Source organism: Gymnodraco acuticeps, unplaced genomic scaffold, assembly GCF_902827175.1.
Source record: "Gymnodraco acuticeps unplaced genomic scaffold, fGymAcu1.1, whole genome shotgun sequence".
Taxonomy (NCBI): domain Eukaryota; kingdom Metazoa; phylum Chordata; class Actinopteri; order Perciformes; family Bathydraconidae; genus Gymnodraco; species Gymnodraco acuticeps.
In genome coordinates, this window is record NW_022990014.1 from 2,848,949 (window position 1) to 2,921,037 (window position 72,089).

Sequence of the window (72,089 nt, forward strand, 5' to 3'; positions counted from 1 at the left end):
ATATTAAAAAAAATCATTGGAACTGACTCAATGAATGGTGTTTATAATAACAGCATGTTAGCAAGAACTCTATTGTTTAAGTAGGTCTCCTTATGGGCATTAATCTGCTGCTTTTAACATCCTCCACTCTTTCTGGTTTCAGGCTTTCTAAAGATTTTAGAAGGATTTGCTCCCTTTCAGCCTCAAATGAAGCAGTGAAGTTCCACAATGATGTTCATAGTTGGTGTTTCACTCTTGCCACAGTTGTGGATGAGATTGAGGTGAGAGCTCTGTGCAGGCCAGTTATCTTGAATCTGACTTTTGAACATGGGGTATTGCCATGATGAAGAACAAAACAAACGCATACATTTTGACACAAAGTTGCCGTCAAATTATCTTCTGCAATATTGCTGTATGTGAAAAAAGACAACATACACAATTCATATTATATGGAAATCAACAGAATAAAAAATGAGCTTAGCGAAAAAACAAGTGTCTCATTCAGAAAATATGACAGTCAAAAGTAGGAATGCTAAAACACAACTGGAGGGCAAAAAACACTGCTTTATATAGATGTTGATACAAGTAAAAAGGAGAAACAGGCAAACACTAGACTGGCAATATTAGTAGTCTGCATTGGTGTGCAAATGTGGTAATTTCTTGTACCACCACTGGGGGGAGCCACAGTCATATTTTTCCTGTATATTTTCTTTTCCCAAACCATGGGTTTATACAGTCTATGGTCTTCACTGGTCTTCAAGTTTGACCCCAAGTGCTCCAATGGCAAGCGCAAGGGCGGTTCTAGGGGGGGCAAGTGCCCCCCTAACACTGACCTGACCCCCTTGTGGCCCCCCTAAAAATGAAAAGTGTAAAAAATGAAAAATGATTTATTACACGATTTATTGAATGACGGAATAGACGGAACTAACGTTATTCGTCATTCTAGTCGGACCCATTAGAGCGGTGCACTCAGGACCCATTAGAGCGGTGCACTCACTTTCACTGTCCGGCTGAAGCGCGCGAAAAACAAACACTTTTCATCTCGGATCATCAGAGGCTGTTGCATCCAAGAAAGACTGATTGAAACCTAAGTTTCGAGAGACTACCACGATAATTGAAGGTGATTTAAACTATTGTATCCGTGTAATTGTAGATGAAGAGATGTAACTGTTCATTGCCTTTATTTTTATATAAATATGATATGGTGTTAGTGCAAAAATGGTACTATAACTTAAGCTGAAGCTAACAGTAATAACTATAAGATATATCTGAAATAAATAAGTGTACTGAAACAAATACCAATAACTGTATTGCATTGTTTTCTTATGCGCAATTACTTCATACTGTATAGTTCTCTTTTTCGTCCTGCCTTTATTGTGCCCCCCTCAGAAAATAACTGGCCCCCCAGTGGCCCCCCCAGTCAAATTGGTCTAGAACCGCCACTGGGCAAGCGGGCACCGTTCCTGGAACCAGAGGCGGACTGGCCATTGGGTGAAGTGGGCCGGTCGGACAATTTACTCTAGAAGTTTGAAGTGTAGTTGCTTACACATAACCAGGACTCCCAAGTCATATGCATAAAACCTCCATTGCTTTAAAGATCCAGTTCTAAAAATATGCACACCACATCTTCATTTAATAAAAAAGTTTGTCTTTTTAAAACATATGACATGTTTGTACTACAGCCAGTACAATAGACATATCAATACATGTAGGTGAAAGTTGAATCAATTATATGTGAGACAGCCTTATCAACAGCCCCAACTTTAGGAACAGCTCATAAAATATGTTTTTGCATTTTCAAGTTTCAAGGCTTTTATGGTCATGTGTGCATAGCTACAGTGTTCAAGGTTCAAGGTTCTTTATTTTGTCATACGAACATATCTACCCTGTAGTTATGCCGATGAAATTCTTAGGTCACAGGCTTCTCCAACAGAGCAACACAATAATAAAAAAAAGATAAACAGAAAAATATAGTGCAAGCAAATAGTAATATAGTAAATACAAAAGAAAAATAGTTTTAAAAAATGAAATAGTGCAATAAGAGTCTATATGCAAGTTATTGGAATGATATATTAGATAAATAATTACTAAGTAGAATCAGAAACAGGTTTATTACCAGGTAGGTTCGCACAAACTAGGAATTTGACTTTATGTCATGGTGCATACATAAAATATAAAAAACAAGAAATTTAATATAAAACAAAAAATATTTTACACCGTAATAAAATATAGTTAAATAGCAATAAAAATAAAGCAGTAATTTACATGGAAATAGTATGCTATGAATGAATGTTAGAATATAAACTATGAAATGTGAAATAAGAATATGTGCAGTAAGGAGTATAAACATTGTGTGCATTAATGTAATGCATATAGTCTATAGTCTATGATGTGGCAGAGGTAAAGTGTCAGTGGGGGGGCCTTGTTTAAGAGGCCGGTAGTGGAGGGGAAGAAACTGTTCAGGTGGTGAGAGGTATTGGTCATGATAGAGCGCAGCCTCCTGCCAGAGGGGAGGGGGGTGAACAGTTTGTGTCCAGGGTGGGAGGGGTCGGCCACTATCTTCCCTGCCCGCCTCAGGGTCCTGGAGGCATGCAGGTCGTGGAGGGATGGCAGATTGCAGCCGATCACCTTCTCTGCAGAGCGGATCCTTGGCTGCGGCTGCGGCGTACCAGATGGTGATGGAGGAGGTGAGGATAGACTCGATGATGGAGGTGTAGAAGTTCACCATCATCGTCTTTGGCAGGTTGAATTTCTTCAGTTGCCACAGGAAGAACATCCTCTGCTGTGTTTTTTGATGAGGGAGCAGATGTTCTGCTCCCATTTGAGGTCCTGGGCGATGATGGGTGCCGCAGGAAGCGGAAAGACTTCACAGCAGTTACTGGGGGAGTCACACAGAGTGATGGGGGTGGGTGGTGCTGCGTTCTTCTTGAAGTCCACGACCATCTCCAACTGTTTTTAGGGCGTTGAGCTCCAGGTGGTTTTTCCCCACACCAGGTCACCAGATGGTCCATCTCCCACCTGTAGGCAGACTCGTCCCCACCAGAGATGAGTACGATGAGGGTGGTGTCCGTCTGCGAACTTCAGGAGCTTGACAGACTGGTGACTGGAGGTGCAGCTGTTGGTATACAGGGAGAAGAGCAGAGGGGAAAGAACGCAGCCTTGAGGGGAACCGGTGCTGATGGTCCGGGGGTCAGAGACGTGTTTCTCCAGCCTCACGTGCTGCTTCCTGTCAGACAGGAAGTCTGTGATCCACCTGCAGGTGGAGTCGGGCACGGCACCTGGGAGAGCTTGTCCTGCAGCAGAGTTGAAGTCCACAAACAGGATCCTGGCGTAGGTTCCTGCTGTGTCCAGGTGCTGGAGGAGGAAGTGAAGGGCCATGTTGACAGCGTCGTCCACAGACCTGTTGGCTCTGTAGGCGAACTGGCAGGGGGTCCAGAAGTGGATCTGTGATGGATTTCAGGTGGGACAGGCGCTCAAAGGACTTCATAACCACAGAGGTCAGGGCGACGGGTCCTGTATGTCATTTAGTCCTGTGATCCTTGTTTTCTTGGGAACCGGGATAATGGTGGAGGTTTTGAAGCATGCTGGGACGTGGCATGTCTCAAGTGAGGTGTTAAAGATGTCAGTAAACACAGGAGATAGCTGATCAGCACATAGCTTCAGGGTGGAGGGGGAGACATTGTCAGGGCCAGCCGCTTTTTCTGGTATTGAGTTTCTGAATAGTCTGTTTACATCCTTTTCATCGATTGAGAGAGAGTCTGATTGTGTCGGGGGAGGTCAGCGGTGTGGGGGAGTGAGATACTGAAGGGGAGGGGGATGTGGAGGTGTGAGACTGAAGCTGTTGCGAGGTTCATGGGGGATGGTGTCAGGACTGAACTCACTGTCTTCAAATCTGCAGTAGAACTGATTCAGATCGTTTGCAATGTGTCAGTCGTTCATGGAGGGGGAGGCTTTTGGCTTAGTTTGTGATCTGTCTTAGAGACCACGCCATACAGAAGCAGAGTCGCTTGCTGAGAGCTGATGTGTGGAGTTTCTCAGAGTATTGTCGTTTAGCATCTGTCCCACCAGCCTTGCCAAAGACTACTTCGACTAGCAGTAGCAGATGAATGTTATGGATGTGGTTTCAAACAGTTCAGGTGTTTAACAGATGTTGTTTCAAAGTTCAGTTGTTTAGCAGTCTTATTGCCTGTGGTATGAAACTGTCTCTGAATCTGGTTGTTCTTGTCAGGATGCTGCAGTAACGCCTGCCAGACGGCAGCAGACTGAACAGTTTGTGGTGGGTTGATTGGGGGTCTTTTATAATCCGGAGGGATTTCTTCCTGAGCCGCTAGAGTAAAGGTCCTCCATGGATGGCAGCTCCGTCCTGGTGATGTTCTCTGCAGTTTCACCACCCTCTGTAAAGCCTTACGATTGAGGGCGGTGGCAGCTGCCGTGCCAGGCCGTGATGCAGCCAGTCAGATACTCTCTACCTGTAGAAGTTGGCAGAGTATCCTGGAGTCCATATTGAACTTCCTTATAGCCTGCGGAGGAAGAAGAGCCGCTGTCGAGGCTTTTTGGGAATGGTGGTAGTGTGAAGAGTCCATGTCAGGTCCTCAGTTATGTGGACACCGAGGAACCTGAAGCTGCGGACTCTCCACCGTAGTCCCATTGATGGCGATGGGGGACGTGTCCCTCCTCTCTGCTGCTTCCTGTAATCCACAATCAGCTCCTTTGTTTTGCTGACTTTGAGATGGAGGTTGTTATCCTGGCACCAAGATGTCAGGTTGACAGACCTAACAGAGGAGCAGCAGGGAGTGCTGCGGGAGGTGTCTGCGTGAGCATCTCTCCCAGATGAGCTGAAGAGTTTTTTGCTCGCTTCGAGAGCAGCCAGGCTGGGGGGTGCAGAGAAGGATCAGGAGCCCTGCCCTTTTGTTTTAAACAGGGCAGATGTGTGCAAATCCTTTAAAAGGGTTAACCCACACAAGGCTCCTGGACCTGATGGCATCCCTGGCCGTTTTCTCAGGGTGTGTGCAGTGCAGCTGGCAAAGGTGTTCACAGACATCTTCAACAGGTCCCTGTTGCAGTCTGTTGTCCCCACATGTTTTGAAACACTCCACCATCGTTCCTGTCCCCAAAAAGACAAAATCACCAGCCTCAATGACTACCGCCCAGTAGCACTCACCTCCATCATAATAAAGTGCTTTGAGCGGTTAGTCAAATCATCACCCTCCTCCCTCCCTGACTCTCTGGACCCCCTGCAGTTTTGCCTACAGAGCAAACAGGTCCACAGACGACGCCATAGCCCTCACCATCCACACTGCCCTCTCACACCTGGACCAGAGGAACACATATGAGAATGCTGTTCATTGACTACAGTTCAGCTTTCAACACCATTGTGCCCTCCAAGCTGGTCATCAAGCTCAGAGACCTCAGGCTCAACAGCGCCCTCTGTGACTGGATCCTGAACTTCCTGACGGGCAGACCCCAGGCAGTGCGGGTGGGAAACATCACATGCTCCACCCTGATCCTCAACACCGGAGCCCCTCAAGGCTGCGTGCTCAGCCCTCTCCTCTACTCCCTGTTCACTCACAACTACGTAGCCATACACAGCTCCAACACCATCGTGAAGTTTGCTGACGACAAGACTGTCATCGGCCAGATCACAGACGGCTATACGGCGTACAGAGAGGAGGTGTAGTTATGACAATGAAAATCTTAGGTCACAGGCTCCTCCAACAGTGCAATATAATAAAACAGATAAAATAGTACAAGTAAATACAATAAAATAGAATATGATAGAAACTGTGCAGAATATGTTGTGGTGGAACATTACCGGACATAATTCACTGTGTTATAGAGAGTGTGTTCCGCCACGGACCTGTTAGGTAGCACACCTGTGGTTTGTTATCATTCTAGCTTGAGTAGCATGTAATGAAGTGGTTCCTACCTTTCTGTGTAAACTAATGGAAAATGAAGTGTGGAGTTCCATACTCAACACGCCGCCTCCGACTCCCATTCATCGGCTCTACAATGTACAGTAATTGGAATATGTATATGATATCAGGGTTTCAACCTCCTCTCGCCGTCTCGTCGCCGTCGATGATCTGGCCGATGACGATCGGGTTGTCAGCCAACTTCACGATGGTGTTGGAGCTGTGTGTGGCCACACAGTCATGTGTGAACAGGGAGTAGAGAAGAGGGCTGAGCATGGGCGTCGCCTGGGGTAGGCATCCGGGGCTTTAGCCCCGGATGTTTTTTCTTTAGCCCCGGACAAATTCTCCCTCAATAATATAATACATGAACCGTACTTTACCTAGAGGATGGCAGAATTGTAATTTCCCCGTGTTCAGTGAATGCAACAGAGGTAACCACCAGACCAATCCGAGAGTTGCATGGAAATAAACGTGTTTTATTGGCTGACCTCTCCTCTGTGACAGTGTTTAAACTTTAAACTTTCAGCCGCGGACGCGGAGTTTCTGAAGATGGACATTAGACATTTTTTAAATAAAAATACGGCAATTCTCAAGTGGTGGCTCACACAAACAACCCCAGAGCCACCACCTGAGCCAGGTGAACAAGGTATGTAAATGTCAGTAAACTACAAGTTATGTCAACATGTAAGCAAAGCATAAATGATAGCTACGTTGACGTTACTTTGAATCGCGGGGGTAAGCTAAAACCGTTAGCAAGTAGGCTATAGCTAGCCAGATATATTAAATAAACACTTTGTCATAAAATCTAAATGTTGTGTTTTTAGCGTTACCCTGGTGATTTCAAAGAAAACTCTCTGGGAAATGTTGACTTACTGTCAGTGTTCGACATGAAGCTAGAAGCTTCCTTACTTACACAGTTGATCCGGAGTCCTGTCAGTTAAAGTGTTTCATAGTTAGCTTAGCTAAGCATCAACCTAGCACTGAAATATATGGATGTTATGTGACGGTATTTCTGAGGAAAAGTCAGCTGAAATGGTGGCATAGTTGCCACTGCTTTACGTGTCAACAGCATGTTTGAACGTATTTGCAGCAGTAAATGTGGCTGTTTGGCCACTGACGTTGCCATAACAACACCTGAATTTAAATGTGCAACCTCTTTTTGTGACAGATTTTTGCATGAAATTATAATTCTTCTGATTGATATTCCTATTGACAGCTAGTTTCTATGTGTACATTATGAGATGGACAGCCAGCTAACAAGCTTTCAGATCAAAGCTAATCAAGTGGGGCTCCTGAAAGGGGGCAAGGGACACTATGCTCCCAAATATTAAGCCTTGACCCCCATCTTAAAATTGATATGATCACAAAATGATCTGCATTGTCGGAGGCCTTTTTTCCTCATTATCATGTCAAATTATACAGCTTTCCTTAGTTTTGAATGCAGAAAGAGGACTATATTAGAGTATCAAGTGAAAATGACTATATTAAAGTATGAAGTGAATATATTAAGTGAATTACTCAAACTGCATTTGTATAGGAATGATTATGTCCTATTGGCAGATAACTACTCTAACAGTGATATCTACAAGAGATGTACATTTAACTATTTTCAATTGGTTAGTATTACATTTTGTGACAGTGTGGTGACACTCATTTTAATGAAGACACATTTGTGTATCTTGAAATTCATTTATTTGACAGAGCTGGAAACTGATTGACTTACATACTTGTTTGTGTTTACCTACACAGTCATCACAGATGAGCCAAACAGAGTAGAGGATGAAGAAAGGAGAACAGGAGAAAGGGACACACAAGAAGGAGATACAACAGACAAGAACGACAATGGAGACAACAATGAACAGGAACACCAGAACAGACAAGAGTCAATGGGTAACATGACTGATTTAGGGACTGCAGATACAGGGCCAAGGCAAGTGAGACACCACTGCTTTCCATCCAGCATGTTTGGCCAGCAAAAGAGATAATTTCAACCGCAAACAGCAAGTGATGAGGGATTATTATTTCCTCCTTCCATCCCTTTTTTCTGTTTAATCTGATTACTAACAACTTCTATTAATTTGACATAGTTTATGATTTAATTGGAACATAAAGTGTTTTTAAATAATAAACCCGTTTCTGATTCTGATTCTTTGATTTCTTTTTGACATATGGGTGTTGAGAGATGTATCCATATCTCTTAATGTTGCTCTCAAAGTGCACAAGATTGATGCTTTTAACTTAAACATTTAAAAAAATTCTTCCCCTGGACCCCAGAGGAGGTGAGTTCCCTCAAAATAGCACTTTATCTCTGCTTATGTAACTCCGGTGTAGTGTCCCCTCGGCAACAGATCACTCAGAGCTGGTGATTACTTTCCTGCATTTCAATGGACAGCATAAAAGGACACGTGAGCTGAGTTCTGGTGCTCAGATTAGCTATTGATGATCACGTTGATAAATCATATAAAACCAATCACACAAAAACATGTTGCTGTGACTGTGAGCATTAAACAATTAACATTAAACTAAACAAACACAACAGTACGTTATTGTCCTTATAAAATAAAAACATACATTTTGTCCACCGAGATAATACAGGCACCTTACCCTCAAGAAATCCTCACATGCTATGAGAATCTCCCACAATCCATTGCCGTAACAAAGCTAATGCAGACACACGTTTGTGACACCAGATGGCGCAATTGTGTATGTGCGTGTGGGGAGTCTTGCAGTAGAAAATTCGACTGTAGCGCCGCCACTGTGGGCTAAGCCCCGAATGTTTCCAGGTCCAGGCAACGCCCCTGGGGCTGAGCATGCAGCCTTGAGGGGCTCCGGTGTTGAGGATCAGCGTGGAGGATGTGATGTTTTAACCTCAAGACAAAAGACAGGTTTGCATCCAAATGTAAAGCAAATGTAAATTGAATTTACGAGAAATTGCCAAATATAATGTGAATGAATGCTTGTTAAGATGACATAATTAAAGAAGGGCCAGTCAAATGTCATGTGAAAAACTAGGCAGTAAACTGGATGGAAAGATGACATTTGTCTTTGTTTCATTAATTATTGTGAGGATACACCAGATCTGGTTGAAGCGACGAGGAGCAAAAGGTTAAATATGTTGAAGACAAAAGTCTTCATGTCCTTGGAACAATAAATCATCTGGTAAAAGATTGATGGAGACCAAATAGGAATCCTGATTGAGGTGATTGCTTTCAGGTGAACACTTCTGAATGACACACCCACACACAGCAATGCAAAGCAGGAGTTCAGGTTTGACAAGTAAACACTGAACTCATGTAAACTCCAGCTGAGCTTTACACAACTCCAACAGGTGATCAGTCACATGAGTAAAAAAAACAGCAGTGTGTTGCATGGCTTTTATCTTCAGAGTTTATCATTGTTCCTTCAGTTATTTTAAGGGGTCTTGCTGCACTATGAGGGGTATAAGAAGGTGTTTCAGGGGGATGCTATAGGAAACCAGAGGACCTTTAGGGGTCCCAGCTCGATTCCACTTTTGATGTGGTTCCAGGTGTACTTTATCAAGGTATTTTAGGGACATTGAGGTTGATTTAGGGGAGGAATGGAGGAAAACAGGGTCCAACAAAATCATAAGTTAGGGTTATTAAGGGTTCTTATGTTTGTTTCTCAAGGGGGTTTATGGTTGTTTTAATCACACTTTATGTGAGGGATAGGGTTGAGGGTCCTTTTATTATGATTTAGTCTTTTGTGTCTACCAATATATGTTGATCCTGCAGGGTCTTCTGAAGGATGAAAGTTTAGTCACATAAAAACACAATTTAAAAACATAAAACAAAGTATTTAACATGTCCTTATTCATATCCTCCTTTATTACCTAATTGAGTGAGCATAAAAGCACAAGACAAGCGAATCTTTTGGAAAAATAGAGATTTACATTCATTTTCCTTTTGATATGACAATTGTTTTCTTTGCAGTTAAAATGTGAGTCTTATGAAATATTACAACATTTTAAATAGTAAATAAAACATGCTGCTATAATTAAACAAACAAAAGGAAATACGCATAAAAACAGTCTGTGACTTAACGGTTGACTGATGGATGTATTACTTAAAAGCCTTTAAATTAAACTAAATATGTCACACATTTAAACAAAGGCAAATAGACAATAACATTACATTGCATTTAGCTGATGCTTTTATCCAAAGCGACTTACAATAAGTGCATTAATATTACAAAAATAGATCAAACAATTGGTAAAAGTAAAACAAATATATAGTCAATTGATAACAATACAAAATAAGTAGAAGAGAAAGAATAAAAGAAGAATTTTAGTTATAAAGACAAGTACAAGGGAGGCATGTGGCGCAGTGGATTAGTGTGTTGGTGTTCGGATCAGGGGAGCACAGGTTCGAACCCCCACTGCAGTCAGCATGTCGTTGTGTCCCTGGGCAAGACACTTCACCCCAAATTGCTCCTGTGGGGTTTGTCCACAGTATTGAGTATGTAAGTAGCTTTGGATAAAAGCGTCTAACAAGTGACATGTAATGTAATAAAAGTAAACAAATGCACAAAAATGTCTCCAACAAACAGTCACTAAGAACGTACGTGAGGAACAAAGCGTTAACATTCATGAGACTAAAGAAACACAATTACCACGTTTTTTAAAATAACATGTTTACAGTGAATTCCACTTATTAAAACTCTTGTGTTTTCAATAACAATCGAACAGTGCATCACATTTGAATAAGGGCAAAATAAGAAAAAACAAGTGCTGATGCCCATCACCCTTAATTTAAAAATATATCTTGAGGGCATAAAGAGACGAAGAAAGAAATGTGCAAAAAGGTGTTGGCATTCAAATGTGTTCAGATTTAAAAAAGAAAGTGCTTCTTGTTTCAGAGTAACGTAAATATTATGTATCAGACTGATGTGAGGGACGTTAACGAGAGTCTGATGAACCCGGCTTGTTTTCCTCCCTTGAGCTCAGAGCAGGTCCCGGCTGCAGCGCTCCTCTTTGCGGGCCAGCTCCGGGTTCTTGCTCCGGTTCTTCCTGTGTTTCGCTCTGAAACGAGTTTTCACTGACAGCAGCTCGCTGAGGCGCAGATACTCCTGCACCCACCCCGAGCTGCTGGCCTCCTCCTCCTCTTCCTCCAGGGGGAAGAGCTGCTGCAGGGTGGAGGTCAGGTCGTCCAGAGGCTGCCTCTGCAAATCCTCCCCCATCCTGTGGCTCTCCTGAGGGGGGATCTGGTGCACCACGGTCTGAATGGTGTGGAACAGCCTCACACTGCAGGGGTCCTCTCCCCAGTACCTCATCCTGTGCACCAGCTGGTGAACCAATGTCCCCTCAAACAACCTGAGGGATGGGTGGAGGTCAACTTAATATTTTTATTTCATTGCAAAGATTGTTTGGATGCAACTAGAACATTAGGTGTGCCAGGAGAGGAGATCTTTTCCCCTCTCTCTCCAAGTGAGGTTCTTACCCTCATTACCTCTGCCCGCCCTACCACCTGTCCTCTGGACCCTATCCCTTCAAACCTCCTTCAGACTATCGCTCCTGATATTCTACCGTTTCTCACCCATTTCATCAACACTTCTCTAACTTCTGGTCACTTTCCAAACAGTCTCAAGGAGGCAAGAGTAAACCCTCTCCTAAAGAAACCTACTCTCAACCCGTCTGATGTTATAAACTACAGGCCTGTCTCTCTCCTCCCGTTCCTGTCTAAATCACTTGAACGCGCTGTCTTTAAACAACTCTCCTGTTATCTCCATCAGAATAACCTTCTGGATCCACACCAGTCTGGTTTCAAGGCAGGTCACTCCACAGAAACTGCGCTCATTGCTGTCACGGAGGAACTGCACACTGCCAAAACTGCATCCCTCTCCTCTGTCATCATCCTGTTGGACCTGTCTGCTGCATTCGACACGGTGAATCATCAGATCCTCCTTCGCACTCTCCAAAAACTTAGAGTTTCAGGCTCTGCACTTTCCCTCCTCACCTCATATCTGAAAGACCGTACCTACAGGGTGACTTGGAGAGGGTCTGAGTCCGACCCTTGTCAATTAACTACGGGGGTCCCTCAGGGCTCTGTTCTTGGTCCCCTCCTCTTCTCCCTGTACACAAACTCACTCGGATCAGTCATTAGCCCGCATGGTTTTTCATACCACTGCTACGCTGACGACACCCAATTAATTCTGTCCTTTCCCCGCTCAGAGACCCAGGTCGTCGCACGTATCTCTGCTTGTCTAGCTGACATCTCTCAGTGGATGTCTGCTCATCACCTCAAGCTCAACCTTGACAAGACTGAGCTGCTCTTCCTTCCGGGAAAAGATTGTCCAACTCTTGACCTAACAATCAACATCGGCACCTCTATTGTTTCCCCGACTCAGACTGCAAGGAATCTGGGTGTGATCCTAGATAACAACCTGTCCTTCACTGCAAACATAGCTGCTACAACCCGTTGCTGCAGATACACGCTTTACAACATCAGGAAGATACGTCCCCAGCTGACACAGAAAGCGACGCAGGTTCTGGTCCAGGCTCTCGTCATCTCACGCCTAGACTACTGCAACTCCCTCCTGGCTGGTCTACCTGCATGTGCCATCCGACCTCTGCAGCTCATCCAGAATGCAGCGGCTCGTCTGGTCTTCAACCTTCCTAAATTCTCCCACACCACTCCGCTCCTCCGCTCCCTTCACTGGCTTCCGGTAACTGCTAGAATCCACTTCAAGACACTGGTACTTGCTTACCATGCTGCGAATGGATCTGGCCCTTCGTACATCCAGGACATGGTTAAACCGTACACCCCAGCGCGTGCACTACGCTCTGCATCAGCCAAACGACTCACTGCGCCCTCGCTGCGAGGGGGACCCAAGTTCCCATCAGCAAAAACACGTGGGTTTGCTATCCTGGCTCCAAGATGGTGGAATGAGCTCCCCATTGACATCAGGACAGCAGATAGCTTGCACATCTTCAGGCGCAGACTGAAAACTCATCTCTTTCGACTCCACTTCGAGCGATAGAACTATTAACAAAGCACTTATATACTAATAAAGGACTGGCTTATCTAAAGCCAGTTGAGTAGCACTTGAAATGTTTTGGCTCTATGAAACCTGATGTACTTATATGATTCTGTTTTCTTCAAGGTTGTGTCTTCCTGGTCGAATGTACTTATTGTAAGTCGCTTTGGATAAAAGCGTCAGCTAAATGCAATGTAATGTAAATGGTCTACAAAGGCTAAACGCCTCCATTGGACTCCTTTGTTTACTACTGGAACATAGGAAAGTCTCACCTGGAGAGGGGGGGGCTCAGGTAGCGGTCGGCCCAGCAGCTGGTTGAGCTGTAGGCTGGACTTCAGGCAGGACTGCCACTGGTTCAGAGAGTGAGACACCTGCATGTCCAGCTTCTGTCTGGGGGGGGGCAGCGCTGAAACACACACACACACACACACACACACACACACACACACACACACACACACACACACACACACACACCTGAGTCACAGGCTGTATTCCTATTTGTTTTCATTGACTGACATTTGATATACCTGAGTACATTTATTCAGGTACAATTTTGAGGTACTTTTGATGCTTTATTTGTTGGTTCCACTCAACTACATCTCTGAGGGAAACATTGTATTATTTCATCCTACACACTCAATTCACAGCTTTATTTAATTTACAGAATTACATTTCAATTATCAAGAAGGACTTTCGGGCGGCACCAAAGTTGTTCTGGAAAACTGTCCGACACCTCAGGAGGGGGAAGCAGGGAACCATCCAAGCTGTGTACAGTAAGGATGGGACGTTGTTGACCTCAACTGATGGAGTGTTAGGGCGTTGGAAGGAACACTTTGAGGAACTCCTGAACCCGACAACTCCGCCCTCTATGTTAGAGGCAGAGCTGGAGTATGACGGGGGATCAACACCAATCTCCCGGGGGGAGGTCACTGAGGTCGTCAAACAACTCCACAGTGGCAAAGCCCCGGGGGTGGATGAGATCCGCCCGGAAATGCTGAAGGCTCTGGGTGTTGAGGGACTGTCATGGTTGACACGTCTCATCAACGTTGCGTGGAAGTCGGAAACAGTACCGAAGGAGTGGCAGACCGGGGTGGTGGTTCCCCTATTTAAAAAGGGGGATCAGAGGGTGTGTGCCAATTACAGAGGCATCACACTACTCAGCCTCCCCGGGAAAGTTTACTCTAAGGTACTCGAAAGGAGGGTCAGGCCGATTGTCGAACCTCAGATTGAGGAGGAACAATGCGGATTCCGTCCTGGTCGTGGAACGACGGATCAGCTTTTTACTCTCGCAAGGATCCTGGAGGGGGCCTGGGAGTACGCTTATCCGGTCTACATGTGTTTTGTAGACTTGGAGAAGGCGTATGACCGAGTTCCCAGGGAGTTACTGTGGGAGGTGCTGCGGGAGTATGGGGTGAGGGGGTCTCTACTCAGGGCCATCCAATCTCTGTACTCCCAAAGCGAGAGCTGTGTCCGGGTCCTCGGCAGTAAGTCGGACCCATTTCCGGTGAGGGTTGGCCTCCGCCAGGGCTGCGCTTTGTCACCAATCCTGTTTGTAATATACATGGATCGGATTTCGAGGCGTAGTCATGGGGGAGGGGGTCTGCAGTTCGGTGGACTAAGGATTGCACCACTGCTTTTTGCAGATGACGTGGTTCTAATGGCTTCATCGGTCTGCGACCTTCAGCACTCACTGGATCGGTTCGCAACCGAGTGTGAAGCGGCTGGGATGAGGATCAGCACCTCCAAATCTGAGGCCATGGTTCTCAGCAGGAAACCGATGGACTGTCCACTCCAGGTAGGGAATGAGTCCTTACCCCAAGTGAAGGAGTTCAAGTATCTCGGGGTCTTGTTCTCGAGTGAGGGAACAATGGAGCGTGAGATGGGCCGGAGAATCGGAGCAGCGGGAGCGGTACTGCAGTCGCTTTACCGCACCGTTGTGACGAAAAGGGAGCTGAGCCAGAAGGCAAAGCTCTCGGTCTTCCGGGCCATTTTCGTTCCTACCCTCACCTATGGTCATGAAGGATGGGTCATGACCGAAAGAACGAGATCGCGGATACAAGCGGCCGAGATGGGTTTTCTCCGCAGGGTGGCTGGTGTCTCCCTTAGGGATAAGGTGAGAAGTTCGGTCATCAGGGAGGGACTCGGAGTTGAGCCGCTCCTCCTTCGCGTCGAAAGGAGCCAGTTGAGGTGGTTCGGGCACCTAGTTAGGATGCCACCTGGGCGCCTCCCTAGGGAGGTGTTCCAGGCACGTCCAGCTGGGAAGAGACCAAGGGGTAGACCTAGGACCAGGTGGAGGGATTATATCTCTTCGCTGGCCTGGGAGCGCCTTGGGATCCCCCAGTCAGAGCTGGTTGATGTCGCCAGGGAAAAGAAAGTTTGGGGCTCTCTGCTGGAACTGCTACCCCCGCGACCCGACTACGGATAAGCGGGAGAAGATGGATGGATGGATGGATTATCAAGAGAACGGTTTCACTGGAAATTGGGCGTGGCGGTAATAATGACAGGAAGTGACGCAGCACTGCTTTCATCTTTTAATGAGTGTGTGTGTTTTACCTCCCCTGAAGGCGTCACCGGAGCTAAACCCGAGCAGCAGAGCCTTCAGCACCTCCTCGTCTGCAGGAGGCTGGGCTCTCTGCAGCCAGAAGCAGGTGACGCACACAGGGAGGCGCAGGGGGGGAGGCACGGAGGCCAGGGAGGCCTCAGGGACCCCCAGGGCCTCAAGGAGAACCTGCAGACGTAGAGAGGCCTCTGCCTGGGGGAGGAGAGGAGGAGGAGGAGGAGGAGGGATGAGGAGGAGGAGGAGTAGGAGGAGGTATGAGGAGGAGGAGGCTGAGGAGGAGGAGGAGGAGTATGAGGATGAGGAGATGTCCCCATTGAAAAACATTAACTTGCTAACAAGTGTCTAAATGACACGACTCAAACGTCATCATGGCCAACATTAGCTGCCTTTAGCTTAGCGGTGGTGACGTGAAGTCATGTGACCGTGCTTTACTTCCTTTATAGCCCAACATTAGCTTTTTACTTCAGAAATCTTAAAGTGGTGTTAGCATGTGGAGATTATCCTACTGAACTAAACGTGTAAGTATTATAAACGTTTGTTACAGACATTATTTTATGTCATAATCCAAAATCACATGGAGGTATCCCATTGGACCAGGGAGATGCTGCCTTCAGGGTCCAACACAGAAATAAGAGATCACTCCACCACAGTATAAAGACATAAATACCAAATGTAAAGATGCACGAACCCACCTTATCCAGTGTTTGTAGTGAGAGTTGCAGAGAGCTTCCTGTGGAGGTGGTCTTCACGGGGATGAGCCTCAGCTGCAGCCCCTCCCTATCTCGCTCCATCACCTCCCTGCCCTCGCCCAGCAGCAGCCCGTACATCACCTGCCGCAGCGGCCTGGCGGTAAGGTGAGCGCTGGGTGGCGGCGGCAAGCTCCACTAAGACGCTGAAGCTCATCCTCTGCAGCAGCAGCACATCCAGGATGACCGGCGATAGCCAGGCCTGAATCAGAGGCAGTCGGGACCAGTCCGGGACACTAGCCACCTCCAGGAGGACAAAGTGAGGATACTTGTTAGAGGAGAAGGACTCACATCACAACATCAGATCTCGTACTTGGGTAAAAGTAGAAGTACTCAGATCTTGTACTTGAGTAAAAGTAGAAGTACTCAGATCCTGTACTTGGGTAAAAGTAGAAGTATTAAGATCCTGTAATTGGGTAAAAGTAGAACTCAGATCTTGTACTTGAGTAAAAGTAGAAGTAACAGAGTGTAGAAATACTCTGTTACAGTAAAAGTCCTGCATTCAAAATGTTACTGAAGTAAAAGTAGGAAAGTATGATCATCAAAATATAGTTAAAGTAGCAAAAGTAATCATTGTGTAGATTGGTCCATTTCAGAATAATGTATATGATATGTTTTATAATTTTTGATGCATGAAAGTGTTGTCAAAGCTGGTAAAGGTGCAGCTAGTTTTAATGACTTTGTATACTGCCCAACAGCTCCTCCCAGGTCCAAACAGCGCAGTAATCCCCAAATATGCATTATTTGGAAAAACTGTTTATTTGGCAAGAAACGGTCTATACTGCTGATAATAATAGCTCTTGAACGGAAGTTGGAACACAAAATAAGGCACACAAAATGTGGAAGCGACCTATATCAGGTGAAGAATGGAGGTGAATATTGAGTCTCTTTGGATGAAAGTTAAACGTTATATATTATCATTACTTCTGTGGAGAATGGAGGTGCTATGCCATGGATGAAGAACTTCTTGAGGGCGCTGGGAGGAAGTTGGTACTCCTCCATCCCCAGATTCAAAGCCCCTCATCACCTCTGCCTTTTTGTTGGCGCTCAGTTCTCCCATCAGCTCCAGCGCCGCCTCGAAGGCCTCCTGAGGATTCTGGAAGTTCTGCAGCCAGCACAACAGCCCCTCCAGGTGGCCCGTGTTCTCGCCACCTGCCGGGGCGAACTGATTCCAGCTGACGCGCACCTGCACCGGTGTAGATTCACGTAGTCGTTCCCGGCCAGGGGCGGCGAAGGCGGGCAGGAGCAGGCACTGGATTTTAAAGAAGATGCAGAAGCTGGAGGAGTTGTAGCTCTTGCAGGGGATGTATCTGTTGGAGCCCCTCCGCTCAACCGCCTCCCACTGGAAGTATGAGAGGGGCAGCACCCCCTCCGGAAAGGTCGTAGATGTAGAAGTCCGCTGTCTCCGGAAAGCAACCGGCCACTGCCACTCCCCGGGCCAGGGCGGCGATCTCCGGGTCCGCCTCTCCATAGCACTGAGCCACCTGGACGTCCAGCCGCCTCAGTGTCTGTCGGAACACCAGCTTCCACCAGCGTCGGCAGGATGTTCTTGCTCTGGCCGCCCTGCGCCCGCTCGATGCGCCTTGTTTGTTAAGATCTACTGCTCTTTTCTTCACGGTTTCATTCTTCTTTTCTGAGATGTCCGGTCCACCGTCCAACACTATGTAGGGCGTGATCTGACAGTCTCTGAGCACTTTAACAAACCTCTCAATAAGGGCCGCGAACGCAGCATACTCCCCGCCGTGATTCTGGTCCAGACCTGAGCAGTCAATAATAGGAAACACAAGGAACACATTGATCACATCAATACGAAAGCTCTTTTCACACATGCTCTGCAAACCTTCTTTTCCTCTCAGGAAGTTTTCTAGCTGAGGAATTGACCCGGAAGTCTCTAAGCTGCAGCTATGATAAGAGAGTTCTTTATATGATAGGGAAGGAGCCTCAATGCTTCCTTTATTATCTCCTTTAGGATACACCATCCTTTAGGAAAGGAGAGGAGATTATGCTGTCCCACAATTCCATGCACTAACCAAACATAACCATTCACAAAAATAACCAAACGCAGATCATGTAAGTTACGCTGCTTATTGAACCACATCTTATAACTAACTAAGGTTCCTATGCAAAACGGACTATTCGACCGCTACCCTGGTCGATTGTCCGTTGTCAGTTTACCTTAGGAACCTTCCTAACGGAGTGAAATTACCCGAAGTCCGCTGTTCTTATTATGCATCCATGTAGTGCGCTGTATAAAAAAATGTAGTTTCCCCAAAGCAGAAGCACATTTATGAGGTTCGCTGGCGCAACATAAATACGTCGACAGTGTAGTGCGGTCGGAAGTACTTTTGAATTCTTCTATCCTATGGGCTAGTTGCACAAGATGGCGTCTCAACTTCCGGCGGCTGGGTGTGCGGTTGTAAACTTCCGGTCTACAGTAGAGCGGTAGAGGGAAGAGCGATAGATAGCGTATAGATATTATATAGGCACTATTTTACACTCGATGTCTCCAAGACCTACCGAAGGTTAACATCAGTAATGTACATCGGCTGGTACAAGCGGCAGGCTCAGCCCCGAGGAGCAAAAGAGAAAAAAAAAAAAGTTTCAAAAACGTTTTAATGATGTACTATTACGTTTTTTGGGATAACATGAATGATATCCAATTCCCCACAGTTTCAAACAAATATCTACCTTCAGGGAAAGTGAGCATCAGGGCTAGCTGTTACAGGTCCATGAGAAAGCATGAAAAGCCTCACGATCTCAGAGCAGGGAGGAAAATAAAAAGTGTTAATCGGTTCAAAGCCTCAATCAGGTTCATGTTCTGGGGTTTTGATGTAGCTAGAGTAGGTAACCTGTGATTTAGGATCCAAATAAGCCCAGCTAGCTGACGTGTTGCAACAGATTACATAGTGACAATACATTTGCTCACATCAACTGGTAGCTAGCTATGTGTGTGTAGCATGAAGGCGCTACAGATTTATTTCGTTTTGTAACCCTCTCGTGTAAACTTATAAATACATTAGCTAAAACCCAAACTTAGCTTTCATCAAAGATTCTTAATGAGAGGTTCAAAACCGTCTCTGCTTTCATGGAAACCCCAGAAACTGGTTGTGACGGCTGCTGTTCTTTACTGAATGGTTAGTATAATCCATGTAGGGGTCCAATTATTTGTATTGGCCAGTGTTAGGTAAGTGCTGGTTTTTGTAAAGCTGTTCAACGTTCTACTAACACTATTTTATGTAGTTTATAATATAAGATAATACATTGAGAGAGCTGAGACAGGCTATACAATCGTATCTGTTTGAATGTCCTTAAATTACAGTATTCCAGACAGCAGAACCTCTGTGTAGGTGATGTGACTGACAACCTGACATGGTTTAGCCTTTTCCCACACCTATTACTTGCCTGATCAGCCTGCTCTCAGCTTTCTGTGTTGTATTGAAGCAGTGTCCTAAATGTAAAATGACTGACATTTTGTTTTAAGAACTGTTCACCAAAGTGTTCCTGTGTAGCTGGAACAGCACTCTGCAACCACAATGTTGCACTGCTGTTCCAGACCGCTCACTACTCCACACTCAACCTGGCTGCCGTCCCCCCTGTCCTCAGCTGCACTGAAACAGAGCAGCGATGGCACAAGCCAAGAACCATGGTAAGTACAGTATGTGTTCACAACCAATCCACGGTTTAATGAGTATTTCCTTTGTGCCAAGAGCTGATTTAGTATATTGCATCAACAACCTTTTCAATTAACTTGACAATTCATTTGTGTAATTAATAGGGTGTGAAACCAGGCAGAGTGAGTGACATGGTGTTCACTTCCACTAAGCCAAAGCAGTTTACAGTTGCTGACGGTGTAAGGTAATATATATTGTCCTAAGTAATTGTATGTAGCCTGCTGCAACTTTGTGATTGTTGTCTGAGTGTAAAATTGTTCTTAAAGTCCTAATTATCATATAAACATGTTCAAAGGAGTACACGTTACAAGGCCATGCGGGGGGGAGCTGCCAGACCCAGATGTCCTCAAAGTCAGTGAGGGATACAAGGACTTCTCAGCAGACATCGCACCACGAAAAAAAAAAAACGAATGGCTACTCAACTTAACGACTAACACTCTTTCAGAGGATATGTTGGAAATGCACACATTATATATTTTTTTTGCATCTACTTTCTGGATATTGTACATCTGTTCATCTGTTATATAAACTAGCATTACTTAAATATGCAGAGACTAATTGAAATGTTTAAATATGTATTTTTCCCCCCGATATAACATCAACCTATGTTTTGTAAAAGTTTATTAAATTAATCTGTAAAATGTTATCATATTGTGGATTTATTAAATTATATATTTTCCTTTGTTATTTATGTGTGCGTTTGTTTTGAGGATATAATTCATTAGTACCTAAACATAGTAACTGCTTTTTGTAATAAAATACACAATTGGTTTGGGAGCAAGAAATCTTTTAATCGTTGTTGCCCAGGCTTGCCGAAATGAATGGAAACTTATCTCCCGATTATAACATTGTGTAACTTGCTGCCGTTAAATACCGTCAAACTATGTGCAATATGTGCTTTATGTGCAATATATACTTTATATACATATGCCATCTTTAATAACTGTAATATATATACCGGGCTGCTAAATCCTAAGAACTGCTACAGGATTTGATTTGTAGGTTTGATTTGTTTTTTATCTGTATTTTTGAAAATTATGTAACTTTTTATCTTTTTTTTAGCATATTGTTTATTATATTATAACTTAGTAGGCTACTTTTTTTAGCATATTGTTTATTATATTATAACTTAGTACTTTTTAACGCATGTAAGATATGCAACACTAAGCTAGCTGTCTGTGGCTCTTTCCTGCTTCAACGCTGCAAATTTCCCCTCTGTGGGACTAATAAAGGTATTCTGATAACGGGACGAATTTGTTATGAGGGGCCGTACAGGCCATAATTCATACTGGTCCTCTCACGCACATACATTCTCCTTTTACATACATATATTTTCACTGTTACATACATACATTCTCCTTTTACATACATATATTTTCACTGTTACATACATACATTCTCCTTTTACATACATATATTTTCACTCTTACATACATACATTCTCCTCTTACATACATATATTTTATAATATGCATGTCTGAAGAGAATATATGTATGCAAGAGAAGAATGTATGTATGTGTGAAGACAATATATGTATGCAAGTGAAGAATGTATGTATGTGTGAAGACAATATATGTATGTGAGAGAAGAATGTATGTATGTGAGAGAGAAAGTATAGTGGAAACGGAAGGAGTATGATTGAAACGGAAGGCAGGTCATTCTTGCGCTGTGATTGGCTCAGAAGGTCGAGCGGGGCGGGCTCATGTTCAGAACTTCTGATTTCAAATCAACATGATGGAGGGAGATGAATCGCGTAGATTGCAGCAAGCATTAGGGGTTTTAAGGAACATTTTTGTCAACCCCTGAAACTGTCACATCCCTGGCCGGGTGTCCTTGCGGGTGCGTTCGCTTTACTTATCAGAGCGTGCCGTAAGGGCAGTTACTCTTTGGTTTATAAACTCCCGCCTGGGACGGACTGATGCATTAGATTATGTGCTATATGGAGGGGACTTTGACAGAGTATTTCTCACAAAGTACACAGTAAAAGTACTTCAATGTATTGTTAGTAGCAGTCAAACTAGTACCGAGTCCAACAGTGTCAGTTTTATGAAGAACTTGTGGTAAAATATATTTGTAAAAAGAAAATGAAGAGCTACTGATTTGAAAAAAACGGCTCTCTGTATAGTTTAAATCTCCTAACAATGTTGTCCATTTATTCTTCTGCCCTCGAGTCCAACAGTGTCAGTTTTATTAAGAACTTTCAGTAAAAAATATTTGTAAAATATGAAGAGCAGCTGATCTGAAAAGACAAACGCGAGAGATGGCTGAGTGACCGCAGTGCAGAATCGCTGTATAGTTTAAATCTCCTAACAATGTTGTCCATTTTAGACACATGCTTACTATATTTACAGCCTTAATAACATTCATTTTCTGGGCTCAATGTGTGTCTTGGCCGTTTTCGTTGTGATCGCTAAATTCACCTTGTTTTCCCTTGTTTATAATTATGTTCAACGTTCCAAGCAAACGAGTGCTTTTGTTTTGAAATCACTTCCGCGAGTATCGCGCCCCCCCCCCCCCCCCCCCTCGCTACAATGACCATTAGACCATTTAGTAAGGTAAAAAGCAAAAACGCCTCGCAGACACTCTTCCGTTTACTTGTTTAATAAAGAAAAACAAGTGGTCCGTAGATACACGGAGTCATCTAACCCTAACCCTCTCCCTCCATCATGTTGATTTGAATCAGAAGTTCTGAACATGAGCCCGCCCCGCTCGACCTTATCAGCCAATCACAGCGCAAGAATGACCTGCCTTCCGTTTCAACCATACTCCTTCCGTTTCCACTATACTTTCTCTCACACATACATACATTCTTCTCTCACATACATATATTGTCTTCACACATACATACATTCTTCACTTGCATACATATATTGTCTTCACACATACATACATTCTTCTCTTGCATACATATATTCTCTTCAGACATGCATATATTATAAAATATATGTATGTAAAAGGAGAATGTATGTATTTAAGAGTGAAAATATATGTATGTAAAAGGAGAATGTATGTATGTAAGAGTGAAAATGTATGTATGTAAAAGGAGAATGTATGTATGTAAGAATGAAAATATATGTATGTAAAAGGAGAATGTATGTATTTAAGAGTGAACATATATGTATGTAAAAGGAGAATGTATGTATGTAAGAGTGACAATCTATGTATGTAAAAGAAGAATGTATGTGCTTGAGAGGACCAGTATGAATTACGGCCTGTACGGCCCCTCATAATTTGTACAAAGGGGCACACAGCAATGTAGTGCCGACTTTCTTACACGCTGGAAGGCCAATCGCTTTTCTTTACCCCGAAATCCGCTCATTCTTGCTCTCGGTGTGACATAACAAGCTGTCAAAACTCTGTACTCAAACCGGATGTACTCAGCCGCACACTCAGCCACCGGAAGTTGATAGACGCCATCTTGTGCACAGAGCCTAATGACGTTTCACAAGAGGTGCGCAAAGCATTGTTGGGATTTTAAGACCGCGGAGTCTACACATTTGCAGCCACGACATTTCCCGCAACGAAGTACGCCGGCCTCGGTAGAAGTTTTATAAACAACGAACATTAAATCATATTTTCATGTTAACAATATTGTATTTATTCCAGTTTAATGATTGTGATTGAAAAGCCTAAGGAGGCTGGTAAACATTGCAAAGAGGGATTTGTATTCCTTAATAATATTCGTAAATTTAACAATGTTGTAGCCTGAGAAAAGCTAAACCATATCAAAGAATACATTTATTAACTACATTATCTCATTTAGCTGTAGCTTTTATAAACACAAAAAAAGACTTATTGACCAGTCATTGAACCAGGAACCCTGCGGTTAAAAGTCAACTGCTTTCCAGCTGAGCCACAGCACACACTCGGAATTTATCTGAAAACACTAGACTATTTATTCATGTTTTTATTCCTACATTTATTTATGCTTTTATTTATTTATACTTATGACATGTTCCGACCTCTATATAGGTGATATTCACTAAGTGAGCGCGGTATATTTTTTGTGTCTGTCCAGTCCACTGTCCTCCTTTGTCTGCGCGCGGCCGCGAGACATTCGATTCTACGATGTGTTTGCTCCCGCACTTCGACTATGAGTTCGGCCTGATTACGTTAATTAATGTTGCTTTTAATTTTATTATTTTTTGAAAGGAAAACACATGTTTGCTCTTATTTTATTATTTAATTGTTAATTTTAATCAAACATTTTGGAAACGATATTTTCATATATATATATATATATATTCATATACATAACGCCGCGGCTGGTCTGAGCTCTCTTAATTCCATCGTGTCACCGGGCCCAGGTACAGGAGGGGTAATATCGTTCTCAGGGCCGGCCCTTGGCATAGGCAGTATAGAATGCTAAGGGCGCATCAACCCATCGGGGGCGCCGGAAATTGGGGAGAGAAAAAAAGAAAAAAAAGTTGGAAATTTAAAATATATATATTTTTAAATTTCATAACATCACAATTTCCCGATTTTGGATCAACAAAGTACATCTTATTATCTTATACTAACATAACTACGCCTATATTGCGTACAGCACCCATAAACAATGGCGCACCCCCCCCCCCCCCCCCCCCCCCCCCCAAAATCAAGTTGAACCCTGGTTGAAACCCAGTAACGCCACTACAGTTCAGAGGTATATGGTGTACTTTTACTCCACTACATTTATTGAATACCTTTAGTTACTTTAAAGATTTGGATTTATCGGCCCCACCCTTTTCACCATATACATATTGTTAAGTGTAAGTATTAATATGTCTGTGTACAGTGACGTTGAATAACGCCCTCTACATACCCTCGTTCCCCCAAGATATATTTTCTGTAAAATCTGCTACTGCAAATGGTGACAAGGTGTTCTTCAATGAAGGTAACGATGTTCTTGTGGAGCCTGACGGTACGAGATTTAACATTGAGGTGTACAAGAGAATGTATTATCTACAAACAGAATGTAATGAAAATGATGTGTGTAATGTCAGTCATGATATTCAGACATGGCATGAGATCATGGGTCATTGTAATTACGAGGATATACTGAAGCTGCAGGTGGTAACAGTAGGCATGCACATTAACGGTGAAAAGCATAGACCCAACAAAGAATGTGATGTGTGTTAACAAACTAATCTCTTCCCATCCTACACTTGTCCGCCGTAACCTTCGCTCCCTCTCCCCCTCTACCTTTGCCTCGTCGGTGCTCTCAGCCCTCCCTTCCTCTGATTCGTACCAACTACTACCTCCAAACTGCTGCAGAAACTCTCCTCTCTACTCTCTCATCCACTCTGGACTCGCTCTGTCCTCTGACATCTCGGCAGGCTCGTCAGTCCCCTCCGGCTCCCTGGCTAAATGATGCACTGCGTGCTAATGGAACCGTCCTTAGGGCAGCAGAGCGGAAATGGTGGAAATCCAAACACCGTGACGACCTCCTAACCTATCAAGCTCTCCTCTCCTCTTTCTCTGCTTCGATCTCTCAGGCAAAAAGCACTTTCTTTCAAGATAAGATCCAATCTTCCTATTCCAATCCTAAAAAACTATTTTCCATCTTCTCCACCCTCTTGGACCTTCCAAAAGCTCCTCCCCCCTCCTCACTTCTGTCAAGCGACTTTGTTACCCACTTTGAAAAAAAGGTTAATGATATTCGCTCTTCTTTTTCTGACTCACCTTTACTCACCGCTGGGTCACCAGACCTTCCTTCCACCAACACACTAACCTCCTTTTCCCCTCTCTCTCCAAGTGAGGTTCTTACCCTCATTACCTCTGCCCGCCCTACCACCTGTCCTCTGGACCCTATCCCTTCAAACCTCCTTCAGACTATCGCTCCTGATATTCTACCATTTCTCACCCATTTCATCAACACTTCTCTAACTTCTGGTCACTTTCCAAACAGTCTCAAGGAGGCAAGAGTAAACCCTCTCCTAAAGAAACCCACTCTCAACCCGTCTGATGTTATAAACTACAGGCCTGTCTCTCTCCTCCCGTTCCTGTCTAAATCACTTGAACGCGCTGTCTTTAAACAACTCTCCTGTTATCTCAATCAGAACAACCTTCTGGATCCGCACCAGTCTGGTTTCAAGGCAGGTCACTCCACAGAAACTGCTCTCATTGCTGTCACGGAGGAACTGCACACTGCCAAAACTGCATCCCTCTCCTCTGTCATCATCCTGTTGGACCTGTCTGCTGCATTCGACACGGTGAATCATCAGATCCTCCTTCGCACTCTCCAAAAACTTGGAGTTTCAGGCTCTGCACTTTCCCTCCTCACCTCATACCTGAAAAACCGTACCTACAGGGTGACTTGGAGAGGGTCTGAGTCCGACCCTTGTCAATTAACTACGGGGGTCCCTCAGGGCTCTGTTCTTGGTCCCCTCCTCTTCTCCCTGTACACAAACTCGCTCGGATCAGTCATTAGCCCGCATGGTTTTTCTTACCACTGCTACGCTGACGACACCCAATTAATTCTGTCCTTTCCCCCGCTCAGAAACCCAGGTCGTCGCACGCATCTCTGCTTGTCTAGCTGACATCTCTCAGTGGATGTCTGCTCACCACCTCAAGCTCAACCTTGACAAGACTGAGCTGCTCTTCCTCCCGGGAAAAGATTGTCCAACTCTTGACCTGACAATCAACATCGGCACCTCAGTTGTTTCCCCGACTCAGACTGCAAGGAATCTGGGTGTGACCCTAGATAACAACCTGTCCTTCACTGCAAACATCGCTGCTACAACCCGTTGCTGCAGATACACGCTTTACAACATCAGGAAGATACGTCCCCAGCTGACTCAGAAAGCGACTCAGGTTCTGGTCCAGGCTCTCGTCATCTCACGCCTAGACTACTGCAACTCCCTCCTGGCTGGTCTACCTGCATGTGCCATCCGACCTCTGCAGCTCATCCAGAATGCAGCGGCTCGTCTGGTCTTCAACCTTCCTAAATTCTCCCACACCACTCCGCTCCTCCGCTCCCTTCACTGGCTTCCGGTAACTGCTAGAATCCACTTCAAGACACTGGTACTTGCTTACCATGCTGTGAATGGATCTGGCCCTTCCTACATCCAGGACATGGTTAAACCGTACACCCCAGCGCGTGCACTACGCTCTGCATCAGCCAAACGACTCGTTGCGCCCTCGCTGCGAGGGGGACCCAAGTTCCCATCGGCGAAAACACGTGGGTTTGCTGTCCTGGCTCCAAGATGGTGGAATGAGCTCCCCATTGACATCAGGACGGCAGATAGCTTGCACATCTTCCGGCGCAAACTGAAAACTCATCTCTTTCGACTCCACTTCGAGCGTTGGAACTATTAACGAAGCACTTTTATACTAATAAAGGACTGGCTTACCTAAAGCCAGTTGAGTAGCACTTGAAATGTTTGGCTCTATGAAACCTGATGTACTTATATGATTCTGTTTTCTTCAAGGTTGTGTCTTCCTGGTCGAATGTACTTATTGTAAGTCGCTTTGGATAAAAGCGTCAGCTAAATGCAATGTAATGTAATGTAATGTATAAAGGGAAAGTTCACTCAAACAAGGAACAGAGGTCCCACAGAAAAAGTAAAGACACCACTTGAGCTAGTTAACACAGATCTAGCCGGTCCAGTAAATAATCAGTCCATAGGTGGCTTTAAATATATGCAGTCTTTCACAGATGTGTATACAGGGGCAGTGTTTGTTTACTTTCTCAAAGCAAAGAGTGACGCACTTCAGGCCACAGAGAAATTCCTTGCAGATGTAGCTCCGTATGGCAGCGTAAAATGCCTGAGGTCCGACAACAGAACAGAGTTTACAAATAGAGAGTTTCAGTCACTGCTGAGAAGGAACAAGATCAGACACGAGACGTCCTGTCCTTACTCCCCGCACCAGAACGGGATAGCTGAGAGGGAAGGGCGCACTCTTTTCGAAATGGCTAGGTGTAAGCTATAGACCAGGGGTGGCCAACCCGCGGCTCTCGAGCCGCATGCGGCTCTTTGCCTAGTTTCATGCGGCTCTTCAGTTCATATCGAATTTTATATGTGTGAGTTTGGGGGAGAGACACTGACTCCTTACTAGTGTTGCACGGTGTACCGATACTTGAAAGGTACTGCGATACCCTGCCGTTAAAAACGTTACGATTCCTCCGTTTCATTAGTATCGGTACTTTAAGAATGACGGGGAAAAGTACTCCGGTGAGAAAGCGCCGTTTTAATAAGAGCCGTGTGTGTTCAGCGCTCTGCTTCCACTCCCTGCACTGCAGCCGTACCTGCAGTCCCTCCCCTCTCAAGCACGCTCTAAGTCCCTCCCCTCTCAAGCACGCTCTAAGTGCCTCCCCTCTCTCGTGCACGCGCTAGCTGCCAGAGCATGTGAGAAAACGAGAAGCATGGCTGCAAGTGGGAGTGCAACTGCCGCTGCGCCTCGGCTTGTTGACAAAAAAAGACGCCAGGAGCGAAATTTGGAAGTATTTGAGCAATATCTCTGACAGTGAGGGCAAGCCTACGGACACCACGAGGCCTGTCTGTAAGACATGTATTAATTGTATTTAATACGAATTCTTGTCATTTATTTTATTTATTGTTCTCATTGTTTAAACGTTTGTGTTATGGTTATGGTTCTGGTGTGAAATAAAGCACAATAATTACATTTAAGACCGTTTCCCTTTTTTTAAGAAAATATCGAAAAAGAATCGGAATCGCAATTCTTGACTTGGTATCAAAACCAAAATGTTGGTATCGTGACAACACTAGCTACTCCTGACAGTTAAACCTGATATTTAGTAGGTCTGTTAAGTATTGAATGCTGATAATTCTGACGTAATTTGGTCGGTCAAAGTTGTTTGGGCTCGGATAAAATCGCTCCGTTACTTTCGTCCCGTGTTATGTATGTTGTGTATGTGTGGTGTCAGTGTGAGAGGATGACAGCGCATATACTTTTGATGTGGCCCAAGAGCCAATCACAATAATACCTGCGATGCAGTGAACCAATCATCTTTGAGGGGGGGGAAACCTATCGTTGATTAAACATTATCCAGTGTTTCCCCTGCCATTGTCTTGGAGGGGCGCTGCGCCCCGCCAACGGAGCCCCGCCAACGGAGCCCCGCCAACGGAGCCCCGCGCCCCCCTGAAATTCAAGGTGTTTAAAAAACATATATATATACTTTTTTTTTAAAATATATATATAGCACCAAATTGCAAATAATCTATAACTACTGTCACTTTTCACATTGAACATGTGCTCTTTTATTAAATAAACTAAACGCTTTCATTTTAAGTTGTGAGTTTAGTGTTTTTGACCCTAAGAAACACTGATGGATTAATCAATAACAATAATCCACAGCTCCTCTCTCTGCTCCAGAGGATTTTTAAAAAAAAATATCCCAATGCCACAAAAATGCATCAGTGACGTGGTTGAAATCTTGTCTCCAGAAAACAAAAAACTGAAACAAGCGGTATCAGTGACTGTGTGTTTGATGTGGCTCTTTGCAGTAACATAGAACAAATGTGGCTCTTAACCTCTGACTGGTTGGCCACCCCTGCTATAGACGGTAACTTACCTAAGAGTCTATGGCATTATGCGGTCCAAGAAGCAGCTTACACCAGAAATCGGTGTTTTAACAAGCACACGGGCACCACCCCATATACAGCACTGACAGGAAAAAGGTGTGATCTAGCCAGGATGCACAAGTTTGGGTCAGTGTGTTATGCTTACCAACAGGACAGAGGAAAACTCGAGTCCAGGTGTGAGAAAGGACTTTTTGTAGGGCATGACAAGGGCAGCCCCGCTTTTCTAGTCTATTATCCCGGTAAGGGGAAAGTGCAAAAGCACAGGTTAGTAAAGTTTGTCACAAAGACAACATGTGAGAACGAGACACAGACACAGGAGCCAGAGCTGGATTCCAGAGTAGAGTGTGAGAAAAGAGAGACGCCACAGCCTAGTGTACTGAGCACAGACATGCAGACAGACGGTCAACAGCCACCGGAGGATGATGGCGAGAAGCACCCTAGGGTGACGTCACATGCCTCATGCAGTGGGAGATATCCCCCCCGGGAACATAAACCCCCAAAGTATCTGAAAGACTATGCCCAGAGAGAAAGTGACGAGGATGACACATGCCAGTACACTTACCAGCATACAGAGACGTGCACACATAGACTCTAGGTCAGGCATCCTCAAACTACGGACTCCGGTCCGGATCCGGACCGAACCACCACTGTCTCCGGACTCTGAGCAAATTATACTTTTCATATGTATTATCTCTCTGTATTATATGTGAGACATCGCCACAACGCATTCGCAACGAGTCAAAATTCTCCGCTATGTCCACTGCAAACAGCGCTCTGCATGTCTGACTGTTCCACTGTGTTCCACCTGTGTGTGTCAACGCTTTGGTCCAATCACATTCAGCATCCAGTCAGCGTTTCCCCCCCAAACAATCTGCGAATCAGAGGCACAGTAGGGCGGGTCTTCGCGGACTGCGGGTGGGAAAAATGTGTGTGTCTCTTTCAACCTGTCTAAGTCAGAGCGAGAATTAAAAAAAAAAAATTCAGAGCGAGAGTTAACAGCTCATCTAGTTCCATCTGTACTGTAGCTAGTAGCCTAGTTTCACCTACCGGGGTGGCAACTGACACCCTACAAATAGGCCTTGCCACCCCAGCTGCCACCCCAGTTGGCAGCTTTGTTTTGAAAGAAAAGTTGTGGCTCATCGGACATTTATGAGAGAAAGTCTCTAATGTCCGAGTGCAAGTGAATGCAGCACAAGATGCACGTCATGTAACCCCTCCCCCGGTCCTGGCGCGAGCGTGGACATACGATTGGCGGCGATTTCATTTTGAACTGGACGGCGCAAAACGAGAAGCATTCGGACCCAAGCGCTGAAGGAATGAGGTGTTTGCGGTCTGACAGAGAAGAGACTGTCAGTGTGACTGTACTCAGCATTGAATCAAAACGCACTAAAGCTGTTGATCTTAATACGTTTGTGAGGCGTTTTGCTGAACAAAATGGTAATCGCCGCATTCAGCTGTAATAGACATGTCAACTTGATGCTCTGCTCACGGATGAGCATACACAACTATTAAGATGATGACCTTACGTGTGTAAATATATTTTTTTCTTTGAGGGGGTCTGCCCCCAAAAAACTGTTTTAAGTCCTGAGAAAGTCAAATCAGACGGTGTGTAAAACTACACTGCCCAGCCAAAAAAAAGTAACCACTTTGATTTAACTAGGCCAGTAGGTAAGGACTTTCCACTGGATAATAACTGAAGTATAAAATAATGCATGACTGAAGTGATGGAGACCATGTTGAAGGCAAACACAAAGAGGAAATAACAGGTCAAAGCAAATCTCCCTCTCAGATTCCACAGCAACCAGAAGAACATAAATACTGGCTGGTGATTTGATTAATCAGCTTTGTGATGGAATAAAAAATGCACAGTGCATTTCCTTAGCTGTGGGTGAGTCCACTGACACCACTGACAATGCTCAGTTGCTGGTGTTTGTGAGTTGTTATGATGAGGCAAAGGGGGAGTTTGTTGAAGATGTGTTGGGCCTGACGAACCTCAGTGGACGCACAAGGGGGAATACATTTATAAAGCAATAATGGGAATGCTGAATGAAAGAGGGTGCAGCTGCCTTTATTCATAACTGTGCAGCTCTTACTCTGCGACTCTGAGGGGTCAAGCACAGACACAATAACAATGAAAACTGCTGCATACAGATTATTTTTGTTTTTGCAACCTTGTGTTAAGAATCTTGTTGCAATTGTTTAAAAGTTTGAATGACCGTAATAAACGGACCTTTGTCTTATTGAAACATTTATTTTGGACCTTTAAGATTTGTATTTGAGTACCCCTGCTCTAGGTAGTGCTTGAGCACCTGCCCGTTTTGCCCTCTTGACAGCAATGTGCCCTTTTGAAAGTTCGTTTTTTACAGTTTTTTTTTTTTTTTTTTACAGTGTACTGTATGTGGCTCATGGTAACATCGATCAATTCTGGATTAAAAGCTTCTAATATATACACAATGCCCCAAATGCGCGTTGTAATTTTGTCAGACATCCCCACACGTGCCCCGCGGCACCCCCCTATACGTGCCCTGGCTGCAGCCCCTCCCTTCCCTGCTCTCAACGTGAACGCGCAGCGCGCAGAGCTGACAGCCAGACAGGCCACGGCGGGTGTACTGTGTGGTGCAGCAGCACGCAGCAACACGATTAAAAGTGCCCTAGTGACGACCAAGTGAGTAACCACCAGGTAACAAATACAACGAGTGTATTGTTTAATCCCCTAAATCAGATGCCAAACTAAACTATACAGGGTTCGTACGGTCATTGAAAACCTGGAAACGTCATGGAAATTCAAAATGCAAATTCCAGGCCCTGGAAAAGTTATGGAAAACAATATTGTTCCCAAAGTTTTGGAAAAGTCATGGAAATGTAACTAAAGTTGCGTCAAATATAATTTACATGTTATCTAATCGCCGAAATAATCTGCGGTCGCGAGCTGTTATGTGCCATCATGACGCGCATGGTGTTATTTTTTAATATATGAAGCGCGAGCTGTGTGCTCGAGTCTTCTTGCCTGTCGGGCCGGCTGAACTCTGCTGCTCCGGGATGAGGGTCAGCTACATTATCTACGGTGTGTTCGTTAACTGTGCGGAGTGACTGTGGCACAGACTGAGCCGCTGGTGAACAGCTGTTAGAACGGGCCGTTCAGGTGTTCAGAGCAGAGCGGCAGAGCGTGATGTGAACTGAAAAGTTTTTCTGTCGCAATATCATTGTCACTATCTGCTAACGTTAGCTTTAGCCTTCGTTTTCTAATAGTTTTTTTCATAGGCTATAAACAGAGGTGGTATAAGTATAGAGATTGTAGGCTACTAGAGTAAAAGTAGAAGTACTCAGATCTTGTACTTTAGTAGAAGTACTCAGATCTTGTACTTAATAAAAGTAGAAGTACTCAGATCTTGTACTTGAGTAAAAGTAGAAGTAGGCTACTCAGATCTTGTACTTGAGTAAAAGTAGAAGTACCAGAGTGTAGGAATACTCTGTTACAGTAAAAGTCCTGCATTCAAAATGTTCCTCAAGTGAAAGTAGAAAAGTATTATAAAAATACTAAGAGGCATGAAAATACATTTTCAAAATGCTCAACAGTGCAGCCAAAATTATAAACTGACTGCTACATAATTAAAATAATTTCGGGTTTCGTCGTCCCCTAGCTTCAGATTGGACCCCCCTAAGTCATTTAGAATAATACAAATAAATGTTAAAATAATTATTTTTTGATAATAAATCAGTAAAATCAGGCAAAAATAAGAATTAAATAACATAACCCTAACCTAACCCTAAAACCGAAATAAAGTAACCAAAAACCGAAAATAAACTAACAAAATCCGCCATTATCCGGCAAATGTTTGCGCACAATTTCGGCACGACCGCCACGACGACTCAGAAGGTGCCCTTTTTTTTTCTCTTGAGCACCTGCCCCTATAAATGTCTGTGCACGCCACTGCCAGCATAGATTACTGCTACAGAGTAGTGAGTGGTGTACCTCAGACCTTTAAAGAGGCCATGATATCCCCTGAGTCAGGAAAATGGGAGAGAGCGATGGATGAGGAGATGATCATACTTTTACTCTAACAAAGTTACCCGAGGGTAGACAGACAGTCGGAGGCAAGTGGAGGGTATTGAAGGGCACGACAGGTACAAGGCCAGGTTTGTAGCTAGAGGCTACAGTCAGAGGGAAGGAATAGACTACGGTGAGACATTATCCCCTACAGCTAATCTGACCAGTGTACGGGTAGTTATGCAGAAGGCAGCCGAAGACGACTTGATTTTACACCAGATGGATGTGAAGACAGCCTACCTGCACGCACCCATTGATAGGGTTTAATTTTGTAACACTTTGAGTTTTGTTTACGCAAATGAAAAGTGCGCTTATAAATAAAATATATTATTATTATTATTATTATTATTAAATATAATCAAGTGTTAAATCAGACTTTATTTACACCTGGAGTAAATTTGCAAGCTACCCTGCATACAAAGTCATTCAAACTAGCTGCACCTTTACCAGCTTTGATAACACTTTAATGATCAATAATTATAAAACATATATATATATATATATAATTCTGAAATTGACCAATCTGCACAATGACTGTCGCTACTTTAACTATATTTTAATGATAATACTTTTCTACTTTTACTTGAGTAACATTTTGAATGCAGGACTTTTACTGTCACAAAGTATTCCTACACTCTGGTACTTCTGCTTTTACTCAAGTACAAGATCTGAGTACTTCTACTTTTACTCAAGTACAAGATTTGAGTACTATTCTGTGTACTGCAGTACTCACCTGAGTTGAAGTATAGCCAGTGGTAGAGGATGCTGCCGTCAATCAGCAGCCGGCAGTGAGAGAGGCAGAGATCCCGGTAGATCCTCCGGTGTTTCTCCAGCAGAGTGATCAGGCCTTGGACTCCCATCCTGGGCAGAGTTTTGGAGGAGCCAGTGGACGGACTCTGCTCTTATAGGAGCTGCTGCACCTCAACCCTCCCTTAAGTTTCACTTACCTCACATCAAAGCAGCTCCCAGTCTCTGTACCTCAACCCTCCCTTAAGTTTCACTTTTCTCACATCACAGCAGCTCCCAGTCTCTGTACCTCAACCCTCCCTTAAGTTTCACTTTTCTCACATCACAGCAGCTCCCAGTCTCTGCCTTCTCTCCACATTATTTAAAAAATATTTAGTCTTTATTTTGTAATATACAGTTTTATTTTGTAATAGAAAGTCTCTATTTTGTATTATTCATTATTTTGAGATATTAACTCATGTTATTTAAAAAGTTCCTCATTTAAATGACTTACCTGCCTCCCATGGCAGGAATGTTTTTGTAAAGTTTGGAAATGGAAAGTGAAACTCAGAGGAATTACTTGTTTTAAACTTTATACAGTCTATGGTTTGACCCCAAGTGCTCCTTTGTCAAGGGGGCACAGGTCCTGGAACCACCTCGAAGCAAAATGGGTCAAATCTACTACAGGGGGGCCACTTAATAATTGTTGAATGTTTTGAAAGTTTTGATTAGATATATGAACTCAACCGAGAAAGCAACCCTACTCTTAATATGATTTATTTATTTAATGTATTATTTGATCAATACATTAGTTTTAAGAGCTTTCGTTCACACATTTTCCATTAGGCCCTATGTAACCTTAACTATTGTGTAAACTAAAATATCATGGGGACATATTCGGCCTTTAATGATCCAAGGGCAGGTGAATACAACTATGCCATGAATGGAGGAGAGACGTTGGTATAATTATTACTATTCACCAAAACATTATTAAACAATGTTTAAACAAACTAACTCCATGTCCGGTTTTGCAAACTTTATTGTTGGCGTCAGAAATCACCATTTGTTGATTCCCTACCTGACCTGAGATCAGTCTCTATCTTGCCGCCACCCCACCCTCACCTAATCACTTGCTTATCTGCCCGCTTCTCATTAACATATCGGCTAATTATGCAGCTGCACACCGGGAGGTTTCACAGGTTAAATCAAACGTCCCTCTCTCTGGGAGCAGCGTTTCAGGTGAGGAAGCAGCAGAGTAAGTGCAGTCCAACATGAGGCCAAACATGACTCTCGTGGTGCTGCTACTGCTAGCGGTGTGTTTCCTCGGTGTGTGTACGCTCTCACATGTGGAGGAGATGAAGTCCCAGGAGCGGCTCTTCCTCGGCTCTCTGGGGCTCTCCGGGCTGCCTCAGCCGGCGGGGAGCCACCAGTCCCGGCGCCATGTCCCCTCCGCGGTCTGGAGGATGTTCCGGAGGTCAGAGAACATGAAGGCCCGGGAGAGCGACCCCTGCACGGTGTCAGAGTACGGAGTCCGTGGAAACATCATCCGATACGTTCAGGACCAAGGTAAAATTATGTGTAATGTGAATTATATGCAGAGGACAATTGTGCTCATAAAACCATAATCTAGAAGTTTGAAGTGTACTGTATTTGCTTACACATAACCAGGACTCCTAAGTCATATGCAGAAAACCTGCATTGCTTTAAATATCCAGTTCTAAAAATGTTTACACCACATCTGCATATAAGTAAAAATGTTTGTCTTTTTAAAACATAAAATGACCAATTTGGTCTACAGCCAGTACAATACACATAGGTCTATCAATAAATGTAGGAGAAAATTGACTAAAGTATATGTGCATTCACCAGCCCCAACTTTAGGAACAGCTCACTACATTTGTTTTTGCATTTAATTAAAAGATACAGTTTTTGAATTACTTATTTATTCTGGAGCTTTAGTTTGAGTAAATGTATTGCTTATCAAAGTGTTTTTAAGGAGTGCAAACAGTCTTCATTTTTTGTCAACGTTTATTTTAACTAAGACAATAAATGTTTGTTTTGAATTATACTGCAAATGTGCTTTAGTAAAAACTGCTAAAAATGCAAAGTGAGTACAACTGCAGTGTTTGTTTGAATGAGAAGTCATTGGTCATGACAAATTATTCTTCTCTATGAGTTAGGTTATCATGCAGCCCATCTCCACTTATAAACCCCTGCTGTTAAAATGCTCCTCTCCCCGCTGATGTGTTGCAGGCAGGCTGGTGTCTGGCTGGAGCAGCAGCTGTCAGGCCTGTCTGGAGAAGCAGCTTTACTTCAACATGTCCATGCTGCAGCCTGTGGAGCTGCTGTCTCTGGCTCAGCTGGAAATCAAGTTCCACTGGAAGCCCTTCAGTTCTGCGGAGCTCTTGCAGGGGCCACGGACCCTCAGTGTGTCTCTGTATAAAGTGATTCGAGCCACGCTAAGGGGCGCCAATCCCCAGGCCAACCGCAGACTCCTCCTGTCCCAGTCGGTCCAGCTGCAGCCTGAGCCCTCCTCCGTCACCTTGGACCTCACCTCCCTGGCAGAGAGCTGGCGCAAACCGGGACGCAACTACGGTTTGGTTTTGGAGCTCCTGCCATTCAGCATAGATGCGAAAGAGCTTCTTCCTTTTCACCCTGGGAACTCCCTTCCTCTGGAAACAGCCTTCGCCCTGCCACTGATTCAGGCCATGCTGGTGGCGGTCTCCCTGAACCCCCACCAGTGTCGCACCAGACAAAGAAGGAACGCCATCCATCTCCCAGTGACCCCCAGCAACGTGTGCAAGGCCCGCCGCCTCTACATAGACTTCAAGGACGTGGGCTGGCAGGACTGGATCATCGCCCCGCAGGGCTACATGGCCAACTACTGCCACGGCGAGTGCCCGTTCCCGCTCAGTGAGAGTCTGAACGGGACCAACCACGCCATCCTGCAGACCCTGGTGCACTCCCTGGACCCCAGCGGCACCCCCCAGCCCTGCTGCGTCCCCATCCGCCTCGCCCCCATCTCCATGCTGTACTACGACAACAACGACAACGTGGTGCTTCGGCACTACCAGGACATGGTGGTGGATGAGTGCGGGTGTAGATGAGGTCTGTGGACTTTTCTAAATATCAAATATCCAACCGTTATTTTTGTATCTTCTTGGTGTTTAAGTGTCTCAATTTCCTTATTACACCTCATGCTGTTTTGATTGTTTGTTTCATTGTAAAATGTTCTTTGCACTCAAGGATTTTATAGATTTTTTTTAACATTTATACTTGTTATCCAAGAAATGTTCTTCTTAATATGAAGTTAATAAAAATTGCAATAAAGCCAAAGTGGAGGATTTACTTTGAAAGACAAATTATTTTTAATCATTCATTAAAGGTTTTTGTACTTATCCATACTTTAAATCAGGGTCAGAAAGTCAAATGACCTGGGGGCCACTGTCCAGGTGCTTCTCTCCTGTGGGAACCCTCAAAGGTGTCTGTGAAAATAATCCAGTTTTTTCCTTCAAGGATTTTGACCTTGAAATCCTGTCTGCTTTTGAACAGCAGTTGAGTGAGGAAGTGATCGTGTGCTCTTCTGTACTTGGTGTGTGTGCTGACTTTAATGAAAGAGGCCTCCATGTTTTGTGTTTTTATCTCTGGGAAGATTGCCATTCATCCAATCCCTTTTGTATTTTCAGCCTTCTTCCCCTATCGAATTTCTCACATGAAACTAAACAATTGATGGTCTATCATACTGTTAATTACAATAGTTTCAGGGCTAATCTAAAATTGAGCAACTATTCTTTCCTTCTTTACACTGGCTTCCTGTGTGTCAAAGAATAGATTTCAAAATATTGCTGCTGGTTTATAAAGCACTGAATGGTTTAGTCCCAAAATACATTACTGACCTCCTGCTAAATTATGAACCATCCAGATCTCTCAGGTCTTCATGGACTGGTCAGCTTTCTGTCCCCAGAGTCAGAACTAAACGTGGAGAAGCAGCGTTCAGTTATTATGCTCCAAATATCTGGAACAAACTCCCAGAAACATGCAGGTCCGCTGCAACTCTCAATACTTTTAAATCCATGTTGAAGACTTTTCTTTTTGTCGCTGCTTTTAATTGAACTATTCATATCTTAAACTGCACTGTAACTTTTATCCATGTACTTTTTCTTTTAATGTTTATTTTATTAGCTTTTCTTTTTAATGACTGATTTTAAATGCCCTTTTCTTAATGTCTTTCATTTTTTGTAAAGCACTTTGAATTGCCTTGTGTTGAAAAGTGCTATATAAATAAACTTGCCTTGCCTTCTCATCTCACTTGTCCCTAGCATCCTGCTCGGGTTGTTTTGTGCAATAATGTTGCTTAAGTAAGTCTTTACATCAGAACAAAAGATTAAGATAGACTAAACGACATAAGAGTCACATTTGAGAAGCTGAAAACTTGAATGTTTGGTATTTTTTTTCTTGATGAGGTGATTAGAGAATATCTACTTAATAATACTACGCAAATAACGATTTAAAGACGTGCATCTTTTTAGAAAGCAACTGCTCATTCCAAAGAGCTGTTAAACAGTATTTGCGCTATAAGACTATCAAATTCTCAATACAGTCCTCATGCAACCAGTTTTTCCTTTGCAGATTTGGTAGGTTTTGGAATATGATATTTAACGAATATTATGGATTTTCTTTTTTATGAAAAATCAAAAATTCACATTGATAGAAATATTCAAACTCTGTATTTATTTGCCTCTACGTGTCACCGCCGCTATTCTGTGGTTCTAATGTTTCACTGACAGAGACCAGCAACTGTTTAATCTAGGCCTACTAAAGAAGAAATTAACTATCTCACTGTGGCAGCGGGGTGTGGTTAGGGCGCCGGCTGCTGGAGTGATGGCAGTGGCTTGGCCGGGGACCAGACCGCTGATCAGAATCAGGTAATCAGTCACTGAAACCTGGTTCTGGTCTGTCTTGCAGTAGGCTGGATCCTGGGAGGACGTTGTCGGCTGGAAAAAGGACCTGTAAAGACCCCGCACCGGCAACGTGTATATTTGTGTTTTTGATCTTTTGGACAATAAACCTCTGTTTTTGCACCCAAACCCTTCTCCCTCTGGCCCTTTTTAAACTGTGTGTGAGCGGAGAGGCTCACACTCACCTTCCTGCCTGATAACACCCCCACAGCCAGCCAGGCAGACAGACCACTGGGGTTGCCATGACGACGACCGATCGCTGCAGCAACCAGGGGGAGGCTGACGGGTTGTTGTAATTAGTGAGCGAGACAGAGAGAGAGTTTGGGGTGTAAAGGATGAGAGAAAAGACCCATTTTAACATAATGTTGGCTCCCTAATGTTGCAAGTAGAATGGGACTTTTAGAAATATGGTCTTTAACAATCACCAGACTGTTTCTTCCACATATTTTTATACCATTATTGACCATTTCTGTTATTGATCATTCTTCAGACACTAAAACAACATCATTAATGTTGCAAAATGTTCACCTTAATCTTTTACTTTGAAAAAAAAACATTTTACACACTGTCAATACTTAATCATATTCCGCTTGTTACACCACATATTGAATTGCTAAAACATTGAAATGTCAAATGGTTGTGTGGATGTATGCATTTTATTACAGCAATCTTTATTATCTTGACACAAAGCTCAAATTAATGTTCTGTCATTTGAACAATAAACTGAACTATAAATATCTAAAGAACATTTATTTGCGTTTTATCATTTCTTTGCAATTAGGCACATTGTTTTAACCCATGAGCTTCCCAGTACATCTGGTTCTATTACACTGCCCACTGAAATCAATTCAAACATCTCTAATTCTTATAAGCTGTTGGATCTTAAAGCAGTTCATTTTTATTGTTCTGCCAATGTTTTTTAATCATACTGTTCTTATATGTAACAATTGTTCTGAAACGGGAGAGAGAGAGAGAGTGGAGCAGCAAAGATAGACGGGGAAAGGAAGAAGCCTGAGGCTCTTCAACAGTATTTTGCTGTCAAAGACAAAGTAATTTCCACTTTACCCTCTGGGGCCCACAATACACACTCCATCTCCAACAGTCAGACTCACAGAAGTGTTTTTTCTTCCTGTTTTGAAAACTAAAACACTTGCTCTCTCCCTTCCTCCCAAATGAATATTCCCTCAGTTACAAACGAGTCACAGAGTCAAATTATCTTGAAGCTGTGCGGCGTCAGTGCTGAAGCCTGGGGACACCCTGAGCTCCTTCAGCACTCTCAGAAAACACAAGAGAGTTCAACCTTTGGTGGCTGGGTCCGGGAGAAATACACGTCTGTTAATATGCTAACAGCGTGGGTCTGTGGTCCCGAAGACTTCTGGATGCACTGTCATGAAATTTGATCTTCGCACACGCAGGATGAATTGTAATGGCTTCCTTAAAACTTTTATCTTACTTATCCAATTTTTCTAAAAGCCTACTTTGGTGCATGACCAAATGCCAGCAAACTAAATTAAATTAACATCCCCTCTACTTTGTGTTTAGTGCTTATTAGAAAATGTAAGACGTTGAACATTAAACATGTTGTCATAGACATAAGCATATACCTTAAAGCACTTCTGAGCCATCAACCTAATACCTATTTAGTATTTAAGTTCATTTTAGGTCTTTGGCATTGCATGATGGTAATATTAAAGTTATAGTTCTATCTGGCCTGCCGACCATGTGATACAGAACGAACAACATTTCCGTTGTTTTGTGTCATCTTTCTACAAACAAAGTGTGCCATCACAGTCATTTAAAACACATTTTAAAATAGTGGCTCTAACAAAGTAATTGCAGTGATTTAGATATGATTTAATAGCGGTCTAACAAGCAGACTAGTGACAACAAATGGTTGATTTAGGGATAGGTGATAAGAAAGACCAACTAAATGTAGCATTTCCCTTGGTGGTGGTATGTAATACAAGTGTAATAAATAAAAATGGATAAATGAACACATCTTTGCTTTCATTGACTGGTGTTACGACCATAGTTAAGATGTTATCGGACTCAGAGGATAATGGCTTTCTTCTCTCTTCCTTCCTCTGCAGTTTAGCTCTCCCGCATCTGCACAGTCAATGAGAAATGAATAATCAATATCAGTCAGGGAGGAGCCCGAGGAAGCAGTAAAACTCAGCCACCCTGACTGGATGTGGCTTCTCCCTCCGTCTGTCTCCAGTCTCCAGTACCTCTATCCATGTCTGTTTTTAAGGGAGGAAGCCTTGATGATACTACATTTGAATTTAGACAATAGTATGCTTCCAGTTTGTGGCAAAGGCTCGTTCTGAATTGGCCCTGACCTCAAACACCTTTCGGATACACAGGAACATTGACTGTGAGTTAATGAACTAATGTGTAATAGTTTGCATACTTTTCACTATATTGTGCAGCTTCTTACTTGTCTATTTGCCATTGATATTTCGAGAGTTTGAATGTTTAACTTCTGCTTATTATTTTTTCTTTGCTTGAATTTAATCAAATCATAATGTCAGATACAAAAGCTTTGCAAGTGCATGCTTCTTAATCCACTTTGCTGATTCCCACAGAACAGGATGTGATGGTTGGAGCCACTCTGCTGCTGCTCTAACTCTCCATAAAACCAGGGAACAAGCATTATGGTAATGACTTCCTTTATTTTTAAGAGATTATGAGTAAAAGTCGATGGTGGAGGCATGATATTGAATAAAGCAGTCATACTAAAAAGGAGAAGAGGAAAGAATGAATAACGTTGGTAAGTATTCAGCCTGGACTCAAGCATTGTACTTAAATTGCATCCTAAGAAGCTTGTTCTTCTACTCTTAATACTTCCATTAAATATAACATATAAGTTCACCTTTGCAGCATTTTGGAGGAAAATATTGCACTTTCTATTGAACTACACTATTCTAAGTGAGTGACTTATTTTAGTAAAAGATCTAAATACCTCCTATAAATGAAGGGGCAATTCTCTTTTTTCAACCAGTAGGGGGCAATGTGGCTTCAGAGCTGACTCCCTGTAGTTGTATATTCACTGGTTGTAGTGTGTGTGTGTGTGTGTGTGTGTGTGTGTGTGTGTGTGTGTGTGTGTGTGTGTGTGTGTGTGTGTGTGTGTGTGTATGTAGTGCCAACATGAGATTGCTGGTTAGCAGTGGGTAGCTGCTGCGCTGACCACTGCAGAGCCCATTAGGTGTGAATCTTGAGGAGGATCAGTTGGTCTTCGTAAAAAACGATTCATTAAGTTAAGAAGGAAAGCAGCTTTAATCAATATCTTTATATTAACAATTGATACAATGACATCTTGAATTTGATAAGCGTCACTGGTAGAATACAAAAATGATCACCAAACTCTGCAGTCCCCTTATCTCTGCAGAGCATCTTTTTGCTAATTGTTTTCAGCTAAACTACTCTTGTGTCATCCATGTTCCCAGTTTGCCTCTCTGGTCGAACACATGTGTTTCTGTGAGTCTCATTTCTATTCCATCACCCACCTGGACCCGGCCTAACATCACACCTGCCTGCAACCCGCTCATCACCTCTCCTGCAAATCAACCTCGGCTATTCTCTGGCTCTTTACCACATCATTTTCTCAGCTACAGTAAAGGTCATTCAGTTCATCGTCTTTGGAAGTATTTGTGTGTGTTTTTAAGCCTCCACCATTGTTACTCTGCATTTTGACCATACTTTAAACTTTCATACCTTCACCCACCTCTAGTCCAGTGTTTGGGTCCAACTATCTGCATCGCCACAGGCATTTCCTTGATGTTGCTGTGTTTGTTTTTTGGCCGTTTGGCTATAGGATACAACCATTAGAGCCCTAAAGATACACTGTAAAACATTGTGTGTCACTGCTGTTACAGCTGCAAATAGATGTGTTCACATTTAACAGCACTATTAATGTGAGTAGATGATCATATGAGTGGCAAAGATGACATTGAGGCACTTATTCTCTCTCAAACACACAGACTCATCGTTCCACTGACCTCCATAGTGAGTACAGTAATATCCCGGCTGATAGGACAAGCACTCTGACTAATGTCCTCACACACACACACACACACACACACACACACACACACACACACACACACACACACACGCACGCACGCACGCACGCACACACACACACACACACACACACACACACACACACACACACACACACACACACACACACACACACGTGCGCACGCACACACACACGCACGCACGCACGCACGCACACCACACACACACACACACACACACACACACACACACACACACACACACACACACACACACACACACACACCACACACACCTTGGCTCCCATATTTCTAATCCCTTTACAGTGTGTGTCACACCGACATGCTTTTAGCACACATTCTGTCACCTAATCAATGATAATGGAATCACTGTGCATCCTGCCTAGTAACACGAGCCTGGTAGTCATTAACATGCTAACCTACACTTTCGGTCACACACATACACATGTTTGCATGTCTGAACATGTATGTATAATCGACAGCACACAACCAGATGTTACACAGAAGATCAGTGTGCTGCCAAAATCCCAAAAGGGTTGGATGACAAATTGTAACGTCTTAAGATCCATTAATTTATGTTCTTATATAAAAAATGAATCAAATTAGTATTAGTAATGTAAGAGGTGTAATTTGTATTGATGAATACAATTACTGTTTGGTTGAGTCTCATCCCTCTCATTATCCTTTAATCTGTCAACATCAGGCAGTTTAATTCAGCATAAAAGGTTGATAAAGTTAGCAACTAGCTGTTGAAGAAAGTGGAACATTAAACAGCCAAAGAGATTTGTCGCTGGAGTGGGTGGAGACCAAAACAGAGATAAAAGGAGTGTGAATATTGTTCTTCTATTCCTCAGGTGCACAAAAACCCGACTTAAAATGAATGCTGATGTTGCTCCCTGTCTGCTGAATGTGTAATAGGCAGCTGTTTGCTAACAAGTTAAAATAATAACTATTGATAGATTTGATTTGGAGTTAGGAGTTCAGATTTGAAATGGTCGTTAAGCATATTGACTTGGGAAGTATTTTATCATATTGTTCAGGTCATTGATTTAGTTCAGACGTTGCAACGACATATCTGGTCTTTAGAAAAAAACACAACTGTTTTGGTATTTGTCTAAAGCCATACTTCCCATATTTGTTGGATTACATCATGTTTAAGGGCAAAGACATTCATCAATTACACTTTTTACGGCTCTGTCACAATGGCAACAATTTGTGCCAAAAATTAGTTTTCACTTAATCACATTATGAATGGATTTTGTGAAGATGGCAAAGAAGCATTCAGATTCAACTTTGGTAAACAAATGTTGTGTGAAACTGTCTTGAGATTACTGACCTTTGATGGCAGTGAGAGAACTGCTGGCAATAACATAGAGACAGCTGTATTATATTACCTCAGTTGTTCAACAGTATGTCTCTACAGTTGATTAAATGTATCTTTGCCGCTTTCTGTTGTGACTGCAATCTGCTGTGCATCTTTTTTTGATATACTTTATCTGCATCGACAACACTTTTTGAAATGCATCAAGGGCTTCTTGGATTCCAAATCATGATTGAAAAGCCAACCAAACCTAGCATACCTGATACATGATTCGACAGTGATCTGGCAGCAGCATTAAGATCAATAGATGCACAGCTGCCGTTGAAAAGAGCAGCAAAACATATCATTTACTTGCAAGTAACTAATCACACCGACCTTATTAGTTTGAATAAAGTAACGACCTCTCCTCTGATTCCCTCCTCTGCTTGAGTGCAGGTTGTCTGCGGGAGCAGCTTCACCTGGCTGCTGGGCTGGAAAACCTTTAGAAAGCTGACCTGATCAGTCCCTCTCCCTCTTCGCTTCCACGTGTGCTTTGTTCGTTTAATTGGTTGTTGGTTGGCGTGCTTTGATTTGCTTTGTTTATCTAGTTTTTTGCAGTCAACATTCTTTATTTACAGCATCAATTCACATATCAAGATTAGTGATTTATATTATATTTCACACAATACTAATGAGGTCTGTGTAGGGTCTAGGCTTAAAGGCCTCTAATCCAAACACAATGGCTCTACAAGCTCCTCGGCATAGAAAAGTATTAGAATAGCAGGTGTGATTTTTGACACGGAAAGAGATCATAATCCAATTTGTGGATTGGTTATTTTTAATGCATTTACTACATGCAGGAAAGGAAAGAAAGGGACTTTAATTTAAATAATTAAAAATGCCTCTTTGGCGCATTTAAGGGAGCAGAGGGAGAAAAACGTTTTTTTATTGCATTGTCATTAATAGTTGTCTCCATTCCTCAGTAAAAGTAGCTCCCAGCAGCTTTGTGAATGGGTCTTAGGAGGAAAAACTCTTAGCTCAGAACTTTTTGGTGCCATTTAGAAGAACTCCTGGTGGGGAAATAAAATACTCTGTGAATATGGCCCCTGGATGTCAGCGTGATATGTGGCTGGCGGTGAGCTGTAATGAGGTGACAGCAGGTTCCGCCAACACACACTCTAACTCCTCACCTGGACACACACACACAGACAGAGGTGACACCATTACCCCTGACCCTAGAGCCTGCATCTGTGTGTGTGTGTGTGTGTGTGTGTGTGTGTGTGTGTGTGTGTGTGTGTTTGCAGTAGTATGGGCAGATAATTATAAACCATACGGCTGAGCTGCTGCTTCTCGCTGATACAGTTCAACACATTCACATCAATTTGTACACAAATATGATTTTAATGAGAATCTAATAACAGTGTCAGCAAGCCAGACACAGGTCACTGACCCTCTTCAGGTTAATGCCTCCTCTGGCCATATTTATGAAGAATGTTTTCTCTTCAGCGAGTCAACTTCCCGACAGGAAGTGTAATGTACGTCTTGACCTCTATTTATATAATTGCTGGGGAATGAATTGGCTCAATTAATCTACTGTAGCCTTGAAGTAAACAGCTGTTGGTGCGATGATTCTCTGGTCTGGTGCAAACAAACACACAACCCTGAACTATAATATCACCTTGTTAGATACTATGTCCCAGTCCATGATTTACCCATGATGGGGGGGTTTGCTTGTCTACAACCAAGGAAATAAACATTTACATTACATCAATTTGTAGCCATAGTTCAGTTTAAGTCATGTTTCATTTAGCTACTATTCGCTTAATCTGTTTCCATTTCTGTGTGTCAAATTTAGTTTTTTATTGATGTTACCATTGAAATTTCTTAGCCAAGTTGGAAAAGGTTTTGTGATACTGAGACTTTTCAGAAATATTGTTGGGTGATTTAACTCATTGTGCATGTTTTACTGCCTTACAAATTACATTTTCCAGACATTTATTGCTGCAAATAGTTTTAAATGTGGATGATTTTGTCACAGCTGTATCCATAGATTTCCAATCATTACATTACATCACTTGTTAGACGCTTTTTTATCCAAAGCGACTTACATACTCGATACTGTGGGCAATCCCCACAGGCGCAATTTGGCGTGAAGTGTCATGCCCAGGGACACAACGACATGCTGACTGCAGTGGGGTTTGAACCTGTGCTGATCCGAACACCAACGATCTATCCACTGCGCCACAATCCTTCCAATATCACCTTAAAGTCCATAAAGACGCTCTTAAAATCTGTGTTGTTCATCGGAGTGATCATCAAGTCGATATAACATTTTTGTCTAATATACAGACTTTTCAATTCTATGATAACAAAAACAAACTTTATAAAACAAATGCCGATTACACAACACATTAAGTATTTATGTTTTTTTCCTATCCTGACATCAATAAAAAGCAATGGCCGCCATAGAACAATCCAAAACACAGCGTCATGGTTTACGAAATTGGGAATATTTAGTTTCATGTGAATAAGCTTCAGGAGATTTTAGTAAATGGGCTAAAACATGCAGATATCACAGCTGGTACTTAACATTTGGGGGTTCCAGCAAGACAAATATATTTTACATACTTTAGACTCGTATCACTCACAAAAGGCACGACAGGATTAAAAACAGTGATCAGCACATTCAATATTAAATCACAACCTCCCCTAGAGATATATAAATCTTGTCTGAATGAGGCTTTAGTCTGTCTGAGTCTGAGGTGATGGAGGGGAGTTGCTGCCAGGAAACACACACACACACACACACACACACACACACACACACACACACACACACACACACACACACACACACACACACACACACACACACACACACACACACACACACACACACACACACACACACACACACACACACACACACACACACACACACAGCGATACCTGAACCAGAGACAACAGATATCGAAGACAGGAAGACCTATATATAGATCTGGTAGGGGTTGAACTTTGTAAAGGTGTGTGTGAGTGTGTGTATGTGAGAGTGTGTGTGTGTGTGTATGTGTCTGAATACACTGCTTCAATGTTCCCCCCCCGTGGGACTCTCAGACCAGCATGAGTAAGCACCCAGTCGGATTTACAGCATATTGATTAAATTAGCATTCGTTCCACAACCTGAATATTAACTCCTCCAACACACACACACACACACACACACACACACACACACCACACACACACACACACACACACACACACACACACACACACACACACACACACACACACCACACACCACACACACACACACACACACACACAGACACACACACACACACACAGGTAGGCGTGCACTCCAAGAAAGAAGTGATTCATTTCTCCTCAGAAAAAGAAAATTGACTATACAGAAAAAAAAACGTCCGTCACGAGGCTTGAGGTGCATCTGGTTTTAAAAAAAGAGAGAAATGGCAGAAGGCGATGATCACCTGTCCACTTCCCGAGGGAGAAAACAAGGAGGATTATTTTCAGCTTTTTATTTCTCCGGGGAATATTGACAAAGCTGATTTACAGAAACACACTGCAGCACATTTATGCAGGGGGATGTCCGGTCTTCTTACACACAAATACAAATATATATCTACACTTACTATTACCAAAACAGTAGTATTCACACAGTCAGACTACAGCCCAGTTACCTGCCTCTCCTTTGTTTATGCAAGAGCAATTACGAAACGTTCAATTCATTTTTTGTAGAAACACAACCAATTAGGCATCACCGACCTGTTCTCTGGTCCTTTATTTCCTCTTTTCTGTACTCAATATGCTCCACAGTGAGAAATGATCACATCAATATAAATGATTCCTTCCCCCCTTTAAGATACAGTTGTATGTGTGCGTGTTACATATAATAAATAAGTCTGACTCTGACAGAGTTGAATAAATAATTGATAAGGAATGTCAGAAAATATATGAGGTCCAGATAGGAAGGCAGGAGATGTTGTCATGGTGCCCTAAAGTCAAGGCAAATAACAAACTACACGCCTACAATGTAACACACAAAAGTATTTTGTAGATTTTTTTTGGTACCATATTGAGCCTGAAAATACACAAAATCACAATTTAAAAAAAAAAAGTTGATATTGATTTTTAGTTATTAAAGCAGCTTAGGACCATATTTTTGCTGATATAGTGTGCTTTGCAGTTCAACGATATTCATCCCCCCCTTATACCACCAATCATTATATAATTTAAAACTTATATACAGACTTTTATCAATATTAACATATGTTGTATAATGCCATTAGACAAAATAAAAGTTTAACTTTACAATACTTAAATATGTATTTACTATACACTGTGAAACCCTTGTAGCCATGTGGGTGAAACTACTGAAACATCTCATTAACATTCATGAAATACCTTTACACATCCGCCGAGCAGGGAACTAATGATGTGCTCTAATGGGGCTTTCAGGATCATTTGCAAAAGTTTCTTAATTCCACTGTCTTTGTTCCCTTTTTTGTTTATGCTTTATTTTCAATCATAAATGTCCTGTATCTGTCATTTATGGTTTCCATCCAAAATTAGCTTGTCATTTTTAACAATAATTCTACAAATCTGCCAGCTCCTTTTCTAACGAGTAGCCAATCAATTCTCGTCTTGATGCCTACCATTTAGTGGCTACTGATCTTCAAAGCAGCATTGTCTTTTCTTTTTGCGACTAACAAGCTGTAAACACATTGATATATAGTCCTCTTATAAAGTTATGAAGGCTGATGTGTTAGCAAACAGTTGCCTATTAACACGTCCTTACTGAACAACATTAGCATTCATTTAGAGTTGCTTTTCTGTCCAATATTTACGGTCTTTTTAACTCAGGTTTGATCTCCACCATCTCCTTATTTGTTTGTATCCGTCTCTTGTTTCACTTAGATTGGCTTATCAGAGCTTGTTTGCTGATAAAGTCTGCCTGCTGCTTGAAATTAGATTAATGAGAGTGCTGAGACTGAACCATTAGGTGCTGTCCAACCAAAACAATAAACTGAACGACTTTAAAATTTTCTGTAGAGTGAGATTTAGAGTTGGTTTGATCACTGCATTTAAATAGCATTGCACATTTTGTCTTTTAATGCCACATCCCTTCTCCTTTCTCCCTCCACCGTAAGCAAAAGAGGTTCCTCCACTGGTGGCAAGACCCCAAGAAGGAACCTGTCCTATATCTGCATGGCCTTTTAACACATTATTATTGCTAAAACCTTTTTTATCGTATACAGGCAATACTGAGCAAACCGGCAGCAGACAAAGACAAGGTGGCACACAGTGACATGAGACAGACAGCAGGCATTTTCACACATTTAATCTTGAAAGTAAAACTCAGTTCCTTCTTTTGTTAAACTAAGATATTATTTGCTTCCCTGTAGTTCCTTCCCTCTACGAGGATAACAGGATGCAACCCTTCACTGTGAATTATATCCAACAGTGTCTCTGCACCCCTGTTGAATGTGAACTGATGATTTAACCTCACCACCTGCACTGGTGGGACTAACACTACTGAGACTCTCATTTTATCCACATGCACAGCGTGTAGAAAACATTTTCTCGCCTACTTTTCTGGGCTTGCTTTAAATTTCCCAAGACATCATGAAAGTTCAAGCAGTCTATCATGAAATCAGTTATCCCTGCCCATCTGCTTTTCATGGCAGCTTTAAAGCAAACAATCAAACTGAACATGATTGTTTGGGAAACCTGTGAAGCCATATGCCACAAAGAACAGGATGATTTCAGAGAACAGCAGAGCTTCTACGAGAGAGGGCGGATTTAATCAGATGTTTTACCTCGAGTGAAATTCAAATGGCTCAACAAAATCACCTATCTTGTTATACTCATATTGAAATCTAGTTTCTACAATTTACTGTTTACCAAGGAGTGCAACAGCTCAGCGGCATGGGCAGTAAGGTAAGACACAGGTAAAAGTCAATGTGTGTTTGTGACGAAGATGGCTTCGTCACTGTGGACTGACGGCTTCGGGCTTTGTATATTGCATGTGTTTTATTTTTAAAAGTGTTCCCTTTCCCCATGTCTGTTGCTGTTGATTGTGTGCACCTGGTGCCCTGTGTTGTCTCCTCCCCCCTCACCTGTGTCTTGTTGGGTTAATTAGTGTGGGTATTTAGGCTCTGTGTTTCCTGTTTTGTTTGGTGTGTGATATCCTTGTGGCTGGTGACTGTGCTCACGTGAACAGCGAGATTGAGGCTGTGTCATGTGCCCGTGAGTATAAATGCCCACACCGGGTTGTATTTTGGACATTCTGCCTCTGCCTCCTTGCTTGGTCAGGCTTGCTCGGTCTGGCCGCTCAACGGTCAGCTTCACAGTGTTCAGACTGAATATTAAGTACATTTTAGATGTGGGGCAACTGGATACAGAGTAAGGTGTAAGATGTGAACAGACACAGATTTGCTCAAGGTGGGACAAATTACGGTGAAGATGCATCCACTTGACTGGTACATACTGTATTTCAACCTGCACACCTCATTGTTACAGCCCGACTCATAGGCTGCAAAGATGGAAGACCAGATGAGTTTACATGTGACAAAAAGCATATTTATTTACAAAATAACAAAATGTAACAACTAAACTAACCTAACAAACACGAAAGTCAGTAATCAGTGATGTTTGGGTGTGTGAAAACGTGCAATAAACAAGCTAGTAGCCGTGTTCAAGAGTGTTATAAATGACTTTTGAAGCAACGGTGCAAACTAAAAATCCGGCCTTTGAGGATTGCCTTTATCAAGAGTATGTTGTGTGGCTCACTTAATGTGTGTAGATAAGGATGCTAGTCTGTCTATCAAGTCTTTCTTTTTTAGCGTTCTTTGAAGAACCCCATTTCCCACAAACCCTAAAGGCTAAATATCACTGTAACACAAAATAGCATACATATAACTATAAGTGCCCTGACATATTCAACATATGTGCCTTTTTACAATGTTTCTCATGTGCATGTTGGGGTGATACTATGTCTCTTTCTCCTCCATCCACAGCTCTCTTGTAGGATGTGAGATAATGCAGTTATCACCATGGAGATCAGGGAGAGACGGACTCTGTCTGGACAATGTCAAGCGTCTCTCTGTCTCTAAAGCAGATGAATGTCTCTAGTGCCTAAAGTGTGAGAAACAGTGTGAATGCTGGATGAGAAAGCTTACATCAGCTCAGCAGCTTTGTATTACTTAAAAGTCTCTTTATGGAGGAACATTATTTAAACAAAGCAGAGCATTACTCACTAGCTGCAATATCCAACCTTTTCAAATGAATTTAACTAAAAGGCCAGAGGCAGGAAGTGACTCATGCTTATCAAATGCGGAGACTCCATTCAAACAAGAACAAAGAGCAGAAACCAGTAATGAGCACGAAACACAGCAAAGCTAATCCTGTCGGCTAAAGTCTCTGGATAATATATGCAACCTTGTGGACTTTGATATACTATTAAAATACTTTCCATGACGAAGGCTGCATTCATCTTTCTTTTGGTTTTGTATTAAACCTTTAGGATGTTTTGTTAGATTCATTTCTTGTTGGAGTTTGAATGAAAAACCATAATAATTTGAGTCCTGCTTTTCATGCTGGCTTTGAGACACACAATAAATATGTTTTTAATAAGCTCAAAGGACTTAAAGGTGGGGTAGGTAAGTTTGAGAAACCGGCTCGAGATACACTTTTTGTTATATCCCATGGAATGCTCTTAACATCCCGATAGCAATGAATATCTGAAGTGCTTTGACAAAAAATCCATAAAAAATGTCATCTGTGGAAGCCGTAGTACTGTAAAAAGCACGACCAATCATTTTTGCCTGCCCGGCTAAAGTAACTGGATGGCCTACCTGCCTGTCAGCCTTCCATCTGTGCACAAACTTATCTCGTGCCCTCATTGGTCATGTGCGCGTTCGTGTGTGTGTTGAAGGAGGGGCTCTGTAAGGAAGTGGCAGATTTTTTCCAGCCGTGTATTTTCAAATTCTAGCGCACTCGAGCTGGTTTCTCCAAAATTACCTACCCCACCTTTAACAAAACTAACTGGCCACTTTTTGATGTAAGAGGGACCCGTGACATTCTGAAATAGTTTTCTTAAAAAATCTTGATAAGAAATCTTGCAAAGAGCCATAAGTTCAGAAGAGCAAGAATCAATACTGTTTTTATTCTGTTCCTTCCTGTGGAGGTGTCACAAAGTCTGACTTAGTCCGGCTTTCCCACCTGCAGTCAGCTGCCTCTCATTCCCCTGTTCAGGTGTATCTAAAGATGGAGGCCTTCAACACCTTGAACCTTGAACACCTTGAACAACCCATTCATTACAATGAATGGGTTGCAATCTTGGATGTAACCAATGACAAAACACATTGAGTTGGTTTTGTTAGATCTACAGAACAACACAAACACTTTTTTTCTTAGACAGGACCGTTTTTAGGAGCCTTACAAAACTGTCCAGGTGAATCTTCTCTGTGATCTCACAACACTATTGGGAACATTTTGATCCCACAAACAGGCCTCGGTTAGGGTCAGCGAAAGAGCGTGGTTGGGGTTAAAATGACAACTCATTAAGGTTTGTCGTCAGGGAACGACACAGCAGTGCCTGAAATATATACTATCCGTTTGTAACCATATCAACAATACTGATTATTATGATTACAATTATTTAGTTTACCTCTCTTTTCCGTTCAGTGCGCTCTGACCTTTCTTGGAATGAGTGGGATGTGCGCCAAGCCTTGATTAGTTTAGCTTCCCTTTTATAGTCTAAACTGTAATAAGGTACTTTTAAATTAAATGAAAGTCTATTAATGGTACTCTGTTAGATAATGGAGGGAGGGTTAAAACATCTGTGAGCATGTTCCTGTAGCTTGGGGAGAACAGAGATGGAGACAGAGATTGAAATAGAGAGGAGAATGAGAAGGAAATAAGGTCCAGTGCGTCCTAGAATAGAAAAAGAAAATCCATTTATCCAGAGAGGCCTGTGGGGCTGGAGGTAGCAGGACTCCACTGGCACACACACACACACACACACACACACACACACACACACACACACACACACACACACACAGGAAACTCTCATCCCCACTGGATAAAATGAATTCTTTCCCTCTTTTTTACCTTTTTGCCTCAGTCAGCGCAACCACCATAATTCCAACCTGTGTAAATCCCCCCATGTACACACACACACACACACACACACACACACATACACATACTTTCACGGACGGAGTCACTCACCTGGTCACCTGCCTGAGGGGTTGTGATGCTGTTTCACTCTGTGCAGGGGTCTCTGTTGCCTGTCTGCCTGGCCACAGAGAATAGGAGGCCATCAATAATCCTGCAGCTATGAGAGGAGGAGAGGGGGAACCAGCAGAAAGGGGGAGAAAAGGGGTAAATAGAGGGAAGAGAGGAGAAAAGGTAGATGAAATGAGAAACCAGGCTAGGGAGAAGACCAGAGAACAAACAAGATGAGGAGAGAAGAGAGGAGACCGCAATGGAGAGCAAGAGAAGGAACAAGGATGGAAAAAGAGTAAGGAAAGGGAGAGTGGAAACAAAGAGACAAGACAATGATCGTTGAGAAGAGAGCATTAGTATTGGTCATGCCAATAAAGCCCCTTTGTATTGTATTGTATTGCATTAGATGTGTGGATGGGAGGACAGCAGAGATATCTCTTTAGTCCTGCCTGATACAGATGCTGCTTATTGGCTGGTTAAGATCTAACATGCTGGTAGTGTCTTTTTCTTCTGAGGACCATTCGTGAAACCTTAATCCTAACTCCAAGTCTAAACCCTCTAGCAGTAGAGGAGAGGACAACGTGTTCTAACTTCCTTCAGTGTCCTTTATGTCAAGATACAAAACTCCTCACAATGACAGACTTACAAAAGAACACACACACACACACACACACACACACACACACACACACACACACACACACACACACACACACACACACACACACACACACACACACACACACACACACACACACACACACACACACACACACACACAGGAATGAATAAGGAGACAAAAGTTAAACATCGCCCTATCCTTCATTACGCTCTGTGCTGAGCTGATTCTCCTTCCCCCCCGTTTCACCTCAAATCCATCTGCTCCTCTTACCCAAACTAAATCCTTTTCCTCTTCTTGCTCCATCCTTTTTTTATATTCACCCATCCCTCTGTCCCCGTCAACCTATTTCCTTCTCCTCTAATCCGCCAACCTTCAAACCACCTCAAAACCTTCCTTAAAAGTCCAGAAATACCTTCAGCTCTGCACCCACTGAAAGATCACCTGTCAACACTGATGCCTGACATTCACAGCAGAGAGTCATGTCAGCGGCAATATCTCCCGTGCCTCATCCCCATGTTTCCAACAACTTTAAAGAGCAATTTCATTTCAAGCGCAAAAAACAGACATTTAGGTAAAGGTGAGAGTTCTTTTTGCATGGATGGAATAAAAAAAGATATTTAAATGAGATTTAATAACGATTTTGGGAATACATTTTTACCATGATATTGTTGCTTGTACCTCTTGTTCTTAATGAGGTAATCCAATCATGTATTATGGAAAGTTTTTCATACTTTAAAGCATTGCGTGACTGTATTGTACTGTAACCTTTCTAAGTGTAGGTACAATGCATCTACATTTACTCATATACCTTACTTAAGTAAAATTACAGTAACTACACTACTTTTTTATGACAGCTGCAGACAAATATTTGTAATGATGTTAATGTATAACCATCACATGAAGTACTACACATCGACATCGGAACATGCAGAGGTTGTAGAAGTACTCAGATGTTGTACTTGAGTAAACTTAGAAATACCAGAGTGTAGAAGTACTCTGTTACAAGTAAAAGCCCTGCATTCAAAATGTTACTCAAGTAAAAGTAAAGTATTAGCATCAATATAAACATAAAGTACCAAAAGTAAAAGTACCTATACTACTGTATATATTTTGATTATCATTATTGATCATTAAAGTGTTATCAAAGCTGGTAAAGGTGCAGCTTTGAATCACTTTATGTACTGCGGGGTAGCTTGTGAATTTACTCCAGTTGTAACTAAAGTCTTACTTATGTGTAGTTTAAACGTCAGATTATTAATCCAAATCTGCAAAGTACCTAAAGATATTATTTAATGGAGTGAAGTAAAAGTACACGATTCACCTCTGAATTGTAGTGGAGTAGAATTACAAAGTAGCAGTAAATGGAAATACTCAAGTAAGGTTCAAGTATCTCAAAAGAGTACTTAAGTACAGTACTTGAATACATGTACTTAGTTACTTCCCACCTCTGTAAACACGTGTCATATCAACATCTGCTTTGTTGTGAGCTCTACATTTTCGGACGGTTGTTGTAAAACCTCCATCTCTGTCGGTGTGATGCATCTGAAAGACCTCACTGCAGTGCTATACGACTGTTGCTCCCTGACTGAAAACAATAAACGTTAGTGTGTTCATTTGCCTTGATGCCTTCAATCACGTTTATTGGTCGACATGTTTCAAAGCACCTTTGGGCCAACCTTTTATTGCTGACCACACCGTTTTCCATCCACAGCACACCACCAACACAGTGCCACTGCAGCCTGAGACTGATCATTTCATTTCTTTTTAGTCCCTTCTGGATTCTGCTTCTGATGGAATCCTTTTGAAGGGCACTTTGGAAATAATTAACCGTCTGAAAGGAGAACATTTGAGAGGATAAATCAAGTGCTTCTACCTCTGAACGTCCACAGACCAGTCTTTCCACAAATATAGCTCTGCTTTTGTGCAGCAGAGAGATGGTAACATGAACTGTTGCGTTAAAGTTTACACTTGTGAACATTTCAAATAATGTTTTACTGTGAGTTGTCATTTTGTCTGCATCATGATGGATGGTTTAAGCATACCCCTTATATTGTAGCCTACAATATTTCCATATTGTTCGATCACTCCCACTGCCTAAGATTTTGCAAAAACAAACAACTTTTAAATCCATTGACACTTCTGTAAATCCCCACATTTTCTGCCTTTCCTTTGAGAAATACAAATTGTATTGCACTCTTTAACCCATAAGAACTACAAAAATGTCTTACAACTGCTTGTTTACGCTGTTTTCATTATCGTCTTTATTTACTTTTTCAAGTCCTCTCCTCTCTCTTTGGATTGTGTATGTTTAGGTATATGATTATGTTATTTTACTGTATTACCTTTTATATATATATTTTTGTGATGAGTTTCCTGTGTTTGTGTAACACATACATGTTATTATATTCAGTTATATGTGAGTGTTGTGCTCTCCCTGACCTGCATGTCTTTATTCTGGGTCTGGACAATGTTGACTACTGAGCCACTATGCTCATCTGATTAACTGATGATTACTTAGATTAATTAGATTTGCATGGACCCTCAGAAGCGCAATTAAAGTCATCACATGAGAACACAACTATTATCAGCTCAGCTTCATCAAATAGGTGAGGAAAGACCCTCATGCAGCGCTGAGCCTCCAGGGCGGGTAATATTTAATGTTTTAGGCCCCCATTGAGCTGTTTGTTTGGGACCAGAGGTTCTCACAATGCCTCTGCCTCGATAAATTGGTTTATGAGTGTGATGGAAATAGATTTTTATCAGTGACTAACACTGGGGGTACATTTGGCTTAAGGAGGTCGGTAAAGTTTAGGAACGAGGCTGAAAATAAATCTTGATCTCGTGAGGAATGCTAATGACCTCTTAAAAATGGCTCGTCTCTTTTATCATGCAGCTAAACTACAGCACTGGTGCAATAATGTTCAATATAAGAGTGAAAGAGATTTATTGTATGTTCTCATCATTTCAGACACTCACACTGCTTCTGAAAAAAAAGGACGATTAGGGAAATAAAGTCGACTATATAATATAAGGGCAATTTGTCTCATTTCATCATTGGTGTGAGATATTATTAGATAGTGTGTTTTAACATTATTAACCATAAAACAAAGACTTAGTCCGGATTAGAGAGGGGGAGACGGACTACATTGAGGCCACTATATCCTGGACCTACTGACACATTGGAGACACGGAGGAATTAGGTCAGGACTGGAATGTGGAAGGTAATAGATGGCTACAGCAGAGATTTATGTGCGACACCCTCTCTCTAGAGAGAAATAGAGAGGGGGAGACAGAGAGAGAGAAAGAGAGATGGGAGGTTGGTATTGGAACTAAATCAGACTGTCAGTTGGTGCTGAATTCTTCCTGAGGCGACAGAGGAGAGGGAGGGAGGGAGGTAAAGGGGAGCAGAGCAATGGAGAGAGAACTGGGGCATAGAGAGGGAGAAGAATAATGATGGAGGAAGCAAAGAGGCTGAGAGAAAGATCCTGGTGCTGGAGTTCATGGGGCAGAAAACAGCACAGCCAGGGTGAGGACACGGAGGAGATCAGGAAGCCTTCAGATGATGTAACGTACTGTGTGGTGGCGGCGGAGGGGAGGAAGGGGGAGTCGTTTCAGGTGTCAAGAAGTAAAAGTCCCATTCGTTTTCTACATAGGCACTGTTAGGTAACTGAGAGTTGGAGCACTTCCAAGGTTTGAGAAACCATGTTACTCTTTTGGTTCAATAATAGTACAAAATATGAACCACTGTGTTATAAAAAATGTGTTTCATGAGTAAAAAGTCAATGAGACTTAAAGAGAAAGCAACTATGACTTCTTTGATGGCGTATTTAAAGAGCCTAAAACATCTTGCGTGCACCAAAATGACATTGTAAAGCTAGAGTAACCATTAACCTTTCTACAAAGCTGATAAAACTCAGTTAAACTTAAACTTATGAGTTCATTTTCAGATCAGAACTATGCTTTGTTCCCAATTAAAAAATGAAGAAGCTTTTTGTAAATATGCCACAGTGAATGGTGGTGTCTTCAGCATAACAACTGCTGCTAGGGCTAATGTTACCGTGCATAGAGCTGACTCTCAGAAGTGATATTGGTGCAGTTAGATTTTTCAGAAATGTCCAGATTTAGTTGCTTTTTTTGGATGTAGGTGTGCCGATACCTTTAGAAAGGTGATGCCTTCTTGATACAGCTGAGATAAGGACAACAGCAGACTTTTTAAGATTGTTGACGTCATTAGATAGCAGGTTAAAAGTAGTCTAGGCTGCCATCAAAGGCTGCTTTTCAAGAACCTTTTAATTTATTATGTCTGTTGACATTGTTGTGATCTGGTAATTATGCAAGCTGCTACAAAAATGCAAAATATAGACATATCGATTTTCTTGCTTTAGGGGTCGTTTTACCCATTTTTTAAGGTATGTTCGTGTTTTTTTAAACAATACTATTCTGCATTGTACTGAGAGTAGCCTCCAGACTTTTATAATGATAAAACATTAATGCTTTGGGAGTGGAACATGATAAAAATGCCACTGGATCAATTCAGGTCAAGGTCTTCCATGTAAAACCACTCAATTATTGATCTGTCTTACAGTACCCTATATATAGTATGTAATCCAAAACGCTGCAATCCATCATATCCATCTGGACTTCATCCCATTTTAATAAAGGATACATACGTCCCATGCATGTCATGTTTTAACCTTAACATCAGTATTGACTTTTCTCTCTTTCACTCGGACATCAACATTAACCCATCAAACACTGATTGACAGTTCCACCATTCATGGCCGGCTTTTGATTTCAAACCAAAACAAACATGGCTCTCAAAACCCTCCCATCATAAAGAGATGTTTCCATTGTCACACCAAATGTCACATATAGAGAGTCGGGGATGATGGATTTGAGGTTTTGAACTGATGATGCCACCAGTATCCGGTCATGTCTATCAAAAATCATGAAATCCTCCTTTTATCAAACAGTAGGTAATGCACACTCTTTTGCACAAAGAACATTTAAAAGATGGTCCGCAATGTTGTGTCCCAGTGTGAATAGGGAATTTTAGAAAGCAATCTGAAAACACTTTTGTAAAAAGTTTTTTCAAATATATCTACAGCTACAGACACCTTTCACTTTTGTACTGTTACTCAACACACTCTACACAAACACACACACCAATCAGTGTTACAATTGCTGCCAGTGACCCTTATTGAAGGCTCTGTTAATGATGACTTAAACAAACAGTGTGTCTTTAGCTCCAGTCAATAGCTCTAAAACATCACCCATTACAATTAGGGTAGACATATTAGAACTGCTGCTTGTGCACACATTGTCATCATGTGTGTGTGTAAGTGTGTGTCTATGTGTATGTGTGTGTGTGCTTGTGCTAATGACTGTATTGAAATTGTCATTAATGTGTGTGATGACTCAACACTAGGAGAGCAATTGGGTTTATGAAAGGCTCATTGCTTTCCATATTTCAGCCTTAAGCAATATAAATGTTTATGTGTTTTCTCATTGACAAGTCCATTTAAAGCAGCTTCCAAAGACTTGACAGGCCATAACTAATTCTCTGAAGCAGCTGGTCGGCCAGCGATACACTGACACACTGGCCTCCTCATTTAATGGTGCTGGATCTCCTTTTGTCTTAAAAAGATATAGTGCAGTTTATTTCATCCACTCTTGATGCATACAAAGCCTCATTCTGAAACCGTGGACATTACATTGAATGGGCCCTATTATGCTTTTGGGGATTTTCCCTTTCCTGTTGTGTATTTTATAAGCTTTTGTGCATGTAAATGGTTTGTAAGGCTAAAATCCCAACTACTGCCTGAAACTCCAATTGGACTAAGATATTGAAATCAATATTTAACACTAACGATATATAGAGAAAAATGCTAAGGTTCTACGTAATAGAAGGGGTGGGTCATCTCTAAGCGGTTGAACAATCACAACAGAGCTGGCAAGCGAACCAATCAGAGCAGACTGGGCTCTGGTTTCAGACAGAGGGTGAAAAGAGGTGCTGCAGCACAGGGAGTATGAGACAAATAAAGAGTTTTGGAATATTAAAGCATGGAAACATGTCACAGAAGAGGCACAAAACAGAAAACACAAATATGAACCGGAAAATGAGCAGAATATGTACTCCCTAACATGCTGCTACATACATCTTGGATGCAGGAAATGTTTTGAGTTTGTAAAAACACTCATCTATGGCAAATTCATCCTCCCTGTTCCCTCCCGACTTGCTCTGGAGGCTCGACTTCATGAGACGTTGAAATCTCGCGGGACAAAGACGCCGGCAGCCTTGAGAGCGAGGCGGAGAAGTTTCTCTCCACGAGCTGCGGAAGCTAAATGCTTGATGGGAAACGACTCGCTGTGCTGGTGATGAAATTCTCCAATTGGCTCCGCAAAAGTTTTTTGTTGTTTTGTGTCAGTTTTACGTCGCCACTTCCATTCACATTTTTCATAATTGTTCCATAATCTGCCAGCTCACCTGTTTCCACTTCCCCTCATCAGCCCTGCAGTATATAGGAGGCCCATTTCCACTCACTCCCTGCAAAGACAGCCATGTTGTTTTATGCCACCTGAATCTGACCCGAAACCTGCCAACCTACATCCTGTTAGCCTATATAACTTTTAATATGTCAATTATCTACATTTGGGTCCTTCCCTTTCCCCTGTATCACAGTCTATGGATATAACGTGATATCCTGAGTGTCCATCTGCACTCCTTCAGCACAGGAGACAGCATGAGGTTTCCTGTCCTCAACAGCAGTCAACATAAGTTTATTTTTAACTCACCTGTCATGCCCCTCCAGGATTGATTTGTCCAGATTGCCATCCTGTTGCCAACCTCTTCCTCATCCTGGACGTGAGTACCTGCCTTCATGGCTGCAAGTATATTTATCTTCACTTCTTCAGTAAATCCCAGAACTCTTCCTTCGTCTGCCTAGGCCATCTGCATTTGGTTCCTTTCTTCCTTATTTCCTTGCACCTTACATTTACTTGCCTGAAAAGTCCACAATATTTATATCAGACCAATGTTCCATGATAATTTTTTTGACAAGGTTTTTTCATATGTACTTTCGGCTTCCAGCACAACTCAAAAGGATGATGTGAATGTTGTAAGTTGTTCTTAAGCTTTATTTGAGGAACTCTGAATCGAGATGAGATGATAGTTTTTAACCATTTATTTTGATAGTTATTTTTGGAAGGTCTGTGAGTTGTTCTGAATGATTTTTTTCGGAAAAAGACATTGCTGTTGAGTTTTAAATGTCCTTTTGAATGTACTGAAAGCTAAATATGAAATTCCATGTGACTCCATTGTTGGGAAAGCGGCAGAAGTCTCAGAGACGGTTATCTCAAAAACCTTAAACTGCAAATAAAATGTCTGCATGATTGGAAACGGCTGAGGCTAAGAGTGAAATTATGTTTTTGGAAAGGAAAATCTCCACATCTGTGTGGATGTGATAAAGCTGCAGAGTTGGAATGGTCTCAGTGCACTCAGTGTGTACTTGGCCTCCATTATCTTTTATTTGTAGGCTGATAGCATCTCTTGGCAAGGCATAAACGGGCTGTAAATCAGAAATGTGTTTGTGCATGGGTATGAGGGAATTCAGACGTGCACAAACACAAGAATAAATATGCAGGTGAGGAACACACATTCAGGCAAGCTCTCCATTTTATTTTTTGTGGAAATCTGAAGAAAAAAATGTTGAAAACAATGAGCCTGATCGTCCATTAGCTGTGCAGAACATGAACACAAACCCACTGTGTGAATATGCACATTAGCAAATCAGCCATGGCAAGCTTCACTCCACAACACATTTGAATATGCAAATGTTTCCCAGCACAAAAAGACTTGACAAGCTGTTATTACATGATTCCTGTGGGTGCAGACACAACAGCCTGAAAATATATAATAGAAAGCAGAACAAGAGAGGAGAGTAGCCCCAGACAGTTGCCGGGGAGATGTGTGCACGTTGCTTGAATGCATACATTTGTGGGTGCTTGTGTGTGTGTTAGTGTGTGTGTGGATTCACAGAGAGATGTAATAATGCCAGTGGTGTTTCTTTGCTACTCAATAGAATATGAGATGTGCTGGGTCATACTGGTTCTGAAGGGGTTGGTCACCGAGGGCATCAAAACATTCATGGAAATTAATTCTGATCACAACTGCACATCAGGCAGCGGTGACTCGGGTGCAAAGCAAGTCTTCAGAAAACTCTGCCTGAACAGCAATGGCCATTTCTATAAATAAAATATTCTAACCGTACTTAAAAGATAACAAATAAAGGACTGACATAATGACAATAAAGAAAGAAACCCTATTTCAAATCAATCTAAAACAATAGCCACTCAATCTCAACGGCAAATCTGTAATAAGCCAATTATCATAACTATTCAAATATTTCCCTTATATTACAGTGAATACCATCTTTAAGAAAAATGCATATGCCTCAAAGATATTGACTCGTAAAATCAATCAGTATAAACAGTCTTATATTATATTAAAGCATGGTTTGGTGGGTACCTTTTTTAAAGGAGACTTTTTGCAAGAAAATTGTTTAGCACAATGACTTTAATCTCCCTTAAAAAGTGTCTAATAATACAATTATGTAAATTATCTTATAGAGGTGTGTTTTAAGTTTGTAAAAATGAGACACTATGTGTGTATGACTTTCGGTAAACTTGACCTGAGTTGATCACCAACACGAGCGCCTATCTTTGTGAAATGTGTGCCATACAGCTTAAATACATTCTCAATTACATTTCGAAGAAGGCTTCTTCCTTTCTCAGATTGCGGTTGCAGTTTTGATGTCTAGAAATGTAGCAGATATCAAAATGTACATTGTGAATTCCTTTTGCTTTTTCATGTCCTTCACTGCAGCTTTTGCACGGATGCAACAAAGCACATTCAGCTTGTACAACGATCCCTTTCATGTATTTCCAATGTGTAATATAGGCGTTGTCAATAGTGTTTGTTCAGAAATCATTCAGGATTTCAAGAGAAACCACACCCAGGCACCTAATCCTTGTTCTGCTGTTTCACGGTTAGCTTTTTCTACCTCCACACCCATTGTGCAAGTACTAACCAGTGCACCATACTGTGTAGTGGTCATACATGTAATTTGAGTGTGGTTACAAGAATTAGAGACCACACCCAACAGAGAAGATCCACTTTAAAACAAGACCAGCTCAAGTCTTGCTCAAACAAAAAATAAATGTCTTTCTGTTTTTAACCGTCTTCCTGTAGTATTTGTAGGAGTCATTTTAGTAATACAGCAACTTTTCTACTATATATTCTCAAATCATTTTTGCATTTTATTTTTGGAGCAAACACTTTGAAACCAGTCTTTTTAACTTTACGTGTGTCGACTGCACCCAAGCATCCTTACTGAGCTGCGGAGAGGAATTCGGCCAGCAGTGAAGGTCAAATGATAATTTGGAGGAAGAAGCAACAATGAGAGGGGGGAAATGAATACACCTCCCATTTCCTGGTCATTTTATAAAGGTCAGGGGGAAATGTAAAGATCTGCAGGGAATTCAAAACTGCAATTTGCAGTGGCAGAAAAAGTACCCTGAATTCAGAGATGTGTTGTTATGCCCAAGCTCTAACTTCCTCTGTGGTCTGAGTTTTCTGTGTATTTAAGCTATTTTCCGAGATCAAATCACTAAAGAACAGCGTGAACCTAAGATTCAGATTTTTTGAACGCATGCATCCTGCTCCTGTGACATTGAACGATGAAAGTGAATGATGGAGTGAATCTAAGGATGGAGATTTCAGATCAATAACCAACAGAAAACAAATGTGTTTACTGCATGTTTGACAAAAAAGTATCAATTTCAACTGCTAAGCTTAAACTACAAACTCTAAAATATCACAGATTAAATCACCTTTCAGTTTAAATGAAAGATCAGTGACGTAGACAGTGAACCAAATGATAAAGCCTCAGAGAAAATATATTTATTCAGAAGTAAGCGGGGAGGTTTGATTTTGATGTTGTGCAACAAGGTGTGCTTAGAATCCTGGAGGTAAAGGAGCTCCAGGTAGCCAGCTCAGACCCTGTGGAGCGCTTTGAAGTGCATCGAAGAAAAGAGTCTCAACAGCTCGACCTCTCAAGGTCGGTTTTGATTTATTGCTTGTTGCATGCGTCTTGGAGTCTTCCATATTAATGACCAGAATTAGGTTAATGGAGTCATAAGAGACTGCTCTGCACTGCAGGTGTATCTCCAAAGCAACTTCAAAACCTTTTAACATCATGAGGATGACTCCTTGGGCAAAGAGCTCACGAAAAGTGATCATCAAAGAGCGGACAAACATTAGACCTGTTTCGCAAACTAGAAGCCCTTTCTCCTGAAAATCAGGTTTTTATATAAATATGTACTGGAGGAAACAAAAAATAGTGCACTCAGAGTACAAATCAGATGCCGTTGCAACGACTATTGTTGTTGTTTTTAATGACTACAAATTGCAGCCCGTCTGGACTGCAAGCGTATCGAACTATTTTCCACTTGTAAGTCTCACTCTACCGATACATTCTAATTTGATCATACGCAGTTGTCTGCACTTCCATATCCAAACACAATGCAGCTGTCCACTGGCTGCTAACAGCTAACAGCTCAGTAGCTCCCCTCATGCTGTTGAGAGAACATGATCTGCTGTAGTCAGCACTCTGTACAGTGTGTCATTGGCTAAGCAATAGACCTGAATACATTTTCGTTCCTGGGCAGACGGGGCTACATTAGTGTCGAGCATCGATTCAAACGACGATAACGCTAAGGTTTGATTTAATGAATACAAACCATAGTGGTCTTATCTCAAGTTGTTGATGTAACTGATGCAGTTGATAAATTGCCACCCTACCGACTGGTTATGAATAGTGAGGAGTCAGCAGTTAATGAGTGAAGGTGTGAAACTATAGATAACATGTATTTGTTTAAAGTGTCAGTCACCACAACCTGGTCCTGGAACATAAAGTTTAAATTGAGCACAAAAATATTAGGTTAATGTGTCCAGTACAGGGCTTTCATAATATCAGGTTTTCATTGCAAGATTATTGTGGTCAAAATAATAAATGATAACTATTGTGATATAGGACATTTGGGATACAAATATAATAGTGCTATCAGTCAAGGCCATGTTTAACCTATTTGTTTTTTTTGGGCAAATTCATAAAAATAAAATAGTTACATTATTTTGTCATTTTTCTTTGACACAAAAATGATTGTAGCACTTGACATGCGAAGTATCTTAGTAGTTTAAATAAGAAAAAGACGTTACACTTTTTTGTCAGTGGCTCCGACATTCACAGTGAACATACTCTTGACCTAACCTCTTAGGACTGAAAGAACCAAATGTCAAGTTACAATAAAAGGAGAATACAATAGGAGATACACTATACCTCAAATAATAAAAAAGGACATGAATAGCCCTCTGGTTTTATTCCATCGGCCTGAAAGGTCAAAAACCACTTAATATATGTTCCCAGATGTCAGAATAGACCTACATGAAATAAATATTTAAAGAAACTGCCACTCTATCCACAAAGTGATGCTACACGCATGCACGCACACACACACACACACACACACGCACGCACACACACACACACACACGCACGCACACGCACACATACACACTCGGCCCATATAGCTGGTTGGTTAAATGCCATTACAGCTGACAGTGTGAGTGCGCAGAAGGGCAGACAGTCATTTAGTGAAGGGTGCTCACAGTGAAGTGTGTGATGGCTGTTAACAGATTTCACATCACCATCCGTCCAGCTCTACAAACAGAGTGATGTCTGTCTGTGTGACACAAAACCCTCTACTGTAGGTTTTATTTGAAGAATATAAGGAACTACAGACATAACCAATCAATAAGAGTGTTTGCCCCTTTTCGTTAAGCTTGCACTGATATTAAAAGAAAGTCTATTCAACTTGCTTAACCTTTATTTGACTGACATAGGTTGCACAGAATTAAAAAGTGTCTCTGTCAAAGGGCAAACTGCATAATGCATCTCAGTTAAATCCCCCTGGTGCCGGTTTAATGGCAGCAAACACAACAACATGAAGAGGGAAACACCACTTCCTCCTCAGCACTGCGTCCACACCTCCCTAATTTGATCCCGACGTAGCGGACAAACTTCCCTACTCCTCTGTTCAGCATGTAGCCAAATCAAAAAGTTCCACATCATTAACAGCTGAAGGTTGCTACACTGTTAATGAGAGCTCCAATTAGCCTTTGCTAAAACAAAGAGAGCCAGAGGGAGAGACTCGGAGGAATAGTTTCCCTCCTGTATAAAATGTGTTGACCCTTGGCCAAGTTTGCACACAACAAGAGATAAGGGCAACTGAGAAAAAGAAACATCAGGAAGGGGGACGACGATAGAAAGAGTTGAACCTTGAGTTGAGGTGCTAACTTTTGCACCAATGGCAAGTGTACAAACAAGTGGAGCATCTCATTGAAAACATCTCCTATAGACTTGTACTATCAGGATGTACTTTATCAGGTAGCCATTTTGTGCTTCTCAGGTGTTTGTGTTCAGGTGGTCATCACTCACATCAACTGAACCAATGAAAGACCCCAGCAGGATGTAAATAATAAGAGCTAGAGGGCTCCGTGGGGTCCCAGTGTCCCCGCTGTGCCTCCAGCCAGCGCAGAATACACCCTGCCTTCACCACAAAGCTATTACATTCACGATTTATAGGCATCATGGAATAATTTTGGGTGAAATTAGAGACTACAGGCACTGTGAGAATGGGATAAAAAGGTTTGGATTGCAACTTCAGCCCAAGGCTTTTTCTGCTTGCCTCATGTTGTGACAGGTCACGCATCACAGAAAACAAATTGCCCTGCTCCAATGTGGATGCCTCCTTAGACACACACACAGGTGCTAACACTGGCATATAGTGGCACATGCAGACACCCAACAGAAGCAGAGTTCACAGGCACACTGAGTCTCGCACTGCCCTGTTGATCCTGATTTGTCTTGGAATGCCACTGGTTGGTTTCAATGCAAACTCTTGTAGTCAGACACGGACATTTTAAACTTTAGAGGCTGAAGAGGACCACCTTAATGCACCATTTGGGTCTCTGTGAGGAGGCTGATCCGTCCTCTGCCCATGTCTGTAGACTTTGTGCATGGACGGATGAAGCAAGCTTTACCCTTTGAGGGCCGTCTATACCCAGCTTGATGAGCACTATTTTTACGTCTGACATTATTTTCATGATAGCCTATTTCTGTTGGATAGGTGTTGTGTTTTTTTTTACCCTAAAACATTCTTTTTTTCATCAGAAACTGTGGTAGTGGTTACCACAAGCAGTTAACGTTTTTCATGAAACATCCTGTCCATCGGCGTCCATCTTTTCAACTATTTTAGGACATTTTTCTATTTCTATGGAAATTACATCTTTATTTATAATCCTACCTAAAGCATTCATTGGACAACCATCCATCCAATGAGAGCAACAACAGACCTGTTAGTGTCTAAAAACAAGCGAGAAATATGAATGGTGATTCAGATCTGGAACCAGGCTAGTCTAAAGGTAAAGAATGACTTTGATGATTTGTGATTTTAATTTAGTTGACTGACTTTAGTTTCATTGTCTATACAAGTAAATTAATGTGCTTTTAAATTAAGCTCTTGCAAACCCTTTCTTATGGCTAAATCGAACAGTAAGGTGTATTGTTTTATTAGGAATTTATTTCTCCAATCTCTTTCCCTGTCATTAACAGCATTGTTAAGGTGTGCTATCTAGAGCACAGTCTGTTTGGAGGTCTGTTCAGAGGTCTATTAGAGCAGCAGAGAAGCGATAGGAAAAAGAATGAAAGAGACAAAGCAACATTATTTCACACCGTGTCAGAGAGAGCTGCTGGCAAATTAAAGAAGAAGAAGAAAGAGCAGCATCCTAAAAATGTTTTAGGGGCACTTTTATTTCTTCTTCTTCAAATGTATCTCTTCCACACTGCTTCCTTTTCTTTTAATCATAGCCCCAAACCCCCCGTTTATCAGCCTCCATCTCAATCTTTCTCTCCTCTATTTATCTATGTCTGCTCTCTGAAAGCTCATCTGAAGCACAGCGAAGTCTCGGGGGACTGCAAACCTCTCCGTCTCCATCAACTTCTTCCCTCCTGCATTCTCCTCCTTCCTGTGTTTCTTCTCAGAGTTGTCAAATCAGCAGAGAGAGTAGGGGGAAGCTTGGTTTTCCAAGTGACACGCTCCCTGCAGTACAAGGTGACCAACAATGTGTCACGGCAATGAAAAATGGCGGAGACTTAGAGCCACCAGATAAGAGAAATTATCCTTTGCAGCGATATATTACATGGTTCAGACTTCTCTCGTTCACTGTTCGTACTACAAAAAAAGGCAACACACTTTTCCTTAACATACTAAGGGATTTTGTTGACTAGATCAATATTTTGTGATATGTTTGACCCTTATCAGTTTAATTGACAACAGTGACAAAACTAATACAGTGATAGCTACATTTAAAATGTTCAAACTTTGAGCTGTGCACCTGCTTTTGGGTTTATCTGAATAATTCATGCACATTTGACGCGGACTGCTGCTTGTATCTGGTCCTTGTCAGTGCAGAATGATAGAGATGGCACATAAAGGCGCTGGTGTGTGGAGAAATAAACCAACAGCCTGCCAGAGGGCAAAAAAAACCAGTGTCCAGGGAAACGCTTTCATCAAGTCCTGCTCATAAAAGACGATTTACGACCATCTGGGGCTTTGACCAAGGCTGAGGTGTGTTTGTGTGCACATGGGCGCCAGCCTATTTTGTGTTCATAAGGCTGTGATCTCACTCCGACGAGAGAAAAAGTGAGAAGAGAACCTGGTAAAAACCCATCAATGTGTTTCAGCGCCTGAATAGATTTTAACATGGTGACCAATGTGTCTTGTAAAATCCAAGATTTTTTACCTGTCAACACACACACACACACACACACACACACACACACACACACACACACACACACACACACACACACACACACACACACACACACACACACACACACACACACCACACACACACACACACACACACACACACACACACACACACACACACACACACACACACACACACACCACACACACATACACACACATACACCCTGCTGTTTAGTCCCTGCTAAATCGTACAAACCGGTGCTCAATGCAGAAATCAACAACTTTCAAACTTTGAGAAAATCGTACAAAAGTAACGTTTTCAATAGTGTAAATGAAGGCTAGCTGTCCTACAAGCAACACATCCAATCACCATCTAATGGGACGATCAACCTAAATAATGCAGTTTCATGTTATCCTTTAGCAGGTAGGTACAGTAGACATTATCATTGTCTTTGTTTCTAAGGTCACTGGATATGCTTCTGCAATGATAAAATGGCACCTGGCGGATTATTTCAATGCTCTCAATTTGAATTTTTCACATAATGGTTGTGAATAGAAATGCCCATTTATCAGATATTTATTTAATTGATTTTCTATAAATGAGGTTCAGTTTAGTGCTACGTTTAGATGGAAAAATGGCTACAGGTGTATTGTGTTTGTCTGATTAGACCGGTACAGGCTGGTGAGGTTGATTTCACTGATTAGCACTTCTTCATGTAGAAGGAGGAACATGTGTTTTGGTTATTGTGTGCGAGTCAAATCAGCTGAGCTCATTCAGGATGAAAAGGCTGTAAGCCCTCACAAACACATCATAGCCGATCCCTCTGAATGGCAAGGGTTCCCAAACCTTTTTTGTCAAAAATCCCCCCATGGCACATTCGGATGCACTCAAGTACACCTTACATTTCTGATGTGTTTGTTGATATGTTGAACATGGATGTTATTTACCACAATTAATATATTATATACACATTTAAAAACATATAATGATCCTGGATGTTCTATTTTCCGTATGGCCTGGCCCAGTGTGCTTTCATACAGCCTCTGGTTGGAGTTACAAAAGCTTGAAGTGTCATACATTATATATTACACCTTTATCTTTTTTTTTGCTTTAATCTGAATGCTTTTGAACCATAGTCTTTGCACACTTGCTCCCAGCATGTGGTGTGCAGCGTGGTCGGGAGACATTGAATACACATTGGATCAGCCTCAAACTTATTGTTAATCCTATTTTTTGTAAATGATCTTACTCAACACAAAATACCATGCATACATTTTATAAATAGAATTTTTTTTTTTTTGTATTTTGATATTAATTGTAGTGATTTATCACCTGTGAATAACTGAGACTTAAGGGAGTATTTCAGAAAATTGTCTGGAGACATGCTAAACATCATAACAAATAGTTTGAAAAGATTCCAAGTCAGCTCATATTGTGGAAAACAAAAAGTGACGTGCTTTTTTAACCTGACATTTGATAACACAGGAGATTTAAATATGCCTGTGATGAGGAATAGTTGATGCAGCAATCATTGATTTATTGCAGCTTATACAAATATAATATATATTTAAATAAAGTACTTGAATACAAATTCAACCTACACTATCGCACTCGCAGCCTACACATAATGAGTGACTATCGCCGTCTCGTGAAAATTCAAATCAGAGCAACTGAATTTGCATCCCACCTGCCTGAACAAGCCGGGATTAGCAGAGACAATCAGAACACATGCAGAGTGAGAGATGAGATGTGATTGAATAGCATCTATCCCCAGGCTGATGAATAACACAGCATTTCGTTTTTTAAAGAGTACACAGCCGTTTTGTTACACTTACACGGAGCAGAAAACAGACTTGATCACAGGGTGAAAACCAGCTGACATCCTGACAGATATGTGTTGATTATTTTATAACAGCGATGACACAGGAAGCCGGCAACAAAACAAAACATTCAATCACAGCAGGTTTCCCGATGGGAGACCACGCCACTTGTTGATACATGATACAACTTGACTAGATAAATATTCTCTGGAGAAGTTTCACTACCACTTTTTGATGGTTTGAAGTGAAAGTGAACTGAATCCAATTAATCTTTGTATGAGCACTCATAATGCTGAAAGCAGACACTCGACTGTTAGGAGCTTAGAAATGCTGCTGTCCATGGTGCTGAAGAGATTATTTCAATGTGACATGGTTTATAAACAGTTATGCAATGAAATACAAATAATAGTGACAAATATTCGCATTAGTTAACTGTGATACCCTCCAAGTTGGATAATACACTTTTGTAATAGAATATGTGAAGACTTTCTCTCCATCTCAAACGGTATTATCCTGATGACTTCAAATGTTAAAGGGAAAGGGGAAGTTAACAAATCAGGAAACGTAAACAAATGTTGCTTTCAAATGTTGATCAAATCCATTGTATGAGAATAGACAATAGGGATGCATGCTGATGCACAGTATCATTCAAATTGTAGAGTTTAATTACTGGCACATTCATTTCAAATCATTTAATGTGGCACTTTTTGTCGCTATCTCGGCAGTGAGGACACGGCGCACTACCGGCTAATGGCTAAACAAAAAATGGACAGGAGGGGATCATCAATAGAGCTGAGGTGGAGCTAGCGGTTAGCGACCTGTGAGGGCCCTAAACTGTCACTCAAAGCAGCCCCTCCCTTAATATTTTATTATTCCCTTAACATAATTAAAATGGGTGAGTTATACACAAAATTAACATAAATGTATCGATAGAGAATAAATCTTGCTTACTTTGTCATTTGGTGCTGGGCAGGTCGCTACGTAAGGACTGAATCAAAACAGTAAAGTTAATCCAAAAGCAATGAA

At 42.2% G+C, this 72,089-nt stretch overlaps 2 protein-coding genes and 1 pseudogene across 3 annotated transcripts in view; 2 read left to right on the forward strand and 1 right to left on the reverse strand.

Moving 5' to 3' along the window:
• trappc10 (trafficking protein particle complex 10) overlaps positions 1-26 on the forward strand; it is a 19,775-nt gene extending 19,749 nt beyond the window's left edge. Inside the window, 1 exon segment of the mRNA XM_034213454.1 lies at positions 1-26. This exon segment is cut by the window's left edge and continues 1,883 nt beyond it. The gene's annotated coding sequence lies outside the window, so the exon portion shown is untranslated.
• A 9,689-nt stretch (positions 27-9,715) lies between these two features.
• Positions 9,716-34,409, reverse strand: LOC117544423 (annotated as a pseudogene).
• On the forward strand, positions 32,035-38,169 carry gdf3 (growth differentiation factor 3). Of its 2 annotated transcripts, XM_034213431.1 has the most exons (3): positions 32,035-32,057; positions 35,398-35,732; positions 36,420-38,169. In XM_034213431.1, the coding sequence occupies exons 2-3, from the start codon at positions 35,438-35,440 to the stop codon at positions 37,271-37,273; spliced, it is 1,149 nt and encodes a 382-aa protein (XP_034069322.1). In that variant the 5' UTR covers positions 32,035-32,057; positions 35,398-35,437; the 3' UTR covers positions 37,274-38,169. The 2 variants fall into 2 exon arrangements, with proteins under 2 accessions (XP_034069322.1, XP_034069321.1); XM_034213430.1 differs by lacking the exon at positions 32,035-32,057 and having other exon boundaries at positions 34,276-35,732.
• The last annotated feature ends 33,920 nt before the right edge of the window (positions 38,170-72,089 follow it).

Bases quoted from the DNA above. Each gene is read 5' to 3' on its own strand.
- gdf3 (XM_034213431.1), top strand. From the start codon at position 35,438: ATGAGGCCAAACATGACTCTCGTGGTGCTGCTACTGCTAGCGGTGTGT. The intron at 35,733-36,419 runs GTAAAATTATGT...GATGTGTTGCAG, and splicing joins CCGATACGTTCAGGACCAAG to GCAGGCTGGTGTCTGGCTGG.